Source organism: Monodon monoceros, unplaced genomic scaffold, assembly GCF_005190385.1.
Source record: "Monodon monoceros isolate NGI ecotype Baffin Bay Population unplaced genomic scaffold, NGI_Narwhal_1 Super_Scaffold_18, whole genome shotgun sequence".
Classification (NCBI taxonomy): Eukaryota; Metazoa; Chordata; class Mammalia; order Artiodactyla; family Monodontidae; genus Monodon; species Monodon monoceros.
The window spans coordinates 95,028,016-95,100,104 of NW_021703774.1; the positions used below are offsets into that span (position 1 = coordinate 95,028,016).

The 72,089-nt window shown below is 37.8% G+C and overlaps 1 pseudogene; it reads right to left on the reverse strand.

The window, feature by feature from the left end:
• Positions 1–22,754: 22,754 nt before the first annotated feature.
• On the reverse strand, positions 22,755–24,491 carry LOC114899472 (annotated as a pseudogene).
• Positions 24,492–72,089: the final 47,598 nt, after the last annotated feature.

Consider the following 72,089-nt stretch of genomic DNA (forward strand, 5'->3'; position numbering starts at 1 on the left):
AAAAAAAAAAAAAGATTGGCTGAGGTGAAACTCCTTTTGTTCCTTTTCCACTTCAGTCTTTTTTATTGCCTCTTATTCTTTTCCTGTACTCATGTTGTATGATTTTAAACTTTTCGTAGAACAGTTCCAAAGGCATAGAGACTAGAAATATATTTAGTCAAAATTTTAGGGTTCATCAAAACTGGACTGGAGAATAAGTGGGGAGCAAATGAGAGAAAGACCCATCCCCAGCTTGTTCAATGAGGCCCTGAGAAATTCATATGCATATCAGCATATGATTTTCATTTTGGTCTCCTCCTTACCCCAAACATTCACCAATGCCAAAGTTTGGTGGGGGAAGGAGTTACAGAGAAAACAGCCTCTTTTCATCCGTCTACCTAACATTCTAGATCCTTAGTGCCAATCAGTACTACTTTTCCTCTCCAAAGCTATTCATGGGGCTCAGTTAAGTGCAAAAGGAGTAGACTTAAGATCAATCAGTCACAGCTGATTTGAATCACTATCACTAACTAATACTGTGACTTTAGGAACGTCACAAAAATATTCTGTGGTTCAGTATGTATTGGCTAATATGGATAATAACACCTATTTCTCAAGAGGTATTGCAAAAATCAGATGTGTATAAAATGCCTAGCTAGCACAGTGCCTTAGCTACTCTTTAAGTGATAACCATTATTAATACTTTAAGGAGGCTGAGAGGAAGCATTCCTCTCCAACAGATTCTTCTGGTCCAGGACTGATATTCTGAATAAATAGAATCTAGGTATGATAAGCACCAAGAAATCAGAACAGATGCCAACCTTGGGACAGCCCTCCTGGATCATACCCACTGAACAGTAACGCTGACTTTAGAGATGCAGTCGTATGGCCTTTCAACTTAAGGTAGAAGACAAAGCAGGAAAGAAAATACAAAAAACACGTGCCAGAATCAATGAAGAAAGTTGAGCAAGTCAGCGTCTATTCCTAGTATTCTTCCACTCCTTTCTAAGCAGATGTGAAGTCCCCTTTTGTGAGGACCTAAAATAAGTACACTAAAGATACAGAAAACATTGTCCTATCATCCCTTTCCATCCCAACAGGGTGTGCTAACTGCCTGACACATACCACAGCCAAGCCGTCATCTCTCCTCTCCAGGTCTTTGGGCCCATAAATTATGTCCAGTTCTATCCCAGAACTGCTGAGTCACAGCTGCCATAGGCCTGCAGACCACACAGTCCTCTGATAAATCAGAGTAGAAATGGTAAAGCAAGGAGCTAGGGGTCATCACCCCTGCTTGAGCAAAAGCAGGAACAGTGTCCTGCTCTCTGCTGCTTCAATGAGTCACAAGAGTAGAGTGGCCATTTAGAGAATTGGGCCCTTTTCCAAGTTGAGGGGGTGTGGGGGGTTTGGGCCTCCCGCCTCACTTCTGTAGGCAGAGGCACATGGGCCCAGTTGCTGACCAGAGGAAGAATTAAGCTCTAAGTCTTTTTCACAATAAATTTTATCCAACTTTCAATTACCCACCTTACTGGATGGACACATCAGGACATACAATACAAGGTGTCTGCACCAGAGCATGGAGGCCTAATGATGAAATATTGAGAACTAAAAGGACATAATATTGGGTTCATGTAAAAATGCCAGAGTGAGGTATTATACAGTGTACTTGATTTTTCCCCCTCTACTTTGCCATGTGCTCTAAATATGTCAAGTATAAAAACCCTTAATATGAACCAGAGTAAAGAGATTAAAATTTAAAAACCTTTAGTTCACTCAGCAAATACTGATTAAGGAGCATCTATAGACCAAGAATGGAAATAACACATGGGTATCTTCTTTAACTTCAGTATCTATTGGTGGAGGTGGATGCCTCTGTAAACGATCACAGTGAGAAATGGTATATGTTATCATGAAGGCAACTGAAAGTAACTCTAGAGTAGGTTACTTAAGGAGTGTAAACTCTGGCAAATACCACAGATTAAGGAATGGGTAATGGAAGAAAAGCCATCAACAAAACAACAAAATATATTGAAAAAAGAAACTCCTCAAGAGTCCTCTTCCATCTTCAATAAATCACTTTCCCTTCTACTTCATTGAGAAAATGGAAACCATCAAGGCTGATGTCCATCCACTTTTCATCCCCATACAAACAAACTTACTGTTAGGTTCATACACCTTTTTCTGCCCTCCTTCCACCTCAGTGGATGAGGTGATCCTCCCACCTTCACGACTACTATTCTGACTTCTGCTTCAAGCCCCTTCTGTCTCCTCAGAAACACATTTTAACCAGTTATCCCTTCTCTCTTCTCTGCTCCAACCTCTTTCCCAGCATTTTCCCACAGCTTATAAACATGCTCAAGATTCTCATCTAATAAAAGCTCTCCCTTGGGGTCATATTCCTTTCTTCATCTGTTTTCACCCAAGATACTCAAAAGTTTAGCCTACCCTGCTGACTCACCTCCTCACTGGAAGTTACCTTCTGTTTTCACCACTTTACTGAAAATGCTCTTACCAAGCTTGCCAACGACTGCCTAACTGCCAAATGCAATGGGCATTTTACAATCACTCTCTTATTAAATCTCTGCTGCATTGCCACTGTTCAGCCTCCTGTTGGTGGAATTCTCTTCTCCACTCTCTTAGCGTCCATCGCTTTAAAACTGTTGTTGTGGCTTTCCTCATGCCCCGCTGATGGCGCCTTCTCAGTTTTCCTTCCTGGGCTCTTTTCTTCCATCTGCCATTGAAATGTCGATGTTCCCCCAGGGTTTTGGCTGTGCTTCTAATTGCCTGGTCTCTCCCTGCTCCTGCCCATTTTCTAAATTCCAGATTTCCAGTTGCATCTGTGAGTTACACACCACCTTTCAACAACTGCTTTTATTTTCTAACTAAATTAGCCAGAGTCAGTTTCTGTTGCTAGGAACTGAGCATGAAGGAAATATGGCTTAATAGCAGAGTCTGGTGAAAAAGAACAGGGAATGCAGTTGTGTATGAACACAATATGAGTAAACTGGAGCCACAACACAAACAAGCAAATGATAAAACAAATAAATAAGCGCGTCAGGAGGCACAGAGTTCAGATTAAGAAACATGATATTTCCACCTTACTCTGCAGCAGCTGGAGTATTGTATCTAGCTTGGGGCATCACACTTGAAAAAAATATATACACTTAAAATGTTTACTGGATTCTACATGAAGAATCATATTATGCAATGGAAACAGAAAGATGAATAAGATCACTGACCTTTGGAAATACACTTTAGTGGAAAAAATAAATGTAGGTGCTATAACATAAGTGTAAAACAAGTGCTGGTAGCACAAAACAGGTGTAGCCAAAGCTGCCTTGAGGAACAAGAATGGTAAACATTTGAGCTGGGTATTGGGTGATGAGCAAGATGTCACCAAGAGAAGAATGAAAAGGTGATCATTCCAGGCAAAGTGAATAACAGTCAGAGGAAACTGAGATGAGAGATGGGTCTGGAGTGTAAGGTAAGGGAGAAAAAGATACCCCAAATGAGAAGACAGATGGAGGGTGGTGTCTGTTCAAGAAAGGCCAGTCTATAACTTGGTCCCTAAGCCTTCACAATTTGGATATCAAAAGGCCTTGAAACTGTATCTTATGGGGGTCAAATGAAGGAAATGGGCTTATTTTATCCTGAAAAGAAGTAGAGGGGACACAGAATGTCTCCACACAATTGAAAAGCTGCCTTTTGAAAGTACAAGTATGCAAACTTTCTGCCTATACGTTTACACAGTTCAAGGAAGAAATGGCTAATGATCAGATCAACTCCACAACAGAATGGACTGTCTTGTAAGGCAACTGAGTTCTGTCACTTTTGATATTCAAGCTGATCAGGAAAATTATAAATCGAATTAATTAGGTAGGAATTTAGGTTATATGAGCTTTGAAGTTACTACTAATTATGAGGTTTCTACTATTTTCTGTATCAGTTTTGCTGCCAAATTATTTGTGTTCTTGGGCAGAAAGTTTTCCAATGAAAAACCATCGTGCATGTGGCTATTTCTCTTAAGGTGCAGGGTCAATAACAGTAGTCGATGAAACCTACCACTCCTCTCTCCTTTAAGGAAACATTTTTTAGTCTTCAGAACAGAACAGAGACTTCCACTCAGAGTTTTAGATCAAATCTTACTACAGTAACTTTTTTTTTTTTGCGGTATGTGGGCCTCTCACCGTTGTGGCCTCTCCCGTTGCGGTGCACAGGCTCCGGACGCGCAGGCTCACCGGCCATGGCTCACGGGCCCAGCCGCTCCACGGCATGTGGGATCTTCCCAGACCGGGGCACGAACCCGTGTCCCCTGCATCGGCAGGCGGACTCTTAACCACTGCGCCACCAGGGAAGCCCTTACTACAGTAAATTTTATCTTCATTCCATTTTAATAATCAACTACTTTCAATTTTGGTACTTTCCATCATTACTCCAACTTTGAAAGAATAAGATTAATGTATGACCATAATTGGTTCTTCCATCTCAAAGTTCCTTTACCCCCTTCTTCAATTTTTGCCCTGTATATTGTGACTTGCTTCCTTTCTTACCCAACCTATTCCTGATTTTCAGAACTGGGATTTTTACTCATCCCCATCTTCAATTTTTGGGTGAAATTACCCTTCAACCAAACCCATCTGATAAATTCCCAAACCTAAATTAACCCCGTATTTTACTTTCTATAGTCCTGTATCCTGTCAAAAAAGAGTTTTCTTTTCACAACACTATTAATCGATGCCACAGCATTTTCTGTGGTTGTCAGTCTTAGCTGAGTCCTCATGATGGTAATTATTTAATTTTCTTTGGCCAACCAATATTTCCCTCAGTGGATATTCTAAACTTTCCATCTCTTCAAGACCCAACTCAACGTCTTGGCAGAAGATCTTGCCCTGTACCCCACAGGCAAAGGTGAGGGCAGTTAGTCCTCATTTTCTTTCCTCAATGTTCAAAATTATTTACATGTATCTTCATCCCTACCTTTCTGCACTTTTACCAAGGATTTTACTTTAGATTATGTTCTTAATTCCCTCTCATGTCATTATTTATCTTAAAACACTAATTAACACCTTCTTACTATATCTTATCTTTCCTCTGAACTGAGAAATTGTTTTTGTTTTTGGAAAAAAAATGGTTTTTTTCCATTTTATATAGATCACTCAATAGGTTATAGGTTATGTGCAGAATACATCTGAGGATATAAGGTGACAGTTAAGAGGCCTTTATACTAGTTCAGGGAGGAGATTATAAAAATATGAGCTAGAAGATGGTCATAGTGATGGGGAGGTTGAAGAGGTTCAATAAATAATTAAGAGATAAACTCAACATTGTAGTTAATATAACACATTATAAAAAGAATATTCTGTCACTGCCACCAGCACTAAATGACCTACGGAAACCACTGATGCTCTGTGTTACAGATAGCACCACCTCCTGCAGGATGAATTCTTTCTTTCCTGAGTCACTAACTTCACATTCAAAGTCCTGGACTAGCACATCTGACTGGCCAAGACAAGCTGCTTGGGAACACTGGCCCAGGAAAGCAAGTATTTGGCATTTTGAATTTATGGTTGGAGGAAAACTACCTCAACATTGGAAGACAGATTAAATCCTGGAGAGAAAATACAAATGTGACTTGTGCCATGGATTTTTTTAACATATAGGCAAAATTTTCTATCAATTCCTATTTAGTAAACTTGTCGGTTTTTACCCCCAATTTTAACTTTTTTATCTTTATGCACCTTGAATGTGTCCCAATATTTTAGTTATTCCCCCAAGCTTTAAACCACCCACACATTAAATAAAATTGCTTATCCTAACACAAGCCTCTGGCAAAATTTTACAGGGCAAAGAGGAGAACAAAGCTCTGTTAAATAAGGATAAAGACCCTCTGGTTTGAAGTTGATCTTATAATCAACTCCCACCAAGAGCTCTTCAGTGGGTTGTAAAGATAACTAACTATTATCCAGGCATCTATTTTCTCTTATTCTTAACCAAGTATCTAGAACTCCTCTGACATGGATAGTATCCAACAACTAAAATCCAGGTGCGCCATCTTGACAATATTCTCTTGATTTACCAAGATGGTAAAACTACCCAAAATTGGGGGGCAGGGGTAATTTTAGCATGGTACTTTTTCTTTTTTGGTAACCAAGAATGGAAAATGAGAATGAAAAGATGGGAAAATGTTTCCTGGAGGAAATGGAAAACAGGAATAATTCCATAGTGCCTTAAAGAACGCTGAACCCTGAAAGAAATTGGGCAATCCACCAACAGATAAGCAAGAGACTATATAATCTGATAATCTACCACTTTATCCATTGGCATAAAGTGCCATGAAAGAAGATGTGTCATATATAAAGTGTAACCAGACGCCCTGGAACAAAATGTTCATCAAAAATGATTTGCCCCAAACTTACTGCTTTGAAAACCAACAGGTGTCAACTAATTCATAACTTCAGAAGGGAACCCAGAACTGCTGGCAAACAGCCCTATACCTTTAGACTCACAATTTGTCCCAACCGGGGTCCCCTGCAGCTTCAGAACTGGCACACCAGGCGATGGCTCTGTAGCAAAAGCCTTTTTCAAACTGCATATTTTTTTCAGCAGTTAAATCTGAGCTGTAACATTTGGCAGGTTTCCTTGCTAACATTTGGCAATAATTGTTTATCAAATGCTAACAAGGAATGCTGCCAAATGTAACAGCTCTGACTGAACCATCTAAAATATAATATTGAGGCAAAACTCTACAGACATGTGCTCAATCCTTTCTAACCAATCCTAGAAATAGGATCGTGTGACCTTGGGCATCAGACCTTGCTGCACCACAGCAGGGATGCACAAAGGACCAGATTCTCTTTCCTCTGCACAGTGTATTATTTCTCTTGATTTCTAAGGGGGCTCATGAGAGAGAGAGATGCCTGAAAAACACAGAGATGGAAATTTACAATAGGCTGGAGACCACATACATTACAACTTCATCAATTTGGATGCAAATTTGTGGAAGATCAGTCAACAAAACCAAGGCTAAATTACCTTTGATGGGCAAATCATTTTTCAATCATACTCATCCCCCTGACTGGTCCTCATTATCCCTTGGAAGACCTCATGCTTGTGCACATTTGGGCCTTTTCTTCTAGCTCTCTGTGCAGTGTAGGTCTAACCTCCCTTGTCTTTGCTAATCCAAATCTTTAAAGGTCTAGCTTAAATTCCACCTCCTCTAGGAAGCCTTCCCTACTCCACCTTCACATTATTCTTTTCCTGCATTCTGTTTACTTCTGTTTTAAACCTTTATTGACCAAAGCCTTATTTGGCATGGATATTAGTCCTCATTGCTAGCATGTTCTGTAAGTAATTCAAGTATCTTAAATCTTACTTAACTTCCCCAGCCTACCAACCCTTTGCAGGCAGGATCTGACTGCTTCATTCTTACATTCGTAACATGGAGCTGTATAAAATTCTGTACTTATGACTTTGTAGCTAGTCTTAGAGTACAAGTTATAGAACAAATGCTTTTCAAGTGGTTTGGAAGTACTCATTTACATCCCGATATCTGATATGCTAACTCTAAAGTATGCTTAGCTATTCATCAGAATAGATCTTTTAAGAAACTTCCTCATGTAATTTTAGCTTATGTTAGCTAAATTTAGATAGCTAGGTATATTTCAAAGGAATCAAATTGCTTTCCTTCAGAAGAATTCTATGATTCAAACTTTTAAACATTCAGTTATCTTTTATTGCTGTTTTGTTAGGCCCTTGGAATACAAAAATAGGAAAGATAATGCCCTGTTTTTTGCTGCCTTACTCTCATACCCTCAAAAAAGTATGCTTAACAATGTCAAAATATTATTTTACTAATAAAAAACAAAATTAGTTGAGGGATAGAAATAAAATAACTCAACTTTTTTCACATTTATGGAAAAAAAATTTTATTTAATATCTCCTCTAAAGACTCTTGAGACTATTTCCCATTTCATACAAATACACAATCACATCAAACATACACATAAGACACACATAGTACCACAGACCAAAAAATATAGAAATTAGCCCATGGAGTAGGTAGTTAGAACAAGGAAATTCAAGGTTCTCATCTCAACTATAGATATATGACAAAAATATTTCCAAATGCAAGATTTTGGTATTGCAGGAAAAGCATCTAGACTCTAAGCACTCTTTACTTTGCCACTTAGTAGCTAAGAGTCATTAGATAATTTAAGTTCTCAGATATCTGGATGCCTCATACATAAAATGAGGATAATAGCGCCTTCTCTAATTTATGTCAAAGACCTCTGCCAGATATTCTGTCAAATTCTACATATAAGACCAACAAATATCTTGCTTAGGAAAATAAATAAGATGACAAGAGTTACAAGCAATTTAAGAGTCAACTAAGGACACACAATAATAATTTTTAATCCAAGGTACTTCACTTAAATGCATATTTCTGTTCCAGTCTTAATTTGTGCCCAAGGATAAGAGCAGTTTCCCCTCATCTACATATAAGGAGACACAGGTAGAGTTTTCCTCATAATATTCCAAAACATTGTTGGACATGAGTCATCCAGAGCTGCCAGTCACACGGATACCTGCCCTATGCCTTCTTCAACCTTAACTCTCATGGCAACCAGGCAAAAAAGTGAACCTTCACACAAAGGTTTTCAGCCCCAAAGCACCTAATTTAGGCAAGTCTGTTTGGATCAGGGCCAACAGAGACCGATTCATAGTCTTGTCAAGGCTTGGACCTACACACCCTGTGAGGTCCTTAGTGCCTCTCTAAGTTTTGCTTCCCTTCTGACCCCAACAAAGTCCAGCTGCCATTCAGGTTACAGGAAGCCATGTCACCCTTCTGGTTGAGGAGAGTGGAGTTTGTATTAGGCAGAGGACACTAGGGAAATTGCCTTCTTTGCTATAAAAATGGCCATCACAGCTTACACAGTGCCTCTGCTCAGAAGAGCACCTCCTCATTATTTTTTCAATAGCTGTCTTACTGAAGCATATTGTACTATTTATGTTAGCCTCCTGTAACACATCTGAGAAAATTCAGAATAACAATGAAAAATGATTGTGTTCACAAAAATCAAGTAAATCCAATAATATTTTTGACAGAATTGATTACAATAATGTCAAACGCCCCTCTTCACTCTCTTTGAAAGTTATTTCAAACATAAAGATAATGAAATATGTTGCCTGTCACTTGTAAATTGTGTGCTGAAAGTCTAAAGAGATAATTTAAAGATTTCCAGGTAGAACGACACACTTGCTTTATTTTATTTGTCAAGGAAATAGGAACTTTCTGCTCTGGAAGTTGGAACCCCCCAAAAGAAGATCAGACATGTGAATTGCAATATGCATGTCTTCATGGGTCACAATTCCTGAATTGTAGAAGCTTCTTTTTACACGTGATAAGAGTGGACAGGGAGGGTAACAGATATTTAGGTAACATTTCCATAAAATTTAGATTGTTGCTGCTGTTGTTATGGCGGCACAGTTGTTAGCACAGTGGTTACAAGCATTAATGATCAGTCTTAAAAAACCTGGGATCAGGGCTTCCCTGGTGGCGCAGTGGTTGAGAGTCCGCCTGTCGATGCAGGGGACACGGGTTTGTGCCCCAGTCCGGGAAGATCCCACATGCCGCGGAGCGGCTGGGCCCATGAGCCATGGCCGCTGAGCCTGCACGTCCGGAGCCTGTGCTCCGCAACGGGAGAGGCCACAACAGTGAGAGGCCCACGTACCGCAAAAAAAACCCAAACAAACAAACAAACAAAAAAACCTGGGATCAGAGTTCTAACTCGATCACTCACTAGCTGCGAGATCTGAGAAAGTCACCTAACCTTCTGGAGCTTCTGTTTTCTCCTCTGTTAAAAGAAACAACAATAATTATCTCATTGGTGTGTAAAGTGGATAAAATGTATGTAATAAATGTAAATTACTTTCATGGTATGTAGCACCTAGTAATCATTCAATAATGATAGCTATTATTATTATTATTGAATGCACTGGTAGCTACTATTGTTACTAGGTATAGTCCTCTAAACATATTCTTCTAAATCTCTTTTCTGCTTATCCCCGCTATTACTTTAATCTTATAATTACATAATACTTCTCACAGTCTATAGCCCTTCCACTTTGATTCCTTACTGAACTATGAAGAAGAGTTTATTACCTTGTTTATCTCTTCATTTCCATTTTCCCCACTATATGCAAACTCCACATGAGCATGTTTTGATCATCACTGGCCCCTAAGAATCCAGCATGTATCTGCCACATAGCAAATGCTCAATACACAGTAGTTAAATAAATGAACGCACCATCATGCTTTTTACACAGACAAGGAAACTGAGGCTCTGAATAATAAATTGCTTAAAACCAAAGTCATTTCAATGCGTAAGTGGAGGAGCTAAGATTTGAACATTGGTCATAATCAGAACTCCCACTCATTTCCCTGCACCTAGCAGCCTTGTTGAGCCTAGAGCCGTATGTGGTAGAGCTCTAGAAACCTAACTCACAGTTTTCCCTAACAATTTTTCAAAGCACACTTTCTCTCTACAATATCCTTAATGGAATATCAAAGGGGGAAACTAGTAAATCTCAGTTAGTGGAGTCCTTTTGTACACCAACCACTGACATTCAAGCAGTTAGGCAATTATTACTGCTGGAAATCCAAAGGCCCAACCTGCATGTGACCAGTGCCTCCATCTCCAGTGAATTTACCACCAAGGACAATAAAAAGGAAAGTACTAAAATGGTAAAGTAAGTGTCTGATGGTTAAATGTCACAATAACAGATTTCTAGAGCTTAATTTTTCTTGGGGGTGAAAGGGAATGTTCCTTGGGAAACAGTAGGAAACAGTTGGTAGGAAAGTCAATTTATGCTTGTATATTTTACTGTCATCAATAAAAGACATTGCCTTGATCTGATTGACAAGGTATTTTATTGCATACCTCTTTTAGATACATCAAATTAAATCTTCATTTTAATAGCTTTATCTCTGGATAATAATAATAACACATATTTTATAGTGCTAAGACATGCTTCTCACTGCCAGTACGTGGATCATCTTATTTGATATTCACAACATTCCCACACAGGCAGAGAGAGGTATTATTTCCCCCATTTGCCAGATGAGGTCATTGAAACATAAGACTGAGAGACTTCCTCCAGATCACACAGACTGTGACTGAGCCAGGATGGGGGCCCGTCTCCTGACTTGCAGTCCAGTGCTCCTTCTCAGCCCTTCCAAGTCAAGTTTATACAAATAGGATTAGTAGTTCTGTTTAAATTTTGACTTGGTTCTAAGCCATTTCTAATATGTCAAATGTTTGGTGTTCTTCAAAGAGCAAGGACATGAGACAGAATGCTGATTTTGCACTAGCTCTTTTTTTTCGACAGTAAATTCCACAGTTAATATCAGCAGACAGGCCACTTACTATCCTCCTCATGTTTATTTGGTAGTTACAATATTTCTCACTCTTAATAAAATTTTATAGATTTTTAAATGAAAAACACAACCCTGAGAATACTTTGGGGTCGGTCTCCAAATCTGATTAGCATCCCCAAATGAACATTTCAACTTATTTCACAGCCCAGCATTAACTGTATTTACCTTTTTCAGAGCTGGAGCGTCAAATTACTCAGGTTGTTGATGTGTGGGGTCTGCTGTGCAATCACAATAGACCCGTGGAGGACTGATTGGTATGACCTGCTATTTATTAGGTAACTACAGCATTTTGACATTGACCAGACCATATAAAATAATTACAAAAAAAACAGGTTTTTTTCTGGTTCTTTGCTACTTAAATATAGGATGGGGCTTCTTAGAGAAATATCTAGTTTGTCAAAATATCTACAATTCATAATCGAAAAGACAACACGATATGCTTGTGAATTTTAAAATACCACAAAACAATGCCTGTGAAATATGGTAAATAGCTCACCTTTCTGACACAGCAGAGTTCTATTTGGACCTCTTTGTTCCATTCAAAATAGGACAGCACGTGTTAACACAACCCTTCCCTGTGTTATCAATACTTTGGCTAGGCACTACATTGGGGAAACAAGATTAGAGTAAAAAGTGTGGGCCTTTGAGAAGAAAATATAGTGTCTCTGAGGAGAAAACATTGAAACACAGAGTGCACTCAGATGTGCTCAAGGGAGGATCCATTTGATGAAATATCTAGAATGTTGCATTGTCCCTGGTCCCCCTGTCCTCTGCCCCAACAAAAGTGTTTAGTATTTCACAGTACCTTTTGTTAGTCTTACCTTTCTTGCAACCTTTAAGTCCTTTAAGGAAGCCAGTGTAACCCAGAGGGATGACCTGGGTTTTAGGGTTTCATAGCTCTAGGTTTAAATTCTACATTTTCCACTTTACGGGCTGAGAAATATTGGACAACTTATTTAAACTCTCTGTGCTCAGGCTCATCTTTATTTTTTATTTTTTTTATTTTTTTATTTTTTGTGGTACTAGGGCCTCTCGCTATTGTGGCCTCTCCCATTGTGGGGCACAGTCTCCGGACGCGCAGGTTCAGCAGCCATGGCTCACGGGCCCAGCTGCTACGTGGCATGTGGGATCTTCCCAGACCGGGGCACGAACCCGTGTCCCCTTCATCGGCAGGCGGTTTCTCAACCACTGCGCCACCAGGGAAGCCCAGGCTCCTCATCCTTAAAAAGTTGTTGCAGACATGCTTGGGGGACGGAGTAAAGATGGCGGACTAGGAGGACTGGGAATTCGCCTCTCTGCACAACTGTGGCACCTGCCAGGCACTGATGGGGGACCACAGACACCTAATGGGACGGGAGGAACCCCCAGCGACTGGGAAGGATGTGGGCCATGGGGGCGTAGTGAAGGGGAGGAGAAGTGGAGGCAGAACGGGACTGGCACCCCTGAGGGGTGGCTGGGGGAGGGGAAGAGATCCCACGTCAGTAGGGGGAAATTGGGGGACCATTGGGAGAGCAGAGGATCAAAAACGGAGTGTGGCAAGGTTTCCCCTGCCCACTTGGGAATCCCGGGCCTGATACTCTGCCCACTAGGCCCCCTCCAGCCATGTAGGTCTGGAGGGAGTGGGAGGGAGGGAAAGGGGAGCAAAAGTAAAGGATGGACCAACTGGACTGGCACTGCTGAGGGGTGGCTGGGGGAGGGGAAGAGTTCCTACACCCAGCAGGACCCACCCACGGTTAGGGGTCCAGTGGGGATGGGGTCGACGTTGGGGGGGTGCGGTGGCAGAGGAATGGAAGGGAACACGGCCAGTGCTTTCCCTGTCCACTTAGGCACCAGGGAGCCTCTTGGGCTCCCAGGCCTAATCCTCTGCCCTTGGAGCCTTTATCCTGCGGTGCAGAGCCCAAGCCCCACCCCTATACCCCACCCAGGGCCCTACCTCTACACTTGGAGAACCCCTCTGAGACCCCCTCCAACAGTGCTGGGCTTAAACCCCACCCACACACCCTAACCCAGGGCCTTACCTGCAAACTCCAGAACTCCACACTCTGGAGGCCCCCTATTGGATGTGCTGCCACTCCCCTTCCATGCAGATCCTAAGCCGATGTCATGCCCCACGTTTGAACGTTGCCCTGCCTAGGCCCCACCCAACCCTAACCACCCCCAAGTTCCACCCCGCCTAAACTCTGTCCCCCGTAGCCAAGCCTTTTTTTTTTTTTCCCTCTTTTAGATTGGGGTTCTGTTTTACCTTGTTGTTGATTCATTGATGTTGATTCACTTACATTTTATTTTTTCTAATAAATCTTTTATTTTTTAAATTTTATTTTATTCTTTATACTTTGTTATTGTTCTGCTCCTTTTGGCTTGTTTGCTTTTTTTTTTTTTGCGACGCCATGCATCTTGCAGGATCTTGGTCCCCAAGCTGGAGGTCGGGCCCAAGGTCCTATGGTTGGAGCTCCAAGTCTAAACTGCTAGACTAACAGAGAAGCTCAGACCCCAGGGAATATTAATCAGAGTGAGGCCTCCTGGAGGAACTCATCTCGTCACCAAGACCTGGCTCTATCCAACTGCCTGCAAACTCCAGTGCTGGATGCCTCTGGCCAAATAACCAGTAAGACAGAAACACAGCCCAAAACATCAAAAAAGAAAAATGAAACGCCAAAAAAATTTGTTACAGATGAGGAGGCAAGGTAAAAACCTGCAAGACCAAATAAATGAAGATGAAATAGGCAACCTACCTGAAAAAGAATTCAGAGTAATGATAGTAAAGATGGTCCAAAATCTCAGAAACAGAATGGAGGAAATACGAGAAACATGTAACAAGGATCTAGAAGAATTAAAGTGCAAACAAACAGTGATGAACAACACAATAACTGAAAATAAAAATACTCTAGAAGGATTCAATAGCAGAATAATTGAGGCAGAATGGATAAGTGAACTGGAAGATAAAATGGTGGAAATAACTGCCAGGGAGCAGAATAAAGAAAAAAGAATGAAAAGAATTGAGGACCATCACAGAGACCTCTGGGGGGAACATTAAACACACCAACATTCAAATTGTAGGGGTCCCAGAAGAAGAAGAGAAAAACAAAGGGTCTGAGAAAATACTTGAAGAGATTATAGTCGAAAATTTCCCTAACTTGGGAAAGGAAATAGTCAATCAAGTGCAGGAAGCGCAGAGAGTCCCAACAGGATAAACCCAAAGAGAAACACGCCAAGACATATATTAATCAAAAATTAAGTACAGGGCTTCCCTGGTGGTGCAGTGGTTGAGAGTCCGCCTGCCGATGCAGGGGACGCGGGTTTGTGCCCCAGTCCGGGAAGATCCCACGTGCCGTGGAGCGGCTGGGCCCGTGAGCCATGGCCGCTGAGCCTGCGCGTCCGGAGCCTGTGCTCTGCAACGGAGAGGCCGCAGCAGTGAGAGGCCCGCGTACAGAAAAAAAAAAAAAAAAAAATTAAGTACAAAGAAAAATATTAAAAACAGCAAGGGAAAAGCAACAAATAAAATACAAGGGAATCCCCACAAGGTTAACCACTGATCTTTCAGCAGAAACTCTGCAAGCCAGAAGGAAGTGGCAGGGCATATTTAAAGTGATGAAAGGGGAAAACCTACAACCAACATTACCAGCAAGGAGCTCATTCAGATTTGACAGAGAAATCAAAAGCCTTACAGACAAACAAAAGCTATGAGAATTCATCACCACCGAACCAGCTTTAGAACAAATGCTAAAGGAATTGATCTAAGTGGGAAACACAAGGGAAGAAAAAGACCCACAAAAACAAATGCAAATCAATTAAGAAAATGGTAATAGGAACACACATATCGATAATCACCTTGAATGTAAATGGGTTAAGTACTCCAACCAAAAGACACAGACTGGCTGAATGGGCACAAAAACAAGACCCTTATATATGCTGTCTACCAGAAACCCACTTCAGACCTAGGGGCACATACAGACTGAAAGTGAGGGGATGGGAAAAGATATTCCATCCAAATGGAAATCAAAAGAAAGCTGGATCAGCAATACTCATATCAGATAAAATAGACTTTAAAATAAAGATTGTTACAAGAGTTAAGGAAAGACACTACATAAGGATCAAGGGATCAATCCAAGAAGAAGACATAACAATTGTAAATATATATGCACCCAACATAGGTGCACCTCAATACATAAGGAAAATGCTAACAGCCATAAAAGGGGAAATCGACAGTAACACAATAACAGTGGGGGACTTTCACCCCACTTTTACCAATAGACAGATCATCCAGACAGAAAATAAATAAGGAAACACAAGCTTTAAATGATACAATAGACCAGATAGACGTCATTGATATTTTTAGGACATTTCACCTGAAAGCAGAAGAATACACTTTCTTCTCAAGTGCACACAGAACGTTCTCCAGAATAGATCACATCTTGGGTCACAAATCAAGCCTTGGAAAAGTTAAGAAAATTGAAATCATATCAAGCATCTTTTCCAACCACAATGCTACGAGGTTAGAAATCAATTACAGGAAAAAGACAGTAAAAAACACAAATATATGGAGACTAAACAGTGTGCTGCTAAATAACCAAGAGATCACTGAAGAAATCAAAGGGGAAATCAAAAAATACCTAGAAACAAATGACAATGAAAACACTATGATCCAAAACCTATGGGTCACAGCAAAAGCAATTCTAAGAGGGAAGTTCATAGCAATTCAAGCTCACCTCAAGAAAAAGAAAAACCTGAAATAAACAATCTAACCTTACACCTAAAGCAACCAGAAAAAGAAGAACAAAGAAAACCCAAAGTTAGTAGAAAGGAAGAAATCATAAAGATCAGAGCAAAAAATAAATGAAATAGAAACAAAGAAAACAATAGCAAAGATGAATAAAACTAAGCTGGTTCTTTGAGAAGATAAACAAAATTGATAAATAAATCTTTAGTCAGACTCATCAAGGGAAAAAGGGAGAGGACTCAAATCAATAAAATTAGAAATTAAAAAGGAGAGATTACAACTGACACCACAGAAATACAAAGGATCATAAGAGACTACTACAAGCAACAATATACCAATAAAATGGAAAACCTGGAAGAAATGGACAAATTCTTGGAAAAGTACAGCCTTCCAAGATTGAACCAGGAAGAATTAGTAAACATAAACAGACCTATCACAGGTAATCACATTGAAACTGTAATTAAAAATCTTCCAACAAACAAAAGTCCAGGACCAGATAGCTTCACAGGAGAATTCTATCAAACATTTAGAGAAAAGCTAACACATATTCTTCTCAAACTCTTCCAAAAAATTGCAGACGGAGGAACACTCCCATTCTATGAGGCCACCATCACCCTGATACCAAAACCAGACAAAGATATCACAAAAAAAGAAAATTATAGACCAATATCACTGATAAACATAGATGCAAAAATCCTCAGCAAAATACTAGCAAACAGAATCCAACAACACATTGAAAGGATCATACACCATGATCAAGTGGGATTTATCCCAGGGATGCAAGGATTCTTCAATATATGCAAAACAATCAATGTGATACACCATATTAACATATTAAAGAATAAAAACCATATGATCATCTCAATAGATACAAAAAAAGCTTTCAACAAAATTCAACACCCATTTAAGATAAAAACGCTCCAGCAAGTGGGCACAGAGGGAACCTACCTCAACATAATAAAAGCCATATACAACAAACCCACAGCAAACATCAGTCTCAATGGTGAAAAACTGAAAGCATTTCCTCTAAGATCAGGAACAAGATAAGGATGTGCACTCTCACCACTATTATTCAACATAGTATTGGAAGTCCTAGCCACAGCAATCAGAGAAGAAAAATAAATAAAAGGAATACAATTGGAAAAGAAGAAGTAAACCTGTCACTGTTTGCTGATGACATGATACTAGACATAGAGAATCCTAAAAATGCCACCAGAAAACTACTAGAGCTAATTAATGAATCTGGTAAGGTTGCAGGACACAAAATTAATGCACAGAAATCTCTTGCATTCCTATACACTAACAATGAAAGATCAGAAAGAGAAAATAAGGAAATATTCCCATTTACAATCGCAACAAAAAGAATAAAATACCTAGAAATACACCTACCTAAGGAGGCAAAAGGGCTGTACTCAGAAAACCTGTACTCATCAACACTGATGAAAGAAATCAAAGCTAGCATAAACAGATGGAGAGATGTACCATGCTCCTGGATTGGAAGAATCAATATTGTGAAAATGACTATACTACCCAAAGCAATCTACAGATTAAATGCAATCCCTATCAAATTACCAATGGCATTTTTCACAGAACTAGAACAAGAAATTTTACAATTTGTATGGAAACACAAAAGACCCCAAATAGCCAAAACAATTTTAAGAAAGAAAAACGGAGCTGGAGGAATCAGACTCCCTGACTTCAGACTATACCACAAAGCTACAGTAATTAAGACAGTATGGTACTGGCACAGAAACAGAAATATAGATCAATGGAACAGGATAGAAAGCCCAGAGATAAACCCACACACATATGGTCACCTGATCTTTGACAAAGGAAGCAAGAATATACAATGGAGAAAAGGCAGCCTCTTCAATAAGTGGTGCTGGGGAAAATGGACAGCTACATATAAAAGAATGAAATTAGAATACACCCTAAGACCATACACAAAAATAACCTCAAAATGGATTAAAGACCTAAATGTAAGGCCAGACACTATCAAACTCTTAGAGGAAAACATAGGGAAAACACTCTTTGACATAAATCACAGCAAGATCCTTTTTGACCCACCTCCTAGAGAAATGGAAATAAAAACAAAAATAAACAAATGGGACCTAATGAAACTTAAAAGCTTTTGCAGAGCAAAGGAAACCATAAACAAGACGAAAAGACAACCCTCAGAATGGGAGAAAATATTTGTAAATGAAGCAACTGACAAAGGATTAATCTCCAAAATATACAAGCAGCTCATGCAGCTCAATATCACAAAAACAAACAACCCAATCCAAAAATGAGAAGACCTAAATAGACATTTCTCCAAAGAAGACATACAGATGGCCAACAAATACATGAAAAGATTATCCACATCACTAATCATTAGAGAAATACAAATCAAAACCACAATGATGTATCACCTCACACTGGTTAGAATGGCCATCATCAAAAAAATCTACAAATAATAAATGCTGGGGAGGGTGTGGAGAAAAGGGAACCCTCTTGCACTGTTGGTGGGAATGTAAATTGATACAGCCACTATGGAGAACAGTATGGAGGTTCCTTAAAAAGGTAAAAATAGAACTACCATATGACCCAGCAATCCCACTACTGGGCATATACCCTGAGAAAACCATAATTCAAAAAGAGTCATGTACCACAATGCTCATTGTAGCACTATTTACAACAGCCAGGACATAGAAGCAACCTAAATGTCCATCAACAGATGAATGGATAAAGAAGATGTGGCACATATATATACAATGGAATATTACTCAGCCATTAAAAGAAAGGAAGTTGAGTTATCTGTAGTGAGGTGGATGGACCTAGAGTCTGTGATACAGAGTGAAGTAAGTCAGAAAGAGAAAAACTAACAACATATGCTAATGCATATACATGGAATTTTAAAAAGCGGTACTGATGAACCTAGTGTCAGGGCAGGAATAAAGACACAGACCTAGAGAAAGGACTTGAGGGCACCAGGGGGAAGGAGAAGCTGGGATGAAGAGTAGCATTGACACATATACACTACCAAATGTAAAATGGATGGCTCATGGGAAGCTGCTGCATAGCACAGGGAGATAAGCTCGGTGCTTTGTGACCACCTGGAGGGGTTGGATAGGGAGGATGGGAGGGAGGCTCAAGAGGGAGGGCATATGGGGATATATGTATACATATAGCTGATTTACTTTGTTGCACAGCAACTAACACAACATTGTATTTATACTCCAATAAAGATGTAAAAAAAAAAAAAAAGGTTGTTACAAAGGTATATATAGGAGAGTAGCATGCCTGATAAATGCAAACCATAGGTGCCCACTGAATGTGTATTTCCTTACTTTCTTCTAGGACACTGTATTTTTTGTATTGCCAAATATTTTGCACCTTATCTTTGTCGTCGCTGACCCTGGCATAAAGTGTAAGGACAAGAATGCCATTAGGCCTCCACGAGAGTTAAGTGTCAATTTTAACCCAAGGGGGAGGCCCTGATTAGATTAAGTTGCAGATACGAAGACAGGCCATTCTGTCGAGATGGTCAGTTATTTCAAAAGAATGTCTTCCTTTGCAGAAGGACAGAGCCCTACCAGAAAAAATTCCCTTTCATGTTGTTCTTAGCCAGGAGCAGATGTCTGGCAATATGAAAACAGAGTGGTTATTTTCACAAATGAGATCTTTCTTTCTGCAGGCAGCATTGCAAAGCTGACTCTGGCTCATCTGAGGCTTAAAGATTACTATCTGTGCAGTGTTTTTAGCAATATTCCTATAGTTGCATTAAAAGGCACCATGACCTCTTTAAGTGCACGGAGGATCTTCTTCAACATGCAGTTGTAAGAGCTCAGAATTCATTGCTCTTTAAACAACCAGTGGGTTCTCAACTCTACTCCTCTGGGAAATCCAATTAGCTTCTAATCATTTGCATACTGGTGATTCCTCCTCCCCCCGCCCCCTCTTTTCAAACCCCATAGCATTATTTTACTAATGTGAAACATATATTTAGTTTGTGGGGCCATTTTTCCTCCTGATGTTTTACATTAGTATTTATTTGGAAAAGTTTAGCTATACCCACTGCTCTTTATGGTAGTGAAGGGTTATTTTACCTGGCATTGAATATATAGTAACTTCAGGTACTTTATTAGTATATGTTATTCCATATTGCCTTTTTCATTGTTTTTCAGTCCAGATTACCTAGCGTCTGGGCAGAGTAAAGCAGTTCAAAGGCACCAGCCCTAACTCACAACCTACGGTGTAGCTCAAGCAAGTTCATCAGCCTCCTCTTCATATACTGACTGTGACTGCTGGGACACAAGGCAAATTTCTTTCCTTTTTTTTTTTTTTTTTTTCCTCTCTTTCCCTCATTGAGCCCAGTCTCTGTCACAGTTTGGGTTATTTAGAGAAGCAAAATAGCTGTGAAAGAAACCAAGGAGCTCATGTTACATAGTCTTGATAAAAGGATACAGATAATTTACACCAAAAAAGCTAAATAAACATGAAGTCAAATCTAATTTTTACACTCTACTCATATTGTATTTCAGTTCAGAGTCCCTCAAGTTTACAAATCTGGACTAACAAGTACCTTTGCCATTACAATTCCTGACCCAATCCCAACTCCCCAATTTCCCACTGCCTTTGTTTTCTACTTCCATTTGTGAGTTGTAAAAATGTTTAGATTTTTAAATACTCTATGGGTTTTACCTTTAGAACTTTGAAAAGCAAAACAGTCTAAGGAGCTGACCCTGAAGGTAGAGCTGGTAAGTCTAAAAAGATGCCACCCCTACCTAAAAATATCTTCCCTAAATTGCACAAAATGTTCACTTCATTTTTTTATACTGCCTGAAAGCCCAACATTCATCCATTCATTCAACAAATAATATTGAAAGTTTAACATATCCCAGGCCCTATGCAAGATACTCATTCCTTCACAGATTAAATTAATTTGGATTAATAAACCTCTTTTTTAAAATACAAATATTGGATTTCCAGCACGGATAAACTATTTAAACTATTTCCAGCCATCTAAACATTAGTGTGAATTAATTCAATCATAACACTTTCTGCTATCTCCAACTTAGATCAGTGAGTGGTGCTGATGTGAACTGTGTTAATGAAAAGGGGAGGTGAATTAGGAATGTAGAAAACTCTGAAAAGAAGGCTGGGCTTGGGATTTAGAAAACTATTAGTATACTGGGTAAATAGGTGCCTGAGCACAAGGAGACAGGACAAAGGTATCCAAAAAAAAAGGAGGTTAAAGTATACCAAAGCCAGGGCTTCCCTGGTGGCGCAGTGGTTGAGAGTCCGCCTGCCAATGCAGGGGATACGGGTTCGTGCCCCGCTCCGGAAAGATCCCACATGCCGCGGAGCGGCTAGGCCCTTGAACCACGGACGCTGAGCCTGTGCGTCCGGAGCCTGTTGCTCCGCAACGAGAGAGGCCACAACAGTGAGAGGCCCGCTTACCGCAAAAAAAAAAAAAAAAAAAAGTATACCAAAGCCAAACTGGCTAAACACTTTGTCCAACTCAGTCTAGGAGAGGAAAAAAAACTCCTCTTCTTCTACCAAAACCATATGTCACTCTGTTCTTAGCATTCAGATTACAGGCTAGTACTTTTAGGGACATAATTGAATTCCTTAGAGATAGCCTAGATACCTGATCATTGTTTAATTCATTCATCAGACACTCATCTTGAACTACTTACCATGTTCTTTCTATGAGAAAATGCCTTCCCAATCCAAATAACACATATGTTGTATTCTGGAATCCTCTTGATTTACTAGCTACAGAATTTTTGAAGAACAATTAAAAAGCTTCTCTTGTTCACCTCTTCACTCACTAGGCCTCTGAGGGTATCAAGATAAGATCTACATCAAGGGCATAAAGAACAATTAATTTATTTGTTACTTAGGGGCCTCTCTACAGATCACTAACCCTAAATTCATATGTACAAGTCAATAATGCCTATCAGTGAAGACTAATACATTCAAATGTCTACTTATTACTGTTTTGTGAACATTTATTTGAGTAACAGGACTTTAATTCGGAAGTTTCATCTTAGACACCAAGATACCCTAAGGGATGTATTCCAAAGAAACTGCCAGGTTATATGCAGAATTTAAAAAGGAATGTTTGAAAAGTAGTTACAAGACTCTTGAAAACCCTTTACTCCCACCAAGGAAGTAAAATGGTAATGTTGTGTTTTGTTTTGTTTTTTCATCTTTTAATTCCTATGGGGTTCAACAATTCTTTATCAGTTAACATTCTCATTGACAAAGACCAATTTATATTAACTATAGTTATATATAACATATCAAGGGGGTACATGGGAAAATCAGAACACAAGACTTCATCAGCTAAATAGAGTTTAACTCAGTTTGCTGTTATGGAGACAAGATAGATACATTGAAGCATAAACAAAATATTACGCTCAGAATAACAGCATTCCAGAAGAAAATGGAAAGCTGAAGATACAATAAAGGTCTCTAATTTACAATATGTATAATTATATAATTTATTAAAATCAACACAATTCATGTATAAAATATTAACATGGCAGCCATTAAGTTTGTTAAGCACTTCAAATACTGAAATGTTAAGACAGTAAAACTACACTAAGCACCTTTTGCATCAAGGGATCTAATCTAGCTCACTAGTTCAGGCTGAACATTCACTCCGCAGTATTTCTTCAGGCATGCAAAAAACAGGGCTAACAGGTTTCATCTGTTCTTCTCCCAAAGGTGACAATCCAGCAATTCCAAATAGAGTATGAAAAGGATCTACCATATCTCCTGGCCTGTCTGCAAATCCTCCCGTTTCTTCATCTTGACATGCTAAAATGAAACTGTGCAGTTTCTCTCTGTCAATCCAATGAAGCCTTCCAATTATCTTTAGGGAAGCCAACACCCACCACGAATAGCATACATCTGGTAACTTCTCTGGCCTTCCATTGAGTCCACCTGATGGAAGCTGTCGTTCACAAAGCCACCAACCAAGTAAATCAGAATTTACTCAATGCAACTGCCTAGTAATAGCCAGGAATCCTGTGCAACAATAGATCTGCCCAGCATGGGATTCAGAACCTAGCCTGCAACCAAATCCACCATCAAAGTTCATACATGATAAAACAAGTTCGATTGCCTTTTCCACATTAATAGCATCCAGCTTCCCCAATAGAGCCAAAGTTGCCACCACACAAAAAGAGAATCTTGTGTTGATTTCTCCCTATTATATAAAAGTAGATTTTCACATCCCATGAAGCAGCTGGTCTCTCCTGCCTGCACTGCATTCAGCCCTTATCTTTTAGACTGGCCCCCTCTGTTCCAGTACTCCTGTATGCTGATATAACTAGCACAGTGCATGCTGAAACTTCCAGCAGACCATTAACTCCAGTTAGACCAGCTGCTTAGTGGGACCCCAAATATCTCCAGTGAAAGAACCATCTTCTTTCTGTAGACTCTGAACATATTCCACAACTTTATTTACATCAATAACATTAATACTATCATAGAGAGTAAGAATCTGGACAGCACTAAGAGTGTACAAAAGATGAGGATCATGTCCAATACTAGCACTTATTCCACCACACTCGTGTTGACAAGAATTAATGTCAGAATTTCTTCTCTATTCATGCGATGTAGCTGTCCCATGAGATCCATTACAGTCAGACCCCAATAGATGCCACTCATTCTCAAATATTCAGACATACAGTATTCGTAATCATCTTTCTTTGAGCCATAGGATGCTATATAATCTGCATGCTTCTCCACTAATAGGGTGTCGGGCGCATCTGACTTGTTAATAACATCCTTCTGCGGTGTGCCCATGTCTGAGACTGAAAAGAGCTGGTAATGTTTTTGAAGACTGAAATAAGATTTATGAGGAGGGTCATTCTTTGGAGATAGGCATCAGTGTGCTGAGGGGGACTGGGGGTAGAAGATGCATTCCCTTTAGATTAAGCTTGAAGAGAAGGGCTAAAATGTGTGCTCTGGTGTGTATCAGCAGGAGTTTAGGAGGCACAGTGGATAGTTATCCAATATATCCCTTAGGAATCTCAAGGAAAGAGGCTCTGCTATCAATCTGAGGTGGCAAGTAGTGAAAGACATCAATATGGGCTACACCAGTGTGGCTCCATTCTACTGCTTATGAGGGCAAGGATTCGTAAGTGTGGTCCAGGTGAGCAAGAGCCAGCCTGGAGCCTGTGAAAATATGGCTGAAAAGGACTGTCTAGAGGGGCAAGGTAACCCCAACTGGGGTAGACCCATGAGGGGCTGATGAGTGCAGACGAGAACGCATCATCTAGTCCCAAATTATCCACACTTTAGGAGGCATGGTGAGAGGCTCCCAGTGGGCTTCTCTGAAGAACCTAACAAAGAGCCCATGAGAGGAAGAACCAGATTGAAACCCCCAATGCCACCTTATGGCAGTGTCAGCCAATAAGACTTTCTTGGCCTCTTTCTGACTTTTCCTTCCAGAACTTCAACTCTAGCAGCATCAAATATTACCATTAGTGAGGGAGAAGGAGGTAAGAAAGAAATCGAAGTGCTGGTCTGCAACAAGCCCTTGTGAGGACAAGGCGTCCCTCTAACCGTGAATAAAGTTTGAAGCTCTGATTATTACAGGGGGACCTAGGGATTTCTAATTATTCAAGGAGACTGTGTTTGTGACTTAAAGTGGCTGCAGGGCTTTTTATTACCTAGGAGTGAATAGAAAATCTTTGGACTGCAAGACTTTTTATCCAGGGTCAGAGGACGAACTTCTCCCCACTGAATAAATTTTATTAGAATAGTGGGAGACAAAATAAAGTTGCTTTTGATTACATTCCATGAGTCTTGCTCACTGAACATATCAGTTATACTTACTTTTAAGACAGGGAATTGTTAAGGGAATACATGATGATTCTTCTCAATAAACAGACTCTAATTCAGAAATTTTCTAATGGTTCTTTCCTGCTAGACATTAACAGAGAAAAAAATCTGTTTGGTCATTAGCTTTAATTTAGATATAGCCTTAGAGTTACAAGGAACATCTTGAGGACAAGAAAATGGCTCTAGACTTTATTAAAACCACACTCCAATGAAACACTCTTGAAGCAGTGCCCTTTAGGAATAGATGCTGTACATATATAAACTGCAATTCTTTCAAAATTTGTCCAACTCCAGTTGCCCTTTTTTCCCCAGCTAATCTGCATGATCTGACTCTTTCCCCCACCCACCAGTAGCCACACATCCCCATGAGACAGGTTTAAAGCTAGCAGCCCTAGGAGCCTACTTTTTATTCTCTGATATTCACCTCCACCCGCTGTACCCTCAAAAGACCTATTAAACATATTTTTTAAACAACAAATATAGAGCAGGCTCTGGACAGTGATACTAGGATGACTGGAACCTGCCTTCCCAGAACTACCAATCTGGAAATGGAGCTATTAAACAAGTAAATCACTAACAAAGACCAAAGAAATACAAGATGGGAGCAGAAAAGCAGAGGTGATTAACTCCACTTGGAGAGGTGAGGGAAGCCATCCCAGAAGAGGTGACCATTTGATCTGAGTCTTGACAAGTGAGTAAGGGTTCATCAGACAAAGAGCAGGCAGGATAGCATTTTAAGTATTGCATGAATGTAAAACAGTGAGAAACAGCATGGGATATCTGGGAATGGGAGAGCATTTAGAAAGTGATGAGCACAGGAGATAAGTAAGTTTGGGAGACGGCAGGAATCAGATGACATGACGTATATTGTTCATTTTCATGGGTGGATCCTCTACCCAGAAATGAAAAGGAACCACTGAAGAATGTTTAAGCTACTAAATGCCATATTGGAAGGCGGGAGAAAGTGAATGAAGGAAGTTATAACTACTTTCCATACATGGACAACACCCAAAGCTTTCTCTTGCTCTTCTTGAACTAAAAAATGTGCATATAATATCAAAGTATCTGGGTATTTTAGTGAAACTGCACAATAGCATCCATCTCAAGGCTAATTCAGAAAATATTCTTCCAGTTTTTGACAAAAATGTAAAGGAAGAAAATTTGGTTATTGTGCATCATATCTTTAGAAAGATAAATTCATAAAAGGTAACACTGTTACTCTTTATAGTTCTCATGATTTTGAAACAAAGTACAGAATCAGAAACATAAAAATGCTTAAAACTTTCTGCATGTGATGACATCTGTTTTAAAATATTGAGGGAGTTATATCATGTACTTTTCTTTTTTATTGTGTCTCCCTTAGTCTTGTGTATCTCCCCATTCCTCCTGCACAATGGCACTGTGATTTGTACTTTACTATTTTGTGTATGTCAATTCTTATCAATAAAGTCAAGATTATATTCTATCCTGGGTTTACAAATGTATTATTTATTCCCACACCGTTTCCTCTAGAGGGCCAAAGAACATGGTTTCAAAGATGAAAGATAATATTTATAATTCTTTCATGAAACCCTTAAGAGATCACCAAAAAAAAACTTACAGACGTTTGAGTTTTATTTTCAAGTTTTCTAAAACTGTGAGTGACTTTAAGAATAAGAGTTAAATTAAGAAAAAAGTAAACTGGGCTTCTCTGGTGATGCAGTGGTTGAGAGTCCGCCTGCCGATGCAGGGGACATGGGTTCGTGCCCCGGTCCGGGAAGATCTCACATGCTGCGGAGCGGCTAGGCCTGTGAGCCATGGCCGCTGAGCCTGTGTGTCCAGAGCCTGTGCTCCGCGACGGGAGAGGCCACAACAGTGAGAGGCCCACGTACCGCAAAAAAAAAAAAAAAAAAAAAGGTAAACTGCTTTTACTACATATTTAGTTTCATAAAATATTGATTTCTTTAAGCCCTAATATATAAGACACTTAAAGGATATTTTATTTTGTGGTTCTTGACATTCTCTTCAATGACAGTTTACTATTATTTATAATTATATTGACCACATAACATGTGAACGAATAAAAATAAAATAGTTTATCCTATTATTTTATTTATAGCCCACAGCTCTTTTATTATAGCTCATTCTCTCAGTATAGAACTTTGTTTCTACTCACAGACAGCCTTTTGCTATTTTAACACCTCTGGTAATCATAATGATTTCCTAAATCTCTTTTCTTCAAAAGATTACAGGCATCATGAGGCCAGAATTCATATCCATCCCATTCATTCCTTTATTTCCATACCTAGTTAAGGGCCTAATGCAAGATAGGTGCTCAACAACTATTTGTTGAATGAACAAATAGAAGAAAATTTTATTATTGCTTGTAGTAACACGCTGTTTCTTTGAAGCCTTTTCAGAATATCCATAGAAGTCATTACAACATGGAAAAACAATAAACAAAACAAAAACCCTCTAGATTCATAAAGAGCTGACATTTGAATCTAGAATGTGCTACTATCCACTGTACAAGCATGGGCAAGTTAACCTGAATATCAATTTCCTTCTCTGTAAAATGGGAATAGCAATATGAAGTTCACAGGATGGTTCTGATGATTAAATTAGATATCCACATAAAGTGGGTATTTTAGATCTCTAAAAATTCTAATCTAATCTATTTGTTCTTCTGCAGTGGCAAACAGGGAAACAGTTTAAAAGGGCAGAGATGTAAGGACATGAAGGAAGGTGATAAACATTTCTGTTGAGAGGATAGCTTGATATTAGTCTGAAGCATGAAAATGAAAATTCAGAAGGAATGTCTTTTACCCATGCCAACAATTCTCTCTCTCTCTCAGCATCATCAATATTTTCCTTTCTGATCTATTACTCTCATCACTAGATAAACCTAATAACATTCTTTCCTCATAACCCCTTCTAGCTAACATTCCATATCTCACTTCCCCTTTTCAACACAGCTTCTAGAAGGTATTTTCTTTATTGACGTGTCTCCTTTACCAAATATGATGGTCAATTTATTTCAGAGCTAACCTCAGCAACCCATTAGCAGCATTTGAAAAAGCTGATCTCCCTCTCCTTCTCCTCCCTTTTAAAAATATGTGATTCAAATATCAAAATCATTTGTTAAAAAAAATTATTTATTTATTTGGCTGCACTAAGTCTTCATTGCGGCATGCGGGATCTTTAGTTGCGATGTGCGGGATCTTTAGTTGCCGTATGCGGGAATCTTTTAGTTGAGCCATGAGGGCTCTTAGTTGCGGCATGCAGGATCTAGTTCCCTGACCAGGGATCAAACCCGGGCCCCCTGCATTGGGAGTGAAGAGTCTTAACTGCTGGACCACCAGAGAAGTCTCCATCAAAATGATTTTTATTTAGTATATATTTACAACACTCACTCCCATCCTCATTCCTATCCATATGCTTCCATATCTGCCCACCATATAGTAAACACTTTTACTATTTTCTTGTATACATTTCCAATGTTTATGCACATACAACGACTCTGGGTTTTATTACTTCCTCCCTTTACTATAGATAAGATAGTATGCGATATATACTTTTACTTAATATTGATAATATAACATGGAATCTTTTCATACTAGTTACATAGAGAACTTCCTCATTCTTTTCTAGAACTGCATAATATTCCATCATGGAGATGTACTGTAAGTTACACAGCCAGCCTATTATAGATGAATCTTTTGCTATAACATAAAATGTTTCCTTGAATATTCAGTATTCATACTTTATTATTCATACATAATTCCACATTACTCTGTTATATATATAGTTTAAGTTCCTGAAAATGGGAGTACTGGGTTGAAAGATACATGCATTTGTAATTTTTACAGATATTACTAAGTCACCATCCAATACAATTGATGAGAAATAATAGTTTTATTTTGCATTGCTCTTACTATGTCATTCCATCCTTACTGAAAAACATTCTTCACTAGGCTTTCGGAAGACAGTTCTCTCTTGGTTTTCCTCCTCGGTCATTGACTAATGATTCTCTCTCTCCTTTGCTGATTTCTATGGCCTGACCTCTAAATGTTGGCATTGCCTAGTGGCTCAGCCTTCCAAATCATTTTCCTCCCTAACCTTACTAATCTCTAGCTGAGCATTCAGGTTTATAGATTAGAAAACCATCTAAATATTGACCACTTTCAAGTTTAATAATCTAGCTAGGACCTTCCTCTTGAATTCTAGACTCATGCATCCAACAGTCTACTGAATACCTCAGAACAGTATAATACATATTTCAAATATAATGTGTCCAAAATCAATTTCTGATTTTCCTTCCACACCTAAACTTTCCACATATCATGAAATGACAATGCCATTCTTTCAACTGCTTAGAAGAAAAACTATTGAGATCACCTTCAACTTCTTTCTGTCTCAAATATCCTACACACTATCTGTCATCAAATCCTCTTGGACATATTTTTTAAATAAATCCAGAATGCAACTATTTCTCTTCACTTCTTTGTATTACCTTACCTTAAGCTACTACCATTTCCAGTCTGGTTTTTACAGTAGCCTCTTGAACAGTCTTTCTCCTTCTACCACTGCCAACCTAGAATATATTCTCAGCATAGCAGCCAAAATGAGTCTATTAAACCTTAAATCCAGTTGTGTCTCCTCTCTGCTCAAATTCTTGCAATAATTCCCATCATACTCAGAGAAGCCAAATCCTTCCCATGGCCTACAAGGCTCTAAATCATGGGCAACACCCTCCACCATCCTCGTTCATCTCTGACTGTATTCCCACTCCTTCTCACTTTGCTTCTGCCTCATTGGCCTTTTTTTTTCCTGCTCCACAAATGCAAGCTCAGGAGCTTTTAACTTGCGGTTTTCTCTGTCTTTAATATTCTCCTTCACTCCCAACTCCAGCCACACAGACGGTCAGGTCACTTGCTCCATTACTTTCTGCAGTTCTCTACCTAAATATTATCTTTTCTGAGACTCTGAGATACCACTTTATAGAAATAGTTACTCTGGGGGAGGGGCGGAGTCAAGATGGCAGTGTGGGAAGACTCGGAATTCGTGTCTCCCCACAACTGGAGTGCCTGAAGGACACTGATGTGGGATCTTGACACCCTAGATGATGGGAGGAACCCACAAGCGAACTGGTAGGACGTGGGGGGACTGTGGGAGGAGGCCGGACAGGACCGGTGCCCCTGAGGGGTGGCTGGGGGGGAGGGGTTCCTACACCTGGAGGGACCACGGGGGGCTGGGATCCAGGTGGAGCACACCCAGCGTATCCCCTGCCCAATCGGCCAGAGAAGTCTGCCCAGCTCTTGGGCCAGGTCCTACGCCCTCAGAGGCCCCCTCTGGGCCATGTGGGTCCTTGGGGCATAGGAGGAAGGCTGGGGGAAGAACAGGAGAGGCAGGCAGGAGGGGCCCTCCAGGACCGGAGGAGCGGGAGAGGCGCAGAGGGCGTCTGCCCCACCCACTCAAGCCCAGGAAGCCTGCTGGGCCCCCAGGTGGGGTCCCCCAACCTCTGAGACCAGAGGTGGGGGGCACGTGTGGGCCCACTCTGTTCCGTTGAGCCTAAGCCCCACCCCCACACCCCCCAGGGCCTTTTCCAGCCCTGTAGGTCCTAAGCATAGGCCCCACCCACTGCCCAAACCTAGCCCCTGCTAGGCCCTGCCCTCCACAGCCAAGGACTTTTCCACATTTTATTTTCTCCTCTTTTTTACTATTGTGGATCTGTTTTACCTTCTGGTTGTTGTTTCATCTATATTTTTATTTTTTTATTTTTCTAACATATCTGTTAATTTCCTACTCTAATTTTATTTTTTACTTTGCTATTGTTCTCCCTTTTTTTTTTTTGCCACTCCACACACCAGGTGGGGTCTTGGTTCACAAGCCAGGGGTAAGGCTGAAGCTCCTGTGGTGGGAGCTCCGAGTCCAAACCATTGGACTAACAGAGAACCTCAGACCCCAGGGAATACTCACCGGAGTGAGGTCTCCCAGAGGTCCTCATCTCAGCACCAAGACCCAGCTCTACCCAACAGCCTACAAACTCCAGTGATGAAAGTCTCAGGCCAAACAACCAGAAAGACAGGAACACAATCCCACTCATCAAGAAAAAGAAAAAAAGGCAGCAAAAAGATATATCACAGATGAAGGAGCAACATAAAACCGAGACCAAATAAATGAAGAAGAAATAGGCAATCTACCTGAAAAAGAATTCAGAGTAATGATAGTAAAGATGATCCAGAATCTCAGAAATAGAATGGAGGCACGGATTGAGAAAATACAAGAAATGTTTAACAAAGATCTAGAAGAACTAAAGAACAAACAAACAGAGATGAACAACAAAATAACTAAAATGAAAAATACACTAGAAAGAATCAGTAACAGAATAACTGAGGCAGAAGAACGAATAAGTGAGCTGGAAGACAGAATGGGGGAAATACCTGCCGAGGAGCAGAATAAAGAAAAAAGAATGAAAAGAATTGAGAACAGTCTCTGAGACCTCTGGGACAACACTAAACGCACCAATATTTGAATTATAGGGGTCCCAGAAGAAGAAGAGAAAAAGAAAGGGTCTGAGAAAATATTTGAAGAGATAATAGTCGAAAACTTCCCTAACATGGGAGAGGAAATAGTCACCCAAGTCCGAGAAGCACAAAGAGTCCCACACAGGAAAAACCCTAGGAGAAGCACACTAAGACCCATATTAATCAAACTAACAACAATTAAATTCAAAGAAAAAATGTTAAAAGCAGCAAAGGAAAAACAACAAATAACATACAAAGGAAACCCCATAAGGTTATCAGCTGACTTTTCAGCAGAAACTCTGCAGGCCAGAAGGGAGTGGCAGGATATACTTAAAGTGATGAAAGAAAAAAACTACAATGAAGATTACTCTACCCAGCAAGAATCTCATTCAGATTTGATGGAGAAATCAAAAGCTTTATAGACAAACAAAAGCTATGAGAATTCAGTACCATCCAACCAGCTTTACAACAAATGCTAAAGAAACTTCTCAGGGTGGGAAACACAAGAGAAGAAAAAGACCCACAAAAACAAACCCAAAACAATTAAGAAAATGGTAATAGGACCATATATAATCGATAATTACCTTAAATGTGAATGGATTAAATGCTCTAACCAAAAGACACAGACTGGCTAAATGGATACAAAAGTACGACCCATATATATGCTGTCTACAAGAGACCCATTTCAGACCTAGGGACAAATACAGATTGAAAGTGAAGGGATGAAAAAAGATATTCCATGCAAATGGAAATCAAAAGAAAGCTGGAGTAGCAATACTCATATCAGATAAAATAGACTTTAAAAGAAAGACTGGGGGCTTCCCTGGTGGCGCAGTGGTTGAGAATCTGCCTGCTAATGCAGGGGACACGGGTTCAAGCCCTGGTCTGGGAGGATCCCACATGCCGCAGAGCAACTAGGCCCATGAGCCACAACTACCGAGCCTGCGCGTCTGGAGCCTGTGCTTCACAACAAGAGAGGCCATGATAGTAAGAGGCCCGTGTACCACGACAAAGAGTGGCCCCCACTTGCCACAACTAGAGAAAGCCCTTGCACAGAAACAAGGACCCAACACAGCAAAAATAAATAAATAAATAAACTCCTACCCCCAACAACTTCTTAAAAAAAAAAAAAGACTGTTACAAGAGATAAGGAAGGACACTACATAATGATCAAGGGATCAATCCAAGAAGAATACATAACAATTGTAAATATATATGCATCCAACACAGGTGCATCTCAATATATAAGGAAAATGCTAACAGCCATAAAAGGGGAAATCGACAGTAACACAATAACAGTGGGGGACTTTAACACCCCAATTACGCCAATGGACAGATCATTCAAACTGAAAATAAATAAGGAAACACAAGCTTTAAATGACACAATAGACTGGATAGATTTAATTGATATTTATAGAACATTCCACCTGAAAGTGGCAGAATACACTTTCTTCTCAAGTGCACATGGAACATTCTCCAGGATAGATCACATCTTGGGTCACAAATCAAGCCTTGGAAAAGTTAAGAAAATTAAAGTCATATCAAGCATCTTTTCTGACCACAACCCTATGAGATTGGAAATCAGTCACAGGAAAAAACCTGTAAAAAACACAAATACATGGAGGCTAAACAGTGTGCTACTATATATCCAAGCAATCACTGAAGAAATCAAAGGAGAAATTTAAAAATACATAGAAACAAATGACAAACGAAAACACAATGACCCAAAACCTATGGGATGCAGCAAAAGCAGTTCTTAGAGGGAAGTTTATAGCAATTCAATCTCACCTCAGGAAACAAGAAAAATGTCAAATAAACAATCTAACCCTACACCTAAAGAAACTAGAGAAAGAAGAACAAAGAAAACCCAAGGTTAGTAGAAGGAAAGAAATCATAAAGATCAGAGCAGATATAAAAGAAATAGAAACAAAGAAAACAACAGCAAAGATCAATAAAACTAAAAGCTGGTTCACTGAGAAGATAAACAAAATTGATAAACCCTTAGACAGACTCATCAAGAGAAAAAAGGAGAGGACACAAATCAATAAAACTAGAAATGAAAAAGAAGAAATCACACCTGGCACCGCAGAAATACAAAGGATTATGAGACTACTTACAAACACCTATTGCCAATAAAATGGACAACCACGAAGAAATGGACAAATACCTGGAAAGGTACAATTTTCTAAGACTGAACCAGGAAGAATTAGAAAATAAAAACAGACCAATCACAAGCCCTGAAATTGAAACTGTATTTAAAAATCTTCCAACAAACAAAAGTCCAGGACCAGATGGCTTCACAGGTGAATTCTATCAAACATTTAGAGAAGAACTAACACTGATCTTTCTCAAACTCTTCCAAAAAAATTGCAGAGGGAGAAACACTCCCAAACTCATTCTACCAAGCCACCATCACCCTGATACCAAAAGCAGAAGAATATATCACAAAAAAAGAAAATTATAAACCAGTATCACTGATGAACATGGATGCAAAAATCCTCAACAAAATACTAGCAAACAGAAATCAATAACACATTAAAAGGATCATACACCATGATCAAGTGGGATTTATCCCAGGGATGCAAGGATTCTTCAATATATGTAAACCAATCAATGTGACATACCATATTAAAAAACTAAGGAATAAAAACCATATGATCATCTCAGTAGATGCAGAAAAAGCTTTTGACAGAATTCAAGTCACATTTATAATAAAAACTCTCCAGAAAATGAGCTTAGAGGGAACCTACCTCAACATAATGAAGGCCATATATGACAAACCCACAGCAAACATCATATTCAATGGTGAAAAACTGAAACCATTTCCACTAAGATCAGGAAGAAGACAAGGATGTCCACTCTCACCACTCTTATTCAACATAGTTTTGGAAATCCTAGCCACAGCAATCAGAGAAGAAAAAGAAATAAAAGGAATACAAATTGGAAAAGAAAAAGTAAGCCTGTCACTGTTTGTTGGTGACATGATACTATACATAGAGAATCCTAAAGATGCTACCAGAAAACTACTAGAGCTAATCAATGAATTTGGCAGGGTTTCAGGATACAAAATTAATGCACAGAAATCTCTGGCATTCCTATACACTAACAACAAAAAATCAGAAAGAGAAATTAAGGAAACAATCCCATTTACCATCACAACAAAAAGAATAAAATACCTAGCAATACACCTACCTAAGAAGGCAAAAGACTTGTACTCAGAAAACTATAAAACACTGTGAAAGAAATGAAAGACGACATAAACAGATGGAGATATATACCATGTTCTTGGGTTGGAAGAATCAAGATTGTAAAAATGACTATACTACCCAAAGCAATCTACAGGTTAAATGCAATCCCTATCATATTACCAACAACATTTTTCACAGAATTTGAACAAAAAATTTTTCACTTTGTATGGAATCACAAAAGACCCCAAACAGCCAAAGCAATCTTGAGAAAGAAAAATGGAGCTGGAGGAACCAGGCTTCCCAACTTCAAACTGTACTACAAAGCTACTGTAACCAAGATAGTATGGTACTGACAAAAAAACAGAAATATAGATCAATGGTACAGGATAGAAAGCCCAGAGATAAACCCATGCACCTATGGTCACCTAATTTACAACAAAGGAGGCAAGAATATTCAATGGAGAAAAGACAGCCTCTTCAATAAGTGGTGCTGGGAAAACTAGACAGCTACATGTAAAAGAATGAAATTAGAACACTACCTAACACAATACACAAAAAGAAACTCCAAATGAATTAAAGACCTAAATGTAAGACCAGACACTATAAAACTCTTAGAGGAAAACACAGGAAAAACACTCTTTGACATAAACCACAGAGAGATCTTTTTTGACCCACCTCCTAGAGTAATGAAAATAAAAACCAAAGTAAGCAAATGGGACCTAATGAAACTTAAAAGCTTTTGCACAGCAAAGGAAACCATAAACAAGACAAAAAGATAACCCTCAGAATGGGAGAAAATATTTGCAAATGAAACAATGGACAAAGGATTAATCTCCAAAATATACGAACAGCTCATGGAACTCAATATCAAAAAACCAAACAATCCAATTTAAAAATGGGCAGAAGACCTAAATAGACATTTCACCAAAGAAGACATACAGATGGCCAAGAGGCACATGAAAAGATGCTCAGCATTACTAATTATTAGAGAAATGCAAATCAAAACTACAATGAAGTATCACTTCACACCAGTCAGAATGGCCATTATCAAAAAAATCTAGAAACAATAAATGCTGGAAAGGGTGTGATGAAAAGGGAACCCTCTTGCACTGTTGGTGGGAATGTAAATTGATACAACCACTATGGAGAACAGTATGGAGGTTCCTTAAAAAAGTAAAAATAGAACTACCATATGACCCAGCAATCCCACTACTGGGCATATACCCCGAGAAAACCATAATTCAAAAAGAGACATGTACCATAATGTTCATTGCAGCACTATTTACAATAGCCAGGACACTGAAGCAACCTAAATGTCCACTGACAGATGAATGGATAAAGAAGATGTGGCACATATATACAGTGGAATATTACTCGGCCATAAAAAGAAATGAAATTGAGTTATTTGTAGCAAGGTGGATGGACCTAGAATCTGTCAAACGGAGTGAAGTAAGTCAGAAAGAGAAAAACAAATACCATATGCTAACACATATATATGTAATCTAAAAAACAAAAAATGGTTCTGATGAACCTAGGGGCAGGACAGGAATAAAGATCCAGACATAGAGAATGGACTTGAGGACATGGAGGGGGAAGGGTAAGCTGAGACGAAGTGAGAGAGTAGCACTGACATATATACACTACCAAATGTAAAATAGATAGCTAGTGGGAAGCAGCTGCATAGCACAGGGAGATCAGCTAGGTGCTTTGTGACCACCTAGAGACGTGGGATAGGGAGGGTGGGAGGGAGGCTTAAGAGGGAAGGGATATGGGGATGTATGTGTGCATGCGGCTGATTCACTTTGTTGTGTGACAGAGGCTAGCCCAGTATTGTGAAGCAGTTATACTCCAATAAAGATCTATTAAAAAAAAAAGAAATAGTTACTTCCATTCCCAGCACTCTCTCTCTCCTTTATACTACTTTATTTTTATCCTTAGTATATATTATTACCAAATATATATATATAATATTGTATGTTTTCCCTACGTAAGCAATATAATAGGCTAGCAGGGGATTTTGTTTTCTCCAGTGTAGATACATAGAATCTGGAACAGTCTCTGCCATAGAATATATGCCCGTTAAATATGAGTGGAATGAATACAATATTTTTAGAATTCAATTCCCAAAAAACCTTGTAAAGTAATGTATAGTGACACCGTTCTACAGATAAAGACACTAAAACTTAGTAAAGTTAAATAAATGGCAAAAATCACTGTTAGTAAATGGGAGTGTCTGAGTTTAGACCTAGGCCTTGTGAATCCAAAGCTAAAAAAAAAGAGAAAATGATGGTTACAAAGAAATGTATTTCAACAATATCTATGGTGGGCAGAATTGTTAACAATCTAATTGTCCTAATATTAGGGAGTGTTTAAATAAACAAATATTAACTTGATTATTATGGACTCATTAAAGTGAGCATCATAAGACTATGTGGCAGCATGGGCAATTCTGATATATTGTTAAAATTTATATTTAGATTAGGATTACAAATGATTATGAAATTAAAATAGTCGTATTTTTTGGCTAGAAGGATTATCAGAGAATTTCTCCTTTGTATTTGATTTCAACGATTATAAAGTGATACCTTGAGACATATATTAAGAAAATAGCAAAATCTTTAGGTCTGGTATAAATATATTGATATTAAGATAACATATTCTTCTGAATAATAATAATCTTATGAAAACCTTTAATTTTTGAAGCAAAGAATAAATGTTGAAATCATAATGTAAACATAACCTCACCATCTCATTGCACATATTGTTACAGAAAATGTCCAGCAGATATTAACTTAGAGTTACTTGATAAATTACTAATCTTAAATTGCAGGTCATGCACTATAAAAATCTTCAATGAATAATCACAATATTATATAATAATTTCCTTTCATATCAAAAACAGATTTTTTGCCTTCATGGTTTCGTTTAAACTAGCTTTAATTTGGCATCATTTTCTTCATCTTTTAATTTAATCCTCTATAAAATGTAATATTTCCGAGAACATAAAATAGAGCTTCAGTTGCTATTTAACTTAACACTCTAAAGTTTTCTAAACTAGCAAAAAACATGTAGTTAATTAGAAATTAGTGATGATATCTGTTGTAAATCCACAATTTTATATGTATATCTCTGTTCATATTGTTGTTAAAATATAGCAGAGTGCAGATGGTGATAACAAAACTGATATTATCTGACATAAATATATATTTGTCAGACAAATGTGCTATCTCGCTCTGTACTCTATGAAATAGAGGCATAAACTACAGAGACTTTTACTCCAATCAGCAAATGTTTTTTAGAGTTATTAATCTCTGGTGGAGAATCAAAAAATTCAAATATTTAAACAAGTTTGAAATCAGTATGCTTATATGTTCCAAAATGAATCCAATAAAATTGAGTAGAGTGCTACTTTCCCAGAACTTAGTTTTTGAAACACACATACAGGCAACAAACACAAAAACCCTAGACAAAAACTGACTCTGGCCAAATATCACCAAACCTATCTTCTTTATTTTGTGTCTCAAATAATAATGGAAAAGAGTAGGGTGATAAAATGTAGAAAGGGCTTAAATAATAACAAAAGACTACCTGAGCATCATTGCTCCATGAAACACCCAGTGTAAATGAGGTCCAAAAAACTAATGTTTTTCTACATCTCAAAAGCCATCCCCATTACCTGGGCTCACAGTACTCTCCCTTCTCACCTCCTGAGAGAACAGTCATCCTCTCTTTCTCTTGCATCTTGGATCTTTCCTTCTCTATGGGCTCCTTCTCTGTGTCTCCAAATGTGCATGCATCTTCCTCATTTAGAAGACAAAAATCATTTCACTTGACCTTTCTAACTCTTAAAATATTAATATATTCCCTTTCACAAATTTTCACATGAATCACCGGCATTTTATTCTGAATGAAAAACGCTAGTGAGATTAAGCAACATTGCATCTTTTAATTAATATATTTAACACTGGGCAAGGTAGGGGAATTTTTATATTCATTAAAGGAGTGTAGTAGCCTACAAATCTCTCCTTCTTTACTTGCTTCTTTAAAGAATGCAACAATTCTCAAGGCTTCTTATCACTAAGTTTCCATTCAAACTAAAAATTGTTTGCTCATGCCTCATCTCTTCAAACACACTTCACTTTATTTTATAAAAAGAATGCTCCTGGCTATCTTCCTGCATTTTGGAGTCTAGTTCAAGGTTGCTTTCATGACTCCACTTTCTGTAGCTTTATCTACTTGCAGATGCCTCCAAAATTCACTCTTTTCCCCTTAGCATTTCCTCTTGTGGAGAACTCATCCAGTCTCATAGATTCTCATTAACAGCTCATTCTGCGAACAGTAAAGACTGTTTAATCTATGCATGTGTTGTCCTAGGCTGTGGATTCACAAATATGACTACGGCAATGTTCTTGTCCTCAAGGAGCTTAGAACTAAGTTGGGGAAAAGACAAAAAAAACAAAAACATGTATTCAGGCATAGCTAGGATAGTGAGCCCAGCAGAGGAGATAATGTGATATCTGAGTCATAAATGAGTAGAGTGAGATGTTTAAACATATACACACACGCGCACACACACACACACATATGATATATGTAATACGTAAGGGCATTCCAGAAAGCAGAAGCAACATACAGATGATTTGAAGGGAGGTGAGAGCCTGACAAGAAAATTCCTAATTAGCCATGAGCAAAGCAGATGTCTTACACAAACTTAAACCTTTTCAGTGTTCCCTAAGACTCCACTTAAATGTCTTTTTGCCACATTAAACTCAACATGCCTAAACATACTCAAAATCAGTGGTGTCTAATAGAAATATGATAGTCACATAAACAATTAAAAAACATTTAGTATCCACGATTTAAAAAGTAAAAAGAATCATGTAAAATTAATTTTGAAGTATATTTTATTTAAACCAATATATCCAAAATATTATTTCAATGTATAATCAGTATAAAATTAAGGGAGTATTTTAAATTCCTTGTTTAAACTAATTCTTTAAAATCCAATGTGTATTTTTCAATTACAGCACACCTCATTTACATTAGCCACATTTCAACTGCTCAATAGCTACATGTGGTTAGTAGCTACCCTACTGGATAGCACAGCTCTAAGGAAACTAAAACAGTAAAATATTGGCACATGAATAAAGACAGATGAATGAAACAAGAACAACAGAAAGTACAAATATAGACCCAAAGAAGAAATGTCAATTTGCCATATTATTAGGTGGCATCTCAAATCAGTGAGGTAGAATGAAATTTCTAACAAGTGGTACTATAACAAATGGATAGGCGTCAAAAGACAACTTTGACCCTTACCAGATAATCTCTAAATGGATTAAAGATGTAAATGTAAATGTAAGATCATAAAATTATTAGAAGAAAATATGAACAAATTTCTTTATAAGCTTGGAGGAGTAAGTTCTCTCCAATTCTGACTTAAAAAAATCCAGAAATGAAGACAAAAATTAATAAGCTATATTACATTTTTTAAAAAGCACCAGAAATAAATGCAAAAACAACAGACAAAATGGGGACAAAAATGTCAACTGATGTCAGAAACAAAGGACTGATTCCTTAATAAATATAAATGGCTTCAAGATATGGAGAAGAAAAAAAACAGCAATACAATAAGAAATTAAGCAGATGGTGTAAAAAGACAGACCTCAGTAATAGGAACACAAACGGTTCTTAAGCATATTAAAATTTCTTACATATCATATTAACAAATATGCTAAAGTATGATGATATGTTGTCAAACCTTAGGCACTCACAAAATGCTGGTGGGAATACAAAGTGGTACATGCCTCTAGAGGGTAATTTAAAAATATCCATCAAAATTACTAACGCTTTAACCCACTTCTGGAGCTGACTCAGATACCCTTTCACATGAACCCAATGGCAAATATACTAGGATATCATTGCAACATTACTTGTAGTAACATAAAATTGGATACAGACCAAGGGTCCTTCAATAAAGAACTGTTAAACATAAACTATGGTACATACATTCAACAGCATGCTATGCAACTACTAAAAAAGCAAACAAGCAAACAGAAAGGATGACAGTCTCTTTATAGAGACATGGAGAGAACACCAAAACATATTTTAAGTGAAAAACTCAATGTGCAGAACACACACACACACGTGTATGTATATGCATATGTATATCCCAAGAGGACCCTCTTTCTCTCCAAAAATATTGCAATAAGAATATGGATATATATATACACATATATATATATGAAAACATATATGTATATATACATATATAATGTTATCCTTTGTATAAGAAAAGGAAGCACAAAAATGTTTGTTTTAATTCACATATTATTTCGTAAAGAAACACTGGAAGAGTGCCTACCTAAAGTGGGTAGGAGGGAATGGGGTAGATAAGGAAGGAGTTATTATTTTAATTTCAAACTATGTGAATGTATCATCTATTCACAAGATAACAAAATGTCAAATATATATGTCCTTGTGTGTATTTGCATGTATGTTTGTGTGTGTGTACCCTACTTTTTGAGATAATAAGGAAATGGAAATCATTTTTGGCAACAAGGAAACTTTTGCTCTAAGCCTGGCTCCTCTGCAATTTGCTATTTTATATTGCCTCCAACTTTTATTCTTGATTTCATTAAAATAAATATTTTAGCATTGTTATTATAATAATGTTATAACACTTTGAGTGATTATAACGAGATAAAATTAGGAATTTTAGAGTAAATGTGAGGTGAGAAAGAAAACATGAAGCAGGAAAAGGATATTTGAAAGAGTTGATGTGAACAATGGGAGAGAGTGTTGAAAAAGCAAAAGAGTATATTTCTCAAAAATGTCAAGAGTCCATTTCAGGTTGGTGACCATGAATCTGCCCATGTGTGGTTTTCACTGTATTTGAGAAAGTGCATAGATAAGGTCATCCATTGTTGGTTTTGCTAGTCAGAAAAAAAGGAATACGGAAATGAAGAATAGGATTTGATTAGAGACTGGCCGAAGTTTTTTACTAGGGGAGATAAGCTGAATGGTGGAGGGTGGAGAAGGAGTAGTAGAAAAGAAGAAAGGAGAGGGCCAATGATGTCACTGAGTGAATTAGCTGTGAAGATAAAGGTTAGGATAAAGAATAAGGTATGGAAATTTTTCTTCAATGACACATCAAACATAGTGAGTTTTCTATTCTCCAAATTTCTGCACTTCCTACATCCTATACTCCAAAAGTCAGGCTTAATTTTGCTATCCCAGACTTTCTTGCTGCTCATGCATCCTTAGTTCAAATCCTGGGTCTGCCTTTGTGGCACTGGAAAAGCTAGTTAAACTTTTGTGTTTCAGGTACTTCATCTATAAAAAAGAACTAGTGAGCCACCTACTTGAGCTTGTTTCCATCTTTATTATTTTGAATCAAGGACCATTAAACAGTTAAAATATGATAAAATGCTTTCTTACTGGTGTAAGACAAATTCTGATTTCAGAGATGTAATGTGAAAAAAATATGCACCTTGGATTTGATTCTTATTGAATTAGTTTGTTTCTTCTCACAATGGAACCTAAGACTTCTAAATTAGTATTTTTAAGACCGGATTAAAGATATAGTATAACAAAATGACAGTCCATTAATGATCATTACCAACCCACATTCCTCCCAGAAGTTACTCTAAAACAGTGATATAAATTGGCAAAATTGTATTCACCCTGAAAGGAGGGGCAAGATATTTTCATAGCTTCTTTAGACAATACTTATTGATAAGTATTTCTAGTAGAATAATTACCAGTTACAATATGCACTGTATTCTTTGTGTTTATTAAACAATTGCAGCTTATTATGCCTGGTTATTATGACCCTTTATTTACGATACTGCAGAAAAATTAGGGATTATCATGTTAATATTCCCCAAGTCAAAAGCTTGTATGTAACAGAAGAACAAAATAAGGATTTGAAATCAAGTTTCTCTGTATTCTTATCTTACTTTTGTTATTTTATGTCTGTATGAATTTGGATAAATTACTAACCTTAAATCCTCAGTTTTCTAATTTGTAAAATGGGTATAATAGCACTATTTAATAGAATTGTTGTAAGGATTAAATAACATTTTTGTCTATTAAGCATCTAAACACATTAGGCTTCCACGTTTGTCCCTAATCATCTACATTGCTTTCTGCCCTGGCATCTCTAACAGCATAAGGTTAAATAACAAAAGAATGCTTAGAAAGTTGGACCTATTACAAAACAGCTTTACAGTTACTAAGTTTACTCTCCCCTACTTCTCCCTCCCCAAGCCCACACTATTTAGTCACTTCCTCTTTTCTCAATATTCCATTAAAAACAGTCTTTTTCTCTTTAGTTTATGATTGATTATCTGGGAAAGGGCTGGTAATGCTGTGAATAAGCTACATATTGAGTTGAGAACAAAATAGCTGAAAACAGTCTGAGGCAGTTCTAGTTGGCACACAAATCAATTATAGATCATCATTTAACAGAAACCAAAACACAGACACTCACTAGAGAACCAATTTTTATCCTCAACCTCTTCCTGAGAAAAATAAGAAATATATATCTATAAAAATGTCAACCTATTCCATTGACTTGTAGCAAGGGAAAAAAACTTTAAAATGTCAGTATCACCATTATTTTGAGTCAGAAAACGGTTGTCTTTATGATATGTAACCACACAAGTTCTTCTCAGTAAAATAAAAATAAAACAGAAATTAGATTCTCTGCACCTTAAAGTATTATTTTATATAACATATAGATGAAAGCGAATGGTTAAGAACTTTTGGCATATCCAATAACACAGGTTGCAAAACAAACGGGATGGTGCATAAATGCCTCTCGTTTCTACGCACATGCCTCTTTGCAGTATGATTTTTCTGTTCCTTCCAGCAAAAGGTAGAGTCAATTTCTCTCCCTGCTTATGGGCCTTGTGACTCACCTTAACCAGAAAAATGTGATGGGCATTATGTTATGGGAGTTCCAAGTCTATGCTTCAAGAGGCCTTCGAGCTTCCATTGTCACCCTTTTAGAAACCAAATGCCATAAAAAGAAGGCTGAGCTAGATTTCTTGATAGTTATAGGCTACAAAGAGAGAGAGAGAGGAGGGAACCCTGTCAGCAGCCAGATGTGAGACCATCTTAGATCATTTCGTCCATTAAGCCTCCATATTACTACATTCACAAGAGTGACCTCTAGTGAGTCCCACAGAAAAGGCACCCAGCTGATCCCAGCTAAAATTTCTGAACAAGAGAATGGAGGAGCAAAAAAATGATTATTTCAGGATACTGAGGTTTTTGCTTTTGTTTTAGTTTTCCTGAAAAAAAAGTGTCATATTTTACTGATTCTCAACAAAGTTCTTCAGAAGATTAATAATAAAAGTTTGATATATATTATGAGCAATTATAACCTTTGGACACAAAGGAAAGCCAGGCTGTATCAAAATGAGTGAGCCTCTTTTCTTTTGATTCATCATCCATAACTGGCTGTACATCTTCTACTTCTACTGGAGCATTTTTTTTTTTTTTTTTTTTTTGGAGGTACGCGGGCCTCTCACTGTTGTGGCCTCTCCCGTTGCGGAGCACAGGCTCCAGACGCGCAGGCTCAGCGGCCATGGCTCACGGGCCCAGCCGCTCCGTGGCATGTGGGATCTTCCCGGACCGGGGCACGAACCCTTGTCCCCTGCATCGGCAGGCGGACTCTCAACCACTGCGCCACCAGGGAAGCCCTGGAGGATGTTTTGAATTCTATTTTTCAGAGTAATGACTGGACCAGGGTAACTAGCAAAGAACTTTGGCATTTCAGCTGTAAAATGCCCTCCTCAAATCCTCTAGAGATATTTCTCCCTCTTCCCACAGAGTTGGCCACACTCTAGTTTCTAAAATTCCTTATTGTTGTCATAACTTCATGTCTTGTTTTGTTTTGTTTTTCCTGATCCTACTTCTCCTGAAGATGCTTCTTCAGAAAAGATTCAAAGAAGTTCAAAATTGCTGCCTAAATATCTGGCTTCTTTAAATTCCAGACTACATCTTTACTTTCATTTGTGCAAGCAATGAAATATGAGCTAAAGAAGATACTTTTGACTCCTTTAACGCTAAATATCTGCTTTGCCAGAAGAGAGTAAAATGCCACAGCTGATGTGGGAAAACCCACGGTCCTGCCCCCTAAAACTGGTTTTAATAGCTTCAAACTGGTAGAATTCGGGGTATTTTATGTTTGAATAAACATATTTGATATGTAGTTCTGGCTAATTAATGTTGAATCGTTTCCTTGGTGAAACAGAAATTGAAACTTAGCAACCATACATTTTACTTATATCCTTGTCCTACACATATGTCACTTGGTGACATAGTGACCAAGCAGACAATTAGAAAAGAGGTCTTTACACAAATTGATAAAGAGGTTTTTTTCCCCATTGGTATGCAAATTTATCATTGTGACAGAATCACTAGCACAGCCCACAACAATGGCCACAGCTTTCCCAAGCCACCATCATATGCAGTGATTTGTTACATAGCAAGAGACAACTGATATATCCACCAAGATGGAGTCAGCATATTTCAGAGAAAAGAATGTTGAAAAGAAATAAGGTAACCTGGCTTCAAGTCCTAGTTGCACCATTGATTACCCATGTAAAATTGGATGAACCTCTTAACCTCTCCAGACCACAATTTCTTCTTGTACAAACAGATTTCATTAGACAATCTTCTGTCACCTCAGCTACAAAGTTTATGCTTCTAAGTTACTATAGCTGACAGTAATTGTAGATCCAAATTAACTGAAGCTTTGGTTTCAGAATACTGCTCATAACTGTCTAGAAAGTCCAGATTCTCACCTGCTAAAGGAAGATGACATCTGTTATCTCTTTGAGAACAATGATTCTGCCAAAAGTCTAAGGTAATCTATTTTTGGAGATAGTTTCCTTTTACAAGTTGAATAAATGCAGTATGATCAGGTGAATAGTACTGGCCTGTATGTACAAACCTAACACAAAAGATGAACTTACAGAACTTTGTAAACTTTTCCCTATTTCAGAGCAAAACTATTTCTAAAAATCTTTAGCCATGGCAATAAATCCTCACTAGAGGAATCTGCAGAAATACAGAAATATTTACCTGAAAATGCTGCACCAGGTTTTCAGAGTTCTCATTTCTTAATGTTCTCATATCGTTTATATAGCAAGAATCAAAAATGATACATTGTGTACTAGCCAAATTCAAGTCAACTGTAGACATCATTGAATCTACTTATTTTATAGCCCGCTAAACATGAATCTAGTGTTTTGAATGTAAAAATTTCTCAAATAGACAAAACACTTGTAATTAGCCTCAGGAAAGACTTATGGCACCAGTGAAAGTGCACTTTATCTGGAGTCAGATAGTCATAGTTGAGTCTACAACCTGTCTGTTAGCTGTGTAACCCTGGACAAACCACTAACCTCTCTGAGCTGCAGTTTCCTGCTCTATAAAAAAGTGATGATTCAATATCAAAAAAACAAACAACCCAATCCAAAAATGGGCAGAAGACCTAAATAGACATTTCTCCAAAGAAGATATACAGGTTGCCAACAAACACATGAAAGAATGCTCAACATCATTAACCATTAGAGAAATGCAAGTCAAAACTACAATGAGATATCATCTCACACCAGTCAGAATGGCCATCATCAAAAAAATCTACAAACAATAAATGCTGGAGAGGGTGTGGAGAAAAGGGAACCCTCCTGCACTGTTGGTGGGAATGTAAATTGATACAGCTGCTATGGAGAACAGTATGGAGGTTCCTTAAAAACTAAAAATAGAACTACCATATGACCCAACAATCCCACTACTAGGCATATACCCTGAGAAAACCATAACTCAAAAAGAGTCATGTACCAAAATGTTCATTGCAGCTCTATTTACAATAGCCAGGACAGGAACCAACCTAAGTGTCCATCAACAGATGAATGGATAAAGAAGATGTGGCACATATATACAATGGAATATTAGCCATAGAAAAAATGAAATTGAGTTATACTTACTGAGGTGGATGGACCTAGAGTCTGTCATACAGAGTAAAGTAAGTCAGAAAGAGAAAAACAAATACCATATGCTAACACATATATATGGAGTCTAAAAAAAAAAAAAAAGGTCATGAAGAACCTAGGGGCAAGACAGGAATAAAGACATAGACCTACTAGAGAATGGACTTCAGAATACGGAGTGGGGGAAGGGTAAGCTGGGATAAAGTGAGAGAGTGGCATGGACATATATACACTACCAAATGTAAAATAGATAGCTAGTGGGAAGCTGCTGCATAGCCAGGGAGATCAGCTCGGTGCTTTGTGACCACCTAGAGGGGTGGGATAGGGAGGGTAGGAGGGAGGGAGACGCAAGAGGGAAGAGATATGGGGACATATGTATATGTATAACTGATTCACTTTGTTATGAAGCAGAAACTAACACAACCATTGTAAAGCAATTATACTCCAATAAAGATGTTTTTAAAAAAAGCGATGATGGGGCTTCCCTGGTGGCGCAGTGGTTGAGAGTCCGCCTGCCGATGCAGGGGACAAGGGTTCGTGCCCCGGTCTGGGAGGATCCCACATGCCGCGGAGTGGCTGGGCCCCGTGAGCCATGGCCGCTGAGCCTGCGCATCCGGAGCCTGTGCTCCGCAACGGGAGAGGCCACAACAGTGAGAGGCCCGCGTACCGCAAAAAAATAAAAATTAAAAAAAAAAGCGATGATGATACACCTGAATTGACTATTTCACAAGGATATTGTGAGTATCAAATCAGAGGATTTGATGAGAAAGGTTTTTTTTAAATGTTCTATGGCTAATACCCCGAGGAAAGGAAAAGTGAGAGGCCTAGGCAATTCTCAATTCAGGGCAATGCCTGAGGTCTGCTGTATGTACACAAAGCTGTAAGGTTTTGGATAGAAATGATTAACACCAGAAGTAGACTTTGTGTTTTCTTTTTTATGACTATTTTCTCTTGTCAATCGATTTTTTCCCATTTTTGTTTTTCTGCCCTTTTGCTTTTCATACCATGTGGCCCTCTCATCGTATTCAGTAACTCAACCAACAAACATTTACTGAGCGCCTAGTGAACACTGAAGGCAAAGATGGTCAAGACCCAATCTCTGGTTCTAGAAGCTCACATTCAAATGGAATGTCATACAAGCAACAACTCATCTTAAGGCAATAAAAAACAGTAATAACAAAAACATGGTGAAAACACTAAGGGAGAAGAGAGGAAGAACAACTATCCTTTCTGAGACATAGAGAAAGGATACTCTGGACCAGCCTCTCAAAGGAAGTGGCAATTGAACTATATCTTGAAAGGTGAGAATTTTTCTAGGCAGACAAGAGACATTTGAGGTAAATCATAAGATCATAGCATATGCTAAGAGCTGCAATTAATTATGATAAAAAAATAATTTTGAGAGCTAACATCTATCAAGCATTTGTTACATGCTAAGCAAGGAATTTGGACTCTATATTTTAAAGGAAAGGGAAGATGGTTGTTCATACTATTTAGAGTATTTCACATACCAAATATTCAATTCCTGATTTTTTAACTTACATAATATTTTGGCATATTAATGCCTCTAATTGGCACCTCAGTACCATAATGCCCTCCAAAAGAATGTTACCTCAAGGCTATACATTTAAGCAGTTTTTAAAATGCATCCTTTAGTTCAATGCAAAAGAAAGCATAATTGATGATTATTAACAAACAGAAGTAATAATTAAATAATAATACATTTTAGGAATCTAGTCTTACTGTTTATTAGGTGTTTAATCTTTCAAAAAATTGCAAATAAAATACTAGCTATTGGAACCATATCAATTTAACTTGCTCTTCTCTGACATCAGTGAAAGGGTATTATTTATCACACTAAGTATATATTATAATCTTCTGTTGATAGTAAAAGATCAAAGATTACCTTCCATCAAACAGAATTATGATGCCATAACATTTTATCTTGTTACAGCTGATATCAATCACTAGGTGACAGTGAGCTGCAGAGCAGATTTTTCAGTCAATATACCTGACATGCTCAAACATCTGAAATACAGCAACCAACTTCCATGTGCTTTGTTTGTGAAAGTGAAAAACGGAGCATAAACAAATAAGTGCCTGATTGTTAATATCATATATGTTGCTCAATACCACTTGGTTTCTGAGCAATTAACTGGTGTTTTTACCTAGAACTTCATCAAAGGAGAGAAAAGTCAGTGTCAATAAAACAGAAAGTGGGGCATTGTTTTAAATGGAGACATGAGAGTGGTAACATCTTCAATCACAAGATTAGGGCAAAGAACCCCTCCTGGTGTAACTCTCTGGAGACACATATATTCTCACTCTTTCATCAGAAAGCTATACAAGGCCCTGACTGAAGTTACAAATCTCCCAAGTAAATCCTCTTTCTCAAGAAGGGTCACAGCCTCTTTCCTGCATCTATTTTGAGTTATATCATGTGCTCACTCAATGGGTAATCTGGGCCAATTTTTTCCCCTCCTCGTGGTTTTGTAACTGCAGAGGACTATTCTTCCCTTCTCATTATGTTGGTAGCTTTGCTTTTTAGAAAAAGATAGAGCAGCGCCCTTGAATTTTTGCAACGTTCAGTGTGCACTCAATGTTATCAAATACTTAAGCTATAGAAAGGAAAACACTGTATTTGTAAAATCTTTGTTCATCTTCATGTATAAATTTTATAGCATGTTGATTCATGTCAAAACTCAGAACTATATTCATTTGTCTTACTAGCTTCTTAATATTTCTTTAACTGGAATGACAGAAAAGAAGAGCTTTATTATAAATCCAAAACTTTAACCTTTCTAAGTACTGACTGTATAGTAAAGAATTAGCATTTACAATTGTTTATATTATTTAATTTAAAAACAACAGTTGTCTACTCTGTGAATCATAAAATAATTTGCTTGAATATTTTCTTTTCTCTTTTTTCCTATGTTGAGATGCTCATACACTACATTATAGAGAATACAGCAAAACCTTCCCAAACTTGCAAAATTATTGGATGGGGACATTCATTTTTAGGCAGACTATATGCATATTCATATAAAACAGTCTGAAAAATGTATCAGATATAATTAGCATGTTTATGAATCTATTTGCTCTGCTATTAAGTAACAAATTTGTAGTAACCATGGCAACTGCAACATCACAAGCATAAGTTCTATTTTTGTAATAATATGAGTACCTTTCTTAAAGCAACATTCATACTTAAATTCTACATTTTAAAATATTAAAAGAAGAGTTTTTAAAATATCGTGTCATTTTTCATTACATAAGGACACATTTTATATTTTGATTTTATTTTAAAGTAAAAGCTGTTTCCTTTTTGTTGTACTGTGTGTGCCAATAATAATATTTAAGTGTAAAGGGAAAAAACATGGAATATTAGGCTCAGGTTAACACAGGTGGTTATAAGATTGTTAACTTTTCCTTTTTTTTAGATTTTTTTTTAATATGGACCATTTTTAAAGTCTTTATTGAATTTGTTACAATATTGCTTCTGTTTTATGTTTTGGTTTTTTGGCCACGAGGTACGTGGGATCTTAGCTCCCGAACGAGGGATCAAACCCGCATCCTCCACATTGGAAAGTGAAGTCTTTAACCACTGACTGCCAGGGAAGTCCCAAGATTGTTAACTTTAAAAAATTCCATTTCATTTGAAACAGAAAAAAACATAAGAATTTTCCAATTTTTTAAAATAAAAGTCATATATGGATTTCCTATTTGACTTTTATTTAAATTTTCTTCTTCAATCTTAATAAGTATGTTTTATCTAAGTAGTAACATTTTGTCTAAGTAGTAACATTTTTCTCCACAGCTGATTTGGGGAGGTATTTTAGTTAACACTTTTGTTAGAAGTAATTAATTGAATTATTACTTGTTTTCAGCATCTAAGTACCATCACTTCTAGACATATCATCCTGAGCATTTTATGTAAACATTACAAACCTCACTTTGCTGCCCTATAAAATAGATATAATAATAATACCAACATTAAAGGATGGGTAAGAAGGTAAAATGTGAAAATGCCAGTATGATGAACATACTTTACTGTTCCTTTAAAATCACAATTCTGCCAGTACCATACTGTCTTGATTACTGTAGCTTTGTAGTATAGTCTGAAGTCAGGAAGCCTGATTGCTCCAGCTCCATTTTCCTTTCTCAAGATTGCATTGGTTATTCGGGGTCTTTTGTGTTTCCATACAAATTGTGGAACTTTTTGTTCTAGTAATGTGAAAAATGCCAATGGTAGTTTGATAGGGATTGCACTGAATCTGTAGATTGCTTTGGGTAGTAGAGTCATTTTCACAATGTTGATATCTCTCCATCTATTTGTATCATCTTTAATTTCTTTCATCAGTGTCTAATAATTTTATGCATACGGGTCTTTTGTCTCCTTAGGTAGGTTTATTCCTAGATATATTATTCTTTTTGTTGCAATGGTAAATGGGAGTGTTTTCTTAATTTCACTTTCAGATTTTTCATCATTAGTGTATAGGTATGCAAGAGATTTCTGTGCGTTAATTTTGTATCCTGCTACTTTACCAAATTCATTGATTAGCTCTAGTCATTTTCTGGTAGCATCTTTAGGATTCTCTATGTATAGTATCATGTCATCTGCAAACAGTGACAGCTTTACTTCTTCTTTTCTGATTTGGATCCCTTTTATTTCTTTTTCTTCTCTGATTGCTGTGGCTAAAACTTCCAAAACTATGTTGAATAACAGTGGTGAGAGTGGGCAAACTTGTCTTGTTCCTGATCTTAGTGAAAATGGTTTCAGTTTTTCAATAAAACAGGATAGAAAGCCCAGAGATAAACCCATGCACCTATGGTCACCTTATCCTTGAAAAAGGAGGCAAGAATATACAGTGGAGAAAAGACAGCCCCTTCAATAAGTGGTGCTGGGAAAACTGGACAGCTACATGTAAAAGAATGAAATTAGAACATTCCCTAGCACCATACACAAAAATAAACTCAAAATGGATTAAAGACCTAAATGTAAGGCCAGACACTATCAAACTCTTAGAGGAAAACATAGGCAGAACACTCTATGACATAAATCACAGCAAGATCCTTTCTGACCCACCTCCTAGAGAAATGGAAATAAAAACAAAAATAAACAAATGGGACCTAATGAAACTTAGAAGCTTTTGCACAGCAAAGGAAACAATAAACAAGACGAAAAGACAACCCTCAGAATGGGAGAAAATATTTGCAAATGAAGCAACTGACAAAGGATTAATCTCCAAAATTTGCAAGAAGCTCATGCAGCTCAATATCAAAAAAACGAACAACCCAATCCAAAAATGGGCAGAAGACCTAAATAGATATTTCTCCAAAGAAGATATACAGATTGCCAATGAACACATGAAAGAATGCTCAACATCATTAATCATTAGAGAAATGCAAATCAAAACTACAATGAGATATCATCTCACACTGGTCAGAATGGGCATCATTAAAATCTACAAACAATAAATGCTGGAGAGGGTGTGGAGAAAAGGGAACCCTCCTGCACTGTTGGTGGGAATGTAAATTGATACAGCCACTATGAAGAACAGTATGGAGGTTCCTTAAAAAACTAAAAATAGAACTACCATATGACCCAGCAATCCCACTACTAGGCATATACCCTGAGAAAACCATAATTCAAAAGGAGTCATGTACCAAAATGTTCATTGCAGCTCTATTTACAATAGCCAGGACATGGAAGCAACCTAACTGTCCATCAACAGATGAATGGATAAAGAAGATGTGGCACATATATAGAATGGAATATTACTCACCATAAAAAGAAACGAAATTGAGTTATATGTACTGAGGTGGATGGATCTAGAGTCTGTCATACAGAGTGAAGTAAGTCAGAAAGAGAAAAACAAATACCGTATGCTAACACACATATATGGGAAAAAGTAAAAAATTTTTAAAAAGTTCTGAAGAACCTAGGGGCAGGACAGGAATAAAGATGCAGACTTCGAGAATGGACTTGAGGACACGGGGAGGGTGAAGGGTAAGCTGGGACAAAGTGAGAGAGTGGCATGGACATATATACACTACCAAATGTAAAACAGATAGCTAGTGGGAAGCAGCTGCATAGCACAGGGAGATCAGCTCGGTGCTTTGTGACCACCTAGAGGGGTGGGATAGGGAGGGTGGGAGGGAGGGAGATGCAAGAGGGAAGAGATATGGGGACATATGTATAACTGATTCACTTCATTATAAAGTAGAAACTAACACACCATTGTAAAGCAATTATACTCCAATAAAGATGTTAAATAAATAAATAAGTAAATGAATGAATAAATTAAATTAAATTACAATTCTATATTCAGGTGTATTTTGTTAGAAAAATCAAATTTAATCCTGAAATGAAATGTTTCAAATAATTCAAACCCTACAAACATTGGATTTCTGTATTTTATCAAAAAGTGGCAGAGGAATAACTGATGTCTGGAGAATTGGGATGATGCTATTAGGTGAAGGGATTGTGCAAAAGCAACTCTTTCCTTTTTTAAAAAAATTCTAGCATGGCTTTAAGCCCCAAGTCAACCACTCACTGAGCCTCATTCCCTCAACTATATATGGAAGAGTAATATCTATTTCCTTAGATTTTTACATGCATAAATATAACATAAAGCAGCCATCATACTCTATGACACAATATTTGTCAATGAAAGTAGTTAATCTAATCCCCATCCTTCATTTTAAAATTGTAATATTTGTCAATGAAAGTATTTAACTTAATCCCTATCCTTCATTTTAAAATTGTATAGACTTGAGAAAGTTTAGAGCGTGCTAAAGAGAAACTAAGAGGTTCAGACGAGTTTAGCCTTTCTAGCTATGTGCTCTGAAAAGAAAAAAACTGGATGGGAATTTCTCTGGACAGAGTCTGGCAGAGCTAGGACTTGGTTGGCTTTGAGAAGAATGGCTACAATTTGAGCTGAAAAGGTAACACTGTAGCCCAGATGGAAAGGCCTTGCTCACCCTTGAGACAGAGGAAGGGCCTCAGAATCAAACTAGAAGGTAGAAAGTGAGAGCAAACTGTAAACACAGGTCAGTGATACAGAACTCTAGCTGGCAAGGGAAAGGAAAACCCAGGGCAGATAGAGTCTGTAAATCTGTAATTGTCCTCATATACCTCATCTCTATGTTCAACACCACCATGACCATTCCGTTTAAAAACTTCAGCCCCAGTCTAACACTCCTGTTCGCCCTTACTCTCCTTTGTTTTCTTCATAGGACTTACTATATTGGAATATGCTATAAAATTTACTTATTTATTGCACATAGTGTCCATCTCCACTCTCTAAGATGTAAACTCCAGAGACTTGTGGCTCTTTCTTCACTGCTGTGTCCTCAGTACCTGTCAGACCCTCAGAAAATATTTGTTGAATGAGTCTTTAGCATGGTGTTTGGCACCTTGTAAGCATACAATAAAGATTATTTGTTATTACTACTATATTTTTTCTTTTTTTATCTATTTTTTTCCTCAAATTGTCTAAAAATAGGGTCTTCCTTAAGATAAAGATAATGGGAATAATGAAGATCTACCTTATCCCTTTTAGGAGAAAGAACCTAATTTTGGTTGGATCAATGACTTAAAAAAAAAAGATTTTAACATAAACACTACCTTAATCTTCGAAAATACTATAAGCCATATCAGATTGACCACAAATTAATCCATTAGATTATCTGGTCAACTAATTTTGTTAAATCAAAAAATTATACCCAATTATCCAAATCGGATAATTTGCTGAGTGTCATATTTACCTACTATTGTGGATTCCATACACATTTTATCTAAGACTTGCTCTCTATTCATAAAAATAAATAATTTGAAGAGTCTCTCCCTTCCGTTGCATAATAACCTCAAGGCTGAGCTGCTTACTCTAGAGTAGGTACACATTTTAACTGATTTGTTATCATTTAGAATCTAGGGAGAAAATTAATGATGATGGTAAGTGTGATTAAGTCTAATTTATCTCAGCCAATGCAGTAGACATAAATTCTCTCTAGTCAAAGTCAACATTTGTCAAGCTGACCTACCTTGTCTTATTTTCTGTGTATATTTCAGAGGCATAGAAATAGAAGTAATTTGCTGAGCAATAATGTAGTTAGTGATGTACTAAACAGGACTTATGATCTTCCTAATGACAGAAGATACAGGCTGTGAATAAAAAGGGGAAGGAGCACTGCCTCTGTCTTATAAAGAACTAGAAAAGTGATAATGTGGCAGGGCACACTCCCAGCAGTTGGTGACACAGTCTAGATCAGATTGTAAGGTCAATGAAATAAGAGGACCATAAACCAGTTGTTTGTATTTTAGTAGACTACTTATAGGAAATTTAGAAAGAAAAGCTGTACTCTAGTTATATATATCAAAGAGAATGGGGAAGGTCTGGATGCTTATAGAACTATTTCAGTTCAGACAACTTATTTCAGTTGTCTCAATAGAGTTGGCATTGGCTACAAACCACATATCATGACGGTTGAAAAGAATTCTGTTTAGTTATGCTACACAGTCAACTGTTCTGATAAAAATATTTCAAATGCATCATGTCTCCACTTAACGTTTATTCCTTCCTTCTAGAGAAAATGTGTTGTTAAGGTTAAATTAGATAGTAATAATATAGATTGTGAATGATCAGCAGTTTCAAAAATAATGTTAACCAATGAATAATCCAAGTATGAAGGGCCTTATAGACAAGGTAGAAAAATAAGTTTGAATTCCTCTCATGCTGTGTTGAAGGCTGTCCTTTAAAACTTCTACCGCAGGAACACTCCATTTCCTATCCTCCCTTCTCCCTTGCCTTTAGGTGTGACTTTGTGTCTTTTTCTCCCCCACAGAATGTCAGCAGAAGATACTGCTATGAATAAGATATGCTACTGCCAAGCCTGCCCCATAAAGTTCCCTAAACCACCCCTCCAGGTTCTTCCCTCCATCCCATGGGTAGAAACAACAATGATCTCAGATATCATGCATTTAAGATGGTATTGTTGTTATCAACCTGGATCCTCAAATGATATTCATTCATTCATTCAACAAGTACATATTGAGTACTTCAAATGTGCTACGTACTGTATTTTTCTAATAATTTGTAAAATTATATTTATTAATCAAAATGATTAAACTATTTCAATAAATTGAATCATGTCATCCAACAATGTGATTTTATAACATATTTAAGATGTGAGAAATGAGTGTGATAAAATTTAAACTGAAAGAATGCAAGACACAAAGCTATCTAGATAGCATAATTCTAATTGTGTTTGATGTTATAAGGGCTGTATAGGCTTTCTCAACACCCACTCCCTTCAGTGGCAGAGGTTCAAAATCTAAAAATGACCTTTTCTATATCCGCTTGTAGCTTGGGCCCCAGATGTAATCTGGTTTCCTCTTTCATTTGAAAGAGAGTTATGCAGTGAGAGGGAGAGCGGTAGGGTGCAAGGCACCCATTCAGCTTGCAGGTGTGAATCAGGGTAGTAGCAGGGAGATGGTAGAGCCAGCAGTCAAGAGGAAAGCTTCCTAATTTTGCAGTTTCCTGATCATGGCACACACAGCAGTCCTCTTGGTTCTGCTGTGGTTTCAAGTCCCTTCTGAAAGCTTAGACTAGGAGCTTTTTTTTCAGCTCTCCAAAAATTGTGATCTTCCTTTGTTCTCTAGTAAAGTATTTCCTGCTTAAGCTAGCCAAAATGGTGTGTGTGTGTGTGTACAGTTATTTATGAATTCTTGGATTAAAGATTTCTTAAAACAGTTTTTGAGCCTAATCCATAATTCCTTGGCATTTATTATTATTTTGATTATATACAAAAGGCTCATTCCCCCTAAGTATGTTAACTACAAACTTAGTGTCTTAATTATTTCTGAAATTATTCTTTAACCATACTGTAGTCTTATATCACTATTTTGATAATATGGAATCACTGAAAGTCTAACTTTGCTGAAAATGTTCTTACATAAAATATTTATATTCAGAACATTAACTATACTCCAAAAACATGTGACTAGATGCTTTTACGCTTCTAAAGTCCTTAACAAAGTATTAACAAAAAGCATTAATACTGATTGTAAACTCCGAAGATTGGGTTTAGCATTGGCCCAGTGGAGTCAAATCAATTGAACACTCTAAATAGTTTTAGTTTTTATTAAAATGATAATTTTATTAAAAATAATTTTATTTTATTATTTTCTAAAAAGAAAATAATCCAGAAATTTTTCTAACCACATATTTAGATATTATAGTACATAGAGTTTTTGTAATAAAATTTATTATTATTAAACAGAAATTTGTAGTGCCTAGATCATTTATGCTGTCAATCTGAATTGAAAATGTACTGCCTATCCTAGCACAATCACAGGCAGACTTCTTAATTAACACTTACATCATGCTGATAATATACTCGATTGGTATTTTAAAATTAGAAATACAAGAGCACATTTTCCTGTCAAAAATTGACAGGTGGCGGGCTTCCCTGGTGGCGCAGTGGTTGAGAGTCCGCCTGCCGATGCAGGGGACACGGGTTCGTGCCCTGGTCCGGGAGGATCCCACATGCCACGGAGCGGCTGGGCCCCTGAGCCATGGCCGCTGGGCCTGCGCGTCTGGAGCCTGTGCTCCGCAACGGGAGAGGCCACAATAGTGAGAGGCCCGCGTACCGCAAAAAAAAAAAAAACAAATTAACAGGCAGCCCCAAAAGTAAATCATCATAATAACAGTAACAATAATAATGATGATGATGACCAATTTCTTTTGAATAAGAAACAAAACCTCTGAACTACTTCTATTTCCATACTTTCTACCACCAGCTTAAAAGAACTGATGTTTCAGGAGGAAAATGCTGTAATTCATGATTATATAAAATATTGTATAGAGTTGCAACTATTCCATGTACATTTATTGCAATAATGTTGTCATTTGTTTAATCATCAAATATGCATTAATTGTCTACTTTGAACCTGTCATTTTGCCCTATACAGGTTATACAGTGGTGAAGAAGACAGACACAGATACATGTAGCTGACAGGCTAGAGGGTAAGACAATAAACATGTAACAGGCAAATAAATATCTACTTGCAAGCTTAGAAAATCCAGACATGATGCTGCAATAAAAGGTAACAGGTCAGGATCTACTTAGATAGGGTAACCAGGAAAGGCTCTCAGGGGAGACATCATCCTAGCCAAGACCTGAAGGATGGGTAGGAACCAACCACACAAGTATGGGAGGAAATCCTGCAAAGGGAATTGACCTTATGGATCCTCAAGAATGAGTTAGCTTGAAGTGTTTGAAGAAATAAAATGCTATGTTACTAAAATACAACAACATATATGGCTATATATGTATATTTAATATACATATATATAATATGTACTGTTAAGTTATAACACAGTTGACCTATGGTGTAAAATTTTCCCCAACTCCAAAATGCTAAACTTGCATGAAGAATGTAACTTTCCTTCTTTGTCTACATATTTACAGGATAGGCTAAATAATATTGTAGTTAAAAACAGAAACAAAATCTCAGAGTTAATTTCTTACTCTGTCTTCTGGGTGTGTGAGGGATGGTAGTGTGGGGAGCTGAGGGCCTTGCTCTTCATCTCCCTCACTCCAGGAGCTCAGTAAAGAGAGAAGTTTCTGAGGCAAATAGTGGGGTGCGTTGCACTCTGGTTCTTAATACTTCCATGGAGTAGGACACACAGCACTTTTGCTCACATTTCCTTGACCAACAAAGATAACATGGTCACAACTAACTCCATGTACCCAAGGAGAATAAGAAATGTTTGGTGAACAGCACTGATAAGTCTGAATAATGGAAAGAGAAAGGGTGGGAAAGAGAAAGATTGATTCTGATCATGTCATCAGAAAGCTCATACTTAAGAATAAAACACTAGGTTTTTCCATTTAAGGAGAAATACATAGCTCTGAAATGAGATGAATATAAATTCTCAGTACTACAAATGTACAACCTTATATTATCAAATTCTCTAATGGTCAACAGTTTAATTTAATTGTGAATTTGATAGTTCTGTTTCATTTTAACTCTTCTTGAACTCTAGAAAATTTCAGAACTCTAAAACACCAGCAAATAAATGTTGATAGCACCTGGAGCATATTCCCTTTCTTATTTACTTTCAGTTTACTTCCATTATGTTCTTTAGAGGGAGAACAATGTTGTAATCCTTGTGACATGTCTGTAGAGATTAATCATCCAAATATTCTAAATGTGTTCATTATCACTGTTGCACAAATATTTTACAATATACAACTATCTACCTTCAAGGCATTTTTATTCTCTTCTTTCCATAAACCATTCCTTTTCTTTGATTGAAATTCCTTAGGAAAAGAAGAAGGTCACTGATTACTTGGGAATGCTTGTGACGTACACCCTTTATTGCTCAACCAGGACCTTCTACATCCATACCCAGGAAACCAAAAGGAAAGAGATAAAGTGCATAAGACCAGTAACAGTACTCTTGGGAAAGCACCACTTCTGGAAGGAAAAAGGTCCCTTTGGAGATTTGAGGGTGATGCAAAAGAAGGAGGTAAGAGATGAAAGTTAAAGGGCCTGAACAAAGTTACAAAATCAGAAGATACAATCATCCACCTCCCCAAGAGAAAAAAAAATTAAATCAATAAACGAAAATTAACGTTACCATATCGAAAGAAGGAAGTACTCTTGTACTAATAGGCCAGCCAAACCTATCTCCTTTGTCTGAATAAAACTTACCTCTGGTCTAAGAAAATCAAACACATTTAAAATTTTTTAAAAAGATGTCCAACCATGTTCATACAAAACTACTGTACAAGGAAAATGGAAAGTGCAAATCAAAGTATTTCAGTTTATATTCTCCTTAATGAAACTACAATAAAGCAGAAGGAAACTAAATTAAATAAACCTTAAACAAGAATTTACAAAATTTTAAAAAATTTAAATCATAATTTATAAACTTCAAAACAGAAATGGGCAAAAAAAATAGAGATGAAGAATTGACAAACTCAGAAAGAAATGATATTTTTAAAATTATAAAATTCATGTTAGAAATAAAGACTAAATTACAAGGTGCACAAGGGAGAATGGATTAAACAACAACAAGAGATCATAAAGGATATTAAAGAAACGCAAACATAAAGCCATGTCAATGAAAACAAAAGAAACTGGAAAAAAAAATCAGGGAAAGTGTAATTGATATATAAAATAGACTATAGGACATTTATCATAGAAATGATCTGATCCCCAGAAAATTTTTAAAAAACAATGAAATATATAAAGTTACAATCAAAGGAAGAAATTCTGGTAAAAGAAGACCTGACTCATATTAAAAGGACCCACTGTGTAACTGGGAAAACTGACCCATATAAGCTCTAATAAAACTAGTATTTTTTAGACTGTAGACTCTAAAGGTGAAGAAAAATCCTCTGGGCCTAGGAAACACACACACAACACACACACACACACACACACACACACACACACGTACCTATCTCTCTCTCTCTCTCCATCAATCTAAATTGAAACAGAAAAGCAGATAAAGAAAATGTTTACAAAATGTTAATAATCAATGAACCAAGGAGAAGGATATACGGGTGTCCATGGAATTGCTCTTTCAAATTCTCTTTAGTTTAATTATTTTTTTTATAAAAAGAGAAAAATCATCACTAGTAACAAAAAAGAAAAAAGAATGAACAATTTTCATACAAATAATTTCCTAATTTCCTACATATCATTACTTTAATGGCTGCATAATATTCTTTATAAGGATTATTACACTTCCTTTTAACCAATAACTCTTGTTTGGCATTTAGGTTTTTTTTTCAGTTGCTGCAAGTCTTCAAATTTTGAACATGAGTTAAAATTTTTTAACAAACCAAAATGAGACCAAAAACTAAAGGCTGGCAGAAAGTAATGAGACACTTTTAAAACAATTCCAGAGGAGATGATCTTAAAAAATGTTTTAATGATGTCAGCATGAACAAAATAAATATCATCTTGAAAGATGAAATTATATTTGCTGTGCAAATTTCATAGTTTTTAAAAAAAAATTAAGTAAGAAAAGAACAAAAAAGTTAGGTAAGAAGAAAGGAGAAAATATACTACTTTATAGTCACACTGAAATAAGCAAAAAATGGTAGAGCTAGGGATATATCTCAAAAGATATCACCACTTCCTCTCAGCTTACATTTTTTAGGGAACTATATACATATATATATATATATATATAATGTTATAATATAGGTAACATGGGCTTGCACCTAACATCTATAATATAGGTAATACACCATGTATATAATAGCTATAAAATAGGTAAAGTGTGATATATGCATAATAGCAGCCAAGAAAGTGCTGTGCAATATATTAGAAAGGAGAGAGCAATTGCTTTAAACTTTTTAGAGGATGCTCAAAAACAGTGACAGAAATAGTTTCATAAAGGAGGTGAGGCTGGGGATATGCTTGAAGTAAGAGAAGGGCTTTCCCAGGGAATTGTGGGAAAAGTCATAGAAAAAAAATAATAAAACAAGGCTCAGAGGCCTTTGAGAATTCTTGGGTGAAAGGAGGACACAGTGTATGCCAGCAAATATCCATGAGCTTACTGAAAAAATATTTATTGAGCATCCAGCATGGTGAGCCTTGACTGACATGCTCAGGACTTGGAATTTGTTGTTAGAAAATAAGGAGCATTGAAGGCTTTGAAACAGCTTGTAACGTGATGGTCATGCAGATGGTTACGTGGCAGATGAAGACCTGGTCTCAGTTCAACATATGTCATACCCTGCCCTGACTCTGTATGCTTGATAGGCCCAATTAGAGTATCTCTCACACCTGTGGCAACACGGTTACTGCCTTAAAACTCATTCTCAATCAAAAGTATAACTTTTCTTACTTTATACATTAACCCTAATGGACATTCCAAGGTTCTCCAGAGCAGTCATAGGGCTGACACGCTATAACAATGATAGAAGGATCAGCTCAAAGCTATACCATACTAAATACACAAATGAATGCTGAATAAAGGAACCAGTTGTTTTCTAAATAGCCAACTGTTGGTATGGAGTAGATTAATCATAGTGATAGATAAATGGCTCAGTTATTCTTTTTTTTTTTTTTTTTTGGGGATGTTTGGCTGTAAAGTCAGCTCAGCCCAAAGGTTTCTCCAGGCTCCTAAAACATTCTGGATATGGCTGACAAAGATATTCACTTTGTCATATTTCTTTGTCCCTTTCATTCTCAGGGATGAAGATAGTGTACTACATCAATAATCATGACTTTATTGGAAGTAAATATGATTTTCTGGGTCTTCTGGAAAGTACTATACATTTAGTTGCTGTGTTTACATGATTTCAATTTGAAACCAACCTTTGAATGAATCTCCTCTGGCTGAATTACTTTTAGTTTAGGCCTCATTTGATTTAGACAGAAAAAGAAAAATCATGTACTGAAAGATAGAGTCAAATTTCCTGTGCACAAAAGTAGAGATGTTTCCCCATTCCTCCCAAGGATTAAGTGATAAGGTGCAACAAACACTGGATCGGACCAGGGACACTTGGGCTGCAGTCTCAAGTCTGTCCCATTAATTAATTAATTCACTCATTCATTCATTAAATATTTATTGAACTTCCTATGTGCAAAGCACTGTCCTAGGTGTTGAAAAGAATAAGATGATATTGACTTTGGGGAGAGAATCTAACTTATTTGGACTCAGGCTTCTCAAAAATTTTCTATGTGTGACTATCTACAGTCATAAGCTTAAAATGATTTAAGGAACCAAGTAGGAAATGTGTGGAACAAGGATGAGAGTATGATGGAATTGGTGGTGAGGATCTATGGTGTACTGGACAAACTATGCCTCACCTAAAGGCATTCAAATTCAGTTTTTCAAAATAAAATATAATGAGGAAAAGCCACATTGCAGGCCCTATTTGGAGGGACTCTAGTTTCTCACCCTTGAACTATATGATTTCTAGGATATCCTCTGATCCTCACATCCCTTTCATACTTTAAAACAAATGAATGAATGAGTGAATGAATGCACGAGTGAATCTATTTCCTTAAAGCTTAACTTCCATTCAGTTTTCTAGATGACCCTAATCAAATTCACATTTTTGGCAGGAGTATCTTCTTCTGAAAATTTGTTCTATGGGAATGGGAAATAGACTTGGGGGAGGGGAGAAAGTGGGAATGAAAAGGCACTGAAAACACACTTGGCCCACTTAGCGTATTAGCTTTAGGTAACCCTACCTATACACCCTTCTACTTCCCCACTCAGCCTAAACCCAGAAGTACCATTTGAGTCAAAATTCTTGTCTTAGATTATGATTTAGGTTTGGTGCTAAAGAAGATACATTTCACAGCCTGTAAGTTACTAAGGACAGTGTCTGGTACTTGCTAAGTGTTCAGTAAATGAGACTGTGAGTAGACACACAGCAATGTATATAAGAGCCTTGCCTCAGGTCAGAACTTGGTTTGAAACCAAATCCCACTTTTTATAGATGGGTGGCCTTGAACAAGGCATTCAGTCTCCATAAGTCTCAGTCCCCTCAGAGCACCTCCACGTGGGGTTGCTGCAAGATGCAACGTATCTTAACAGCGTTTCTGGGATGTGTCACGTATCCAGCACAATGCCTGGTAGTCAGCAAAAACTAAAGAAGCACTGGCCATTTTGTCAGCTTTTGTGAAGGCACTGCTTATATTTTGAAAAATTTTTATTTATATTTTTGTAAATTGATATATAAAATGAGAGCACATTATTAAATATGCTATAAAAATTATTTTAAAAGAAGGAAGCCTTATACATCACTTTAAAAATTATTACACATTGGATGTGTATTACACACTCTATGAAGAGTTAAATCACTGCTTTATCTTTCATAAGCCTAGTGAAAACCAAATGGCACAAGGATCAATATGAAACTTTAAAACAATTTTTTTTTTCAGACAGAAAATCTACATCTATAGTTCAGGCACATTTTTACACATCAGTGAAAGTTCCAATTAATATTTCTGAAACTCGTCGACTGGCATAGATTTTCTTTATAGTTGGAAAATTGTCAAATGTTTAAACAAGGGGACAGAAGTTGTGCTAGTATAAAAGCAAATAATAACATTTTAAAACTCTGTCACTATCCAAAGTCCATCATCTTTGGTCTTATCTGAATCTAGGGAAGTGTATTTGATTATTATAGGTCCTATTTGCATGCATTCAGTATTCACATTCTATTCATTTCCTGGAAATCAAGAAAGGGCATTTTATTCTTATGTGTGAAGGCTTATTTTAATCAATAAACAAGCATCATACTACCAGTATTTTTATAAACACCTATTTAAAACATAAAATTCTGTATTGGCACATGGTACTTTTATTATTTACTTCTGTATTTTAAAGCTTGGTTACGACAGAGAAAGATTGTATGTCGTTGACTCCTTTAAGCTGAAGCTTTTTATGACACTAAGGGCTGCTCACCCTTTCCTCCACTCTATCCACACCAATCATTTCAGTGCCTCAAAGCAATTTCTTACATGAATAGCGTCTCTTCAACATGCTATTTACCTGAACCTTAAAACTAAACACTGATAGTAAAAATAATCTCTCAACTTTAAAAAAGAAAAATCTTCGAGGTGCCATATGATAAGGGAAGACCTCATCTCACCCTGGATTTTATTTAACTTTATTCTGAGACGCCGCTTTTCACAGCAGAAAGCATTTCTCCTTTGGCAATATTCTAAGCGAATGACTTTATTTCAATTATATAAACCATAAATAAACAGAAATAAAAGAGATTAATGAGCAACGGTACAACTGAGTGACAGTCGTTAACTACAGTTTTGCTTTATTGAAAAACCTCTCTCTGACTTTTGTTCCATTAAGATTATATCCTAATTATCTCAGTTTCATTCTGCCATTAATAACCTTATTTTCTTGGAAATAGTACTGATGGATGAGTTTTAAATCGTACTTTCACAAGTAAGGCAGAGTACAATCAAGAAAGGGGTGTCCATGTATAGTTTTGCGGGGATACATGTGAAACGATCACATTTCCTAAATGGTCTTACAAATCAGACTTCAGCCAAATGTAGTACTCCATTATAAGGGACAGGGGAAATAATTGAATGTTGGAGTTCAAATTCATATAATAATTAGAAGGGACATTTATTTCAAAATGTGGAAAACTTGACAGTAAAAAAATGACAGAAATTCAGCTCAACAGTGAATTATAAATGTCAAATTACTAGTATGCATGTAAAAAAGTATGTAGCTATTAGAAACCAGACTCTGCATTTATGTGCAGTGCTTCTGCCTTTATCAGCTTCTTATATTCCTCTAAGGTGTTCTGTCATTCACTGTCAAATTTCCAGTGTAAGATTATAAGACATATGTCAGATCAGTGTCCAAAGCTTTCCAGGTTCTGGACACACCAATGCAGCCCCGTATTTTACACAATATTAAGTATATTAAATGGGAAAAGCTGCTCAGTTATTAGAAGTCAGTTACAGAGTGTACTCTAGCATGTGATATCATCTACTCTGAAGAATGCAAAGTGTAGGAGAGGGGGGAGCAGAGTGATTCTATATTGTGTGTGGACTCATGATGCAGTCAGAGTATCAGCAGGATGAACAATGAAAAGAATGTTAACTAAATTTTGATGTGCAAGAACATGTGTTTAATTTGCAAGATGCTTTGTTTAATTAAAAGGTAAATACCATTTACAATTCCTCTTGCAGACAAATTTAGAGCAGCAACAACACCTACAGAGTGTTCAAATTGCCGGCAGAATTTGTTGGATGCATTTGATCAATTAAAAGGGTACACATTTGGGGAAAAATAATTATTTTTTCCATTTGTTTTCAAATAAAAATGGCTTTATTTTCTATAAACAGATTATTCCTAATGTTTAATGCCTAGCTAAGTGTGGATTTAAAGATATAAAAACTATATTATTGTGGAATCTAGAAAAATGGTATAGATGATCTTATTTGCAAAGCAGAAATAGAGACATAGACGTAGAGAACAAATGTATGGAAACCAAGGGGGAAAGGGGTGGGGAAGGAGGAACTGGGAGACTGAGATTGATACATATACATTACTGATACTATGTATACAATAGACAACTGGTGGGAACATACTGTATAGCACAGGGATCTCTACCTAATGCACTGTGGTAACCTAAATGGGAGGGAAGTCCAAAAGGGAGGGGATATCTGTATGTGTATGGCTGATTCATTTTATTGTGCAGTAGAGGCTAACACAACATTGTAAAGCAACCATACTCCAATGAAAATTAATAAAAAATAAAAAAACTATATTATTATATACCTATTGCAGAGAAAATAAACCTGAAGGCTAAAAGTTTCTCTTGTCGCTCAACCCCTACCTCAAAAGAGATATTTTTCCCTTCCTCCCTATTTCCTTTCCCTTCCTTCACTTCCCTTTCCCCCTTCCTCCCTCTGTTCCTTCCTGCCTGCCTGCCTTCCTCCCTCCCTTCCTTCCTTCCTGTCTTTCTTTCTACAGAGAGTAGGCTCCAAAAGCTGTGTGTTTCACAAAGACCTTTTCACCCCTCCAGAAAGATAACCTCAGTCGCATCACTTGGGCACTCCAACATAATTGTTCCATAAGTTCACTTGGATCTTAAAGCAGGTCAAAAAGGTCTCAGGTCTCATGTTTTTCTTCATTTAAGATTTGCTACTTTTTTCAGTGATCCTAGAGGGGGAGTATGCTATTGCTTCTTCAGTGGGTCTGTGGGCAGAAAAGTCAGAGATTCAGAGCTCTTTACTTCCAACTTCTAGTCTCAGTAATACAGGTAATAGGGAGAACAATTCAACCATTTATCTCCAATGCAACACTTCGTGCAGTTGCAGCTTAATCTTGATTACACTTGGAGGCAGAAAATAGATCAGTGATTCTCCTGAGGATATAATCTAATCATTTCCTTGGTTGATACCAACACATGACATCCAGGCAACATGAAAGAGAAATTCTGCAAGAGTTCCTTAACAGTTCACAATACAGTGAATTGGATTTGGGTGGCCCTAACTATGGAACAGTCATCCAAGTTTATTTCAGTCAGTCTTGTCTATCACATGACTAACACATAGACTGCAGAAATGCGAAACAGCCAAACTACTATTTTATTAACGAATATATTATACTATATTATTAACTACTTTACAACTAATATGTTATATTATTGCTTTATTGGAACTGAGAACAAATACAAATTAAATTGTCAGGAAAGAGAAGAGAAGAAATTTCAGTGTGTAAATGTACTTTTTCTCCCTGCTTTATCAGACAAAACTCTTTTCTCCCTACCGCATCCCCCCACTCTCCCCAATTCTAAAAGTTTGACTTTATATATTTGTCAGAAGAAAACTTCATTTCATTACTAGGCAAAATATGGTAAAACCCTGCAAAAAAATCCCTGCCCCTCACTAGTAGTAAATGTGGACATGAGACAATCGGCCATTGGTCCTCATTGTTTAAACTCTGACAAGCAAAATTGTTGCAGGGGAAGCAGCAGGGGAGGGATTTTAGGAAGCTGCTGTATCCTAATCATTTGATAATTTTTCATTTCAACTTCCAGTGTATGTCTTGTTTGTAATGGCCTGTTCTACTTGAATAACATTGAAATAACATTGAAAAATGTTATTTGTTTATGAATCTCACAATAATGAGACCCAGGATTTTACAGGATTCAACTTTTTATACCTTGCCCTCCCCAATTATTCCACTGGGGGGTGTGGAGAAGGGGGCTACTGTATATCATATTCTTAAAGGGGAAACTTGAGCTTATCACAAAAACCAATTATAACAGACCCTGTGGCTTCTGCCTTAAACTCTCAAGCTAGTGCTCTCCTGGCCCTTTGGTTCATCTGCTAGGATAATCTAATATACATTCGAAAATGTATCTTTTTTAAAAACATCTTGTTGAATAATTTCCTCTTTGATCTCTTTATTATTTCTTTATGCTAGTTCCTGCACAAGTCCATGTTTTCTCACAGGCCTGTAATCCCAAATCACAAGAAGACTCTGGAAAAGAATTACCCTTGATCCATGAATGGATCACCTGAGAGGGCCCTGCCTACGTGGTTACAGTGTGCTTTCTCCATTTACCAATTTCCAGTCAATTAATTATTTGGCACTAAGGATATCCCCAAATTTCTTTCACAGGAAATGTGGAAGAATATTAGCATGTTTTTGCTGCCTTACACTTTATAACACATTAAAGGTATTTTTTAAGAAAAATGTCTTTATAAAATGTCTTTATAACCATTGTTAAGACTGGCATTTGACTTTGTCCACAATTAAAATATAAATTTCAACAAATTAAAGCCTTTTTCTGGATTGTTTTTTTTTTTCCTTTTGTTGAATTTCTAATGTCTAGGACAAGCTGCCAAGTTCATGGCAATAACTAGTTGTTGAATGAGTGACTGAATCTCTGACAATCAAATAAAGAAGGAACATGATGCTGTGGCAATGCACTTCTGCGTTAGAGGTTGAATACAGAAAATCTGGGTTCCAGTTCTCATTCTTCCACTAAGTAGGCAGTGACATGGAGAATTCTGAATTACTTCTTAGGATGTCAATTTATCCATCAGTAAATAAAAGGATTAGACTAGATAATTTCAAAAAGCCCTTCAAATCTAAAAATCTGTGAGAGTGTTTTGGTACAAATTCACGCAGACAAGCAAGTTTCATTACATAACATAATAGTTCCAAACTGATATTGATACTAATGGTTTTAATGAGAGGTTGGGAGAGAAAATTCCCAGCTTGACATTAACAATCATATTCAACTAAATTAAACCTTTGGAAAAATCACAGATCCCCAACATGACAGGAGGCCATGTGGCCAAATAATCTGCACACAAATGACTGAGAAAGATGAGACACATGGGCTGCAGTCCAATCAGTGACTTAAGGCAGTTCATCTGGCTTTTTCTGATACTTTTGAGCCCTACTGAAAATGAAGTAACCCTAAGACCATTTTATGAAGCACATTCTGTACCTGAGCTAACTTTACAACACAGAGTAAATCAGTTCTACACAATATACTTCAGTGCATTTTAAGTGTGTCTTAAAATGTGGGTGCCAGTCTAAAATCTCTTGCCAATTAATTTTATATATTTTTTGCCATGGCCACTCCAGAGATTTGTTTTGATATTTTTACTGTAACCATTCACAGAACAAAGAAGAAACATATGAATGGAGATGAAAAGCACCAAAACCTTGTGAGTGTTAAACTCCTTCATGAACAAAAACTAGCAGAAATGTAATGTGGAATGACTTACCTGGCGTGGGGTAAGATCGGTCTTGTGGGGGGTGAAGAAGACTAAAATTGTACTCAGGCCTTTCAGATATCTTTTTAACTGCTTTAACTGCTTTTCAAGTAAAGCTGATGTAGTTTATTTAGTCTTTTGTGATTTTTATGTCATTTAATTCACCACTGAAGACAGCACAATTTCTACATTTGCATCCTTTTAAGTATAAAAAGGTATTCACAATTAAGCTGAAAGAAAGCTTACTCACTGAGATATATGGACTATGAGCTGTTAATGATTCACTGTTTAGCATTTTGAGAAAAACCAAGGCCCTTTCTGTGTTTGGACAGTGTGGTTAAGTAGAATGGACAGAGGAGCTGGAATCAGAAAATCTCATTTCCAGGCCTGGCTGTGCACCTTGCCAGGGAAGCTAAGTCGATTCATTCTCTCAGTTTTTTCAACTGGGAAATAGGAATAGGGAATTGATGACTAGAATTTTTTGCAACAAATACTCCCATTTTATCTAATATTTTCTTTCCAGAAAAGATTACCTTTTCTCTTTTTTTTTATGAAAGACAAAACTCAGACTTAAACTATTAGTTTATTGCCACCTTGAATTCAATACAATAAGCATCATTTCTCAAGATATCTCTCCCACTGCCTACTTTTCAGATCCTTACTTTACGATGACCACCTGTTGTCTCCTTAGTCAAATAAATAAACCTTTCTAAGATTTACTTTCCTGATCTGTAAAATGAGAAACTATAATAGTACCTTATCCATAAGACTGTAGTGAGAATTAAATGAGATAATGAAGGTAAAGGCTGAAGCTTAGCACCTGGTAGTGAGCAGACACTCAATACATGTTAGTTCTTATTATTATAATTGTTATTATTATCTTCTGGAGTTCTAATCCTCTGTGACCGGCTTAGATCTCCCAGACTGTTGGATATAAAAGAGAGGTGCCGGATCCCACTCCAAATCAGCCTTACTCCCTTTCCTATTAGCAGATCAAATATTGTCATCCATCTGAAAATACCAAATAAAAAGACACACCATTTTAAAAGATACTCTTCTAGATCTGGCCTACTATAAACTAGTCTCAGGGACAGTCAAAATCCTTAATTCTCTCCCCAAAGAGTGTGTGAAGAAAGTAGAAGCAAATAGTACTGATCTTTTCTTACTGGACCTATACTTATTATTTGCCTAAACTTATAAAACAAAATTTTTAAAGCCTTACTCCTTCTCCAAAGACAGTAAACATCCAGAGGCAACAGACACTACTGAAAGTCACAATAGTAAGACATTATGCCCATCTCTAACTCAAGGTTGCCTGAATAGAAAGAAACATTGTGATTTTTAATAACCTGTACCTAAGCACAGAAGAACCTGCCACTCAAAGCACATAGACTATTTCAAGGTTAAACTAATTTCAAAACACCATACAGAACTAAGTTATGAATTGTCTAGATAAACAAAACAATCCCTTCGCCAGTTCTCCGGTGAAGAATGGGAGCAGTACACAGGAAAACCCCCAAAAAGGGCTGAATCTCTCTTCCTTCTCAGTAAGAGGATGAAAACTTTTCTGCCCATGCTAGGACTTGAGACTGAAAATAGGACTCACGTCCAGGTATGGGAGGGAGGATTAAACTAAAGGGAATCTTTCCTCGTCTTCCCTCCTCTTTCCAATACACAGAATTACTGGTGTTGCCTACAACCTGCAGTATCAGTAAACGTTTCCTCCAACAGCTAATGAAATGCTTCCAGAAACATGCACATCAGTAGCCCTCTTCCGGACTGGTAAGTGTGGGTTTGGATGAGGGTGTGTGTGTGTGTGTGTGTGTGTGTCTGTCTGTGTTTGATCTTTATGTTTGCAAAACGTGCTTTCAAAAGCAGCCACGATTTATTTGGGGTGGGGTGAGTTGCCCCTTTGTCTCCCCCAGATCTCAGCCCAGAGGACCAGAGGAGGGTCAGAGAGGGGCATGGGAGAAGAGGCTGGACTCACACTTACCTTTAAGCAGCAGACGAGGTGAGAGTGGATTTTGGCGCTTTGTTTGTTTTGTTTTGTTTTCTGTTTCTTTTAACGCGTCCTCAGCGCCGGGGGCGCTGGAGGGTCGCTGCGGGGCTGGGCGGGGCGGGGCTGCGCGGCCGGGCGGCGGGAACCAGGAGCGAGTTGCCGCGCCTGCCGCGTCCGGCCAGCAGGGGGCCCCTTCGCTCTGCCTAAAGCCGCGCTGCCTCCTCGGCCAGCTCAGCCCGCGCTGCCCACGACTCCGGGAGCGCGGAGGATCTGAAGAGACGAGGAAGGCGAGGGCTTGACAGAGACCAAACGGGGTGAGCCACACAGTGGGTTTCCCCGAAAGCTCGCCTTCCTGGAGCTGCTTGACACTTGACAAACTCTGGAGGAATCGAGCGTTTTCAGGAACAGGGTCCGCGCCTCCGCTTTACTCTGGCTCCCAAGCGCTGCGGCGCCGTCTCGCTCCGGCCTCCGGCCCAGGTCGCCTTCGGCCGGGGGCAGCCTTCCCGGCGAGGGTGTGAGGGGGCGAGCCGACGTCGCTGGCCGAGACGCGGGAGGCCCGAGAGAGCGCGCGGTGGGGATACAGCGGGGGCGGCGACTCCCTGTGCCCTCGTCCCCGCGCGGACCGCACCTTGCGCTCCTGGGGCTGCAAAACGCAGGCCGCCTTAACCCAAAGAGGCAACGGTTTGTGTATCGTTGTCCGGTGTAACCACACCTTTGCTTTGGCTTCCTTTCCTCGAGCTGAGAGCCAAGGTGGAGGTGGAGTTTTCGCTCCCTTACTCTCCCCGAGGAGGCCCGGGTCCGAGACCGCGCTGGCGGGCCGCAGCTGCTGAAACTAGAGTGGATGTGGCTAAAGCGGTGCCCTCGTCCCACGCCGGGGCGTCCGGGGAAAGTGAGCCGAGCCGGGGCCCAGGGCGGCTGGCCTTCCTCCGCGTTGGCGCACTGGGCCTGGCGACCGGCGCGCTGCCCTTCGCCACACGAGAGTTGAGTCCCGGCCCGCCCGCGAGAACTGGCCTCCGGCAGCCTTCGGGACCCTCTCTCAAAACAGCGCGAGCACTGGGACCTGCCTTTAGCTGGTCTCGGTGGAGATAAGGAAGATACTCCTATCTTTTAAGGGGTCTCTCAGAACTACCTTGTTTAGATCTGCAGC